The sequence below is a fragment of the Borostomias antarcticus genome (genome assembly GCF_949987555.1).
Source record: "Borostomias antarcticus genome assembly, chromosome: 9".
Classification (NCBI taxonomy): Eukaryota; Metazoa; Chordata; class Actinopteri; order Stomiiformes; family Stomiidae; genus Borostomias; species Borostomias antarcticus.
Genome location: NC_140242.1, coordinates 24,055,980 through 24,128,068, shown reverse-complemented (window position 1 = coordinate 24,128,068; position 72,089 = coordinate 24,055,980). Strand labels below are relative to the sequence as shown.

The following is a 72,089-nucleotide window of genomic DNA, read 5'->3' as shown; positions in this document are numbered from 1 at the left end:
TTCACGTGGTGGTTTTACAGTGATAGCACCTATGGCTGATTTGTTATGATTTTTTTAAGTTTTAAACTTTAGACTGTTGCTATAGCGCCACCTTCAGGTTTATTGACCTACAATGCAGGTTGAGGACTTTGGGTATACTACTGGAGCTATGTGCAAATCTTGGTGATTTTTTGTCCACGGGAAGTTAGACTTCAGTGGAAGATGGAGAATAATAATAATAATCAAAATTCCTGCAAGGTCAGAGTGTATGAAAGTTTTGTCTCACTTGGGCCTACATTCACGTGGTGGTTTTACTGTGATGGCACCTATGGCTGATTTATAATGATTTTTTAAAGTTTTAAACTTTAGACTGTTGCTGTAGCGCCACCTTCAGCTTTATTGACCTACAATGCAGGTTGAGGACTTTGGGTATAGTACTGGAGCTATGTGCAAATTTTGGTGATTTTTTGACCACAGGAAGTTAGACTTCAGTGGAAGATGGAGAATAATAATAATAAGTAAAACATTTTGATGCATTGTAAGCTCAATTTTGATAATTCAATAATCTGGTCAATGAGTTTGTGAATGACAGTTTGAAGATCCAGTGTAGCAACTTTAGTGTTAATTGATTGAAAAATGTGGGTTACAGGTTTTGTTAGCTTTTTTTTCTCATAATTGAACATTAACTTCAGCAGCTGTGTACTCAGTCAGTTGCCAATCAATCAATTTAGTCATTGTAATCCTCGGCGGGGGTTGGGTAGGGTTGCCAACAGCGATGTCTCTGATTCGTGGAGCTTGCGTTGGATTGTGGGTAACGTAGTTTTCTCTGTATGCAGTGTTGGTTTCAGAGGACAGAATTAAACATATTTTTAAAAATTCAATTTTTGAAATAAAATTCTGAAAAAAATCACACTACATCGTGGATATGTGGCCAATGTCGTCACTTTTTATGAGGATGATCAGACATTGATTTGGCGAGAATTAATAGGAACTGTATACAGAACTGTTAACAGTAAAACTTTTTGATGTGCTGTGGGCTTAATTTTTCATATTTCAAAAATCTGTGAGGATCGTTTGGTAAGGACAGTCTGAAGATACAGTAGATACATTTTGGTGTCAATTGAACAAAAAATGTGGGAGGAGATAGGTTTGATAGGTTTTACAGTTTATGAAGAAATCAGAGTGATGGACTTCAAAATTCCTGCAAGCTCAAAGCGTATGAAAGTTTTGTCTCACTTGGGACTACATTCACGTGGTGGTTTTACAGTGATGGCACCTATGGCTGATTTGTTATGATTTTTTAAAGTTTTAAACTTTAGACTGTTGCTGTAGCGCCACCTTCAGGTTTTTTGACCTACAATGCAGGTTGAGGACTTTGGGTATAGTACTGGAGCTATGTGCAAATTTTGGTGATTTTTTGTTCACGGGAAGTTAGACTTCAGTGGAAGGAGAATAATAATAATAATAATAATAATAATAATAATATAGGCAAATACAATAGGGTTCCGGCAGCTACGCTGCCTGGCCCCTAAAAACGTGTTTACATAATGTTATGAGAATTTACATCAGGAACAAATTTAGAGACCTGCAAAATAATGTAGAGAAATCCACCTTCACAGAGCACCTTGGGCAATATTGGAAACGTCATTAACGCTTTTAAATATGCATGAGAAATTAAAAACATTTCCTATACCACATGGGGGAATAACATGGGCAGACGCAAATAGCTTCCCGCACCATTGGACAAAATAATAAAGACATAAATCAAACTTAGCATTAGTTACAAGCCAGACAATGAGAAAGATGAGCTCTCTCCATAGTTGAACGATTCAGCTGGAATGCAATCAGCGTAGGCAGCAGGAAACAGGGTAATCTATTTCCCATTACAACATGTACAATTACCAGACCCCCTCATCAGTCCTGCTCATCATGGAACCAGATAGGACCAGCAGCAGAGTCATGGCAACCAATGCGGGGTCATGGAAGAGTCAATAGGGTGATAACAGTACTAAATACACTGGCCCTTTCTTTTAACTCTCCAACCAGACAGAGCTTTAAGGCAGGGAGGACTCTTATTCACATGGCTGGCAAACTAGACACCATCATGCAGAGAAAACCATTGCAGTGGGCGCTGTTGTCCCACCTCTTGATTCGATCTCCCGTATGCACATGTCTACCACCATGGGCCTCATGGTGTTGTGGGCTTGTATCAGGGTGGTGAGGTCGCAGCTGTAGACTTTGCGGACGTGTTTGAGGTCTGGCTTGCAGTCGTTGGGCACTGTGGCGGAGCACTGCTTGTGGACGTTCATACCGCAGTCTGAGGGGACAAAGGGGAGAGGCATGTCAACCTGAAAGGCCATCTAATTACATTCAGAGGGCAAAGCTGTTCTATCCACCCAACAGAAAAACTGCATGGTTGAGAAAAATGAAATCGATATACAGTAGGACATCATTTTCGGTCAGAATACAGCTGAAGTCAACTAAATTAGCATTCAGCCCCCCCGTTGTTAATTTCCTCTCAATTGACTGGCCTAATTTGTGTTTTCGCTTGCTAAGGTCTAAATCTCCTTGATCAATATCTGCAGGCAGAATGTCACTGGGCCGATGGAGAACAGACAATGACATCACTCTCTGGTCAGCTGCCAAGCCTGTTATTGGAGTCACCTTGGACGCTGGGTGACCCCTCCCACAGGCACTATGACACTCGCTCATCCAAATCAACTGAAAAAATACAAACAATTCCTAATATAGCTAGCAGTATTCCTATTATATAATCAACGTAGTATGAAGGTGATACGGTTTGTGGCTTTGTTGTACAAAAAACAAAAATGAAAGTCAAATACACCAATCATTCTAGGATGGAGATTTTACGAAATCCACTGTGCCCACTGGTACTTTAATCCATTATGCTGGTACTTCATTAATCCATTATAGCTGAATCCTCTACATGTGCTGTAGGGTGGATAGCTGGATAGGCGTTCCCGACTGCTTTTTGTGTTCGGCGTTCCGGTGGAGCTGGAGGAGAAGCTGCTACAGAGCAGGTTTCATCTTCAGAGAGCTCGGCAGGGAGAGCTCGGCAGGGAGAGCTCAGCAGGGAGGGCTCGGCAGGGAGAGCTCAGCAGGGAGAGCTCAGCAGGAAGAGCTCAGCGGGCTTCACAGAGCGGACGCAGAGAGAGAGAGCGTCCCACTCGGCTTTGCAGCGCAGGCTCTCTTAGAAGGAATTAGAGGCCCGCTGACAACAATGTGTGTTGGAGGAGGGAGGCGGGCCGGCCGCTCCGCTCCAGGTCTGGGCTCCGTCACACGACGGCCGTGCAGCCAGCCAACCAGGCGCTGCGGGCGACACCAGACCTCGTTTCCCAGACTGAAATAGGACAGCTCTCTTCAAGCTTGAAGTACTTCTGAGCCCTCTCCAAGCTCTGAACAGGAACTCTAGGCTAAAAAAATTAGTATCCTGAATATGACTACAACTAGAAATAAGCTTTCTGTTTTTTATTTAAGGATATTCAGAATCATTTTTTGCCCCTTATCTACCTATCGTATATAGATATAAACCCTAAACGCTAAAACATAGACTGCGAGGTGTGAATATATTGCCATAACGACTACACATTAGATTAATATGGGCCCCCAGAGAAATATAGGCCCCCTATATTCATATGCACTGGTGCATAAATGTAATTACCTTAAGAGATGGTTCTCTTAAAGGTATGAGACAGGCGGCCTGTCACCAGACACAGGTCTACTGGGCTGCTGCGGCGTGTGTGACTGTGTGTGTGTGTGTGTGACTGTGTGTGTGTGTGTGTGACTGTGTGTGTGTGCTCACACTGAGGGCCCTGGGTCCCAGGTGGGGCGGGGCAAGAGGCGCAGCCCCCGGGGACGCTGGGAGTCTGGAGACAGAGGAGGCCGCTTTACTGCAACGTCGGCTCCGTCGCCATGGCGAGGAGCCTCTAGCAAGAGGATGGCCTCTGCCCTGATTTGGTTAAAAGGTTCTGACACTGTCTGGAGGCGGTCTGAGGTGAGCTGAGGTGAGCTGGTGGCTCATCAGTACGTTATCGCCATGCCTAACCTTTAGCATGCTCACAGTCCTCAGCGGCCGGCTGTCCAACACAAACATCTCCGGCCTTAAAGAAAAAAACACACACAAAAAAACAGCGCTTTGTCCTGTGGCTTTTGTCGTGGGTTTCCCAGCAGGCAGTGGGGCTGAATAGAGGCTGGGCTGTGTGACCCAGCTCTCGGGTTGAGGCTGCTGAATTTTAATGTGGGTGGAAAAGCAGCTCCTTCCTCCCCAGCGCTCGGAGCCCTGCTCCTCATTACAGAGACGTGCCAGCTTTGTTTTGCTCCACAGGCATGATGGGAAGGGAGGGGGGTGCATGATGGGAGGAGGCGGGGGGGCGGGGGGCGGGGGGCGGGGGGAATGTGGCACAACAAGCCGTGGCAGAGGCCGTCTCCATGCCGCTGGGCCAAAACCAGTTCACACATACAAAACAGAGCAGGGGGGGCGGGAGCACATTCTGGCGATGAAAATGCGGAGAATCATGCGGGACTGGAGTGTCCTAGATTCTGGAAGCAGCGGTGGACAGCGCAGGAATGGCGAGAGAGTCTACAGATTGAAGCCTCCAAAAATAAGCGCTTTTCATGGCGACGACTGTCGAATGCTTTCCAGAACAATGCATCAATTATTCATCTCTCTGCTACCGCAGACATATGCGGGGTTCACTTTGTCCCATTCATAATACATCAAAAACACATCAGCCAACGTTACTGCTCTGTTCAGCGAAGCTCACCATTTATAGAAATCAATATTTTCGAGCATCCATGCACCTTCACAATATGAAAATCACTTGCGCGGGATGTTAATTTACGTTAAAAGTGTATACATATCAGACATAAACCAAATTATGTCAATAACAGAATAAAAATTCTGTATCTTCCTGTGAGAGGAAATAATACAACAGCTAATAAATAAAAATAAAAAAAATGTAATTGAAGTTCTAAATAACAGGGGTATCATAATATCTTAACGATCATAATTATCAAATTAGCACGAAAATAGAAGCCTAACATCAGGCTTCACTGCATAGGTGAACAGCCCCTGGTTGAATACTGTGACATGATGCCACAGAGGCATCCACCAAACCCCCCACTGCACCAGGAGTCCAGGGGAGCCTGTCCACACCACTCTACTGTACATTAAAGATTCATCAATATGGCAGGATACCATAAAACCACACAATGGGTCCGGCTTTGAACTAAGAACAATTTCTCCAAGTATTAGGCTTCTGTGTGCGAGTGTATAAGGGCCTCATTGAAGATCGTTACATCAAGCCCTTCAATGTCACAGTGCCATAAGAGCCATCCATCCACCACACTCAATCTCCCATTCATTAGTCCAGCGCAACACAATCTGCTCTGAGAGCATGAAGATATTCAAATGAAAAGTATTCATTACATCACAGAAAATCTAGTAAATATACGGAGACCTCATTTTCACTCGATTATACAAGCGCTATAATCTGCGGTTATGGGATTTCAGATTAGGACTCAATATGACATTTACACTTCCAATCCTACATTAAAAACCAGGTTACCCACATCCTGGAGGAAGCACGCTGAACTGTGGCATTACATAAAGTCAGAACCAGAGAACAGATTGTTGTTACATCAGCAGCTTTGCAGTTACCGAGTGTAAAACTCCGAAGATGAGGGAGTTGTAGAGAACAGAACGTACCAGCACATTTGACCCCCTGGGCGGTTAATCCCCACATGAAGTTGGCACAGTGTTCACACCAGTGAGGTCCCCGGAACGTATGGACCTGGGGGAGAGAAAAAGAGAGGAGAGCGATAGAGAGGTGGAGAGACAGAGAGAGAGAGGGGGAGAGAGAACGAGATACAGAGAGCAGTCAGTGTGTAGTCGTTAGGCCCCACACCTTCTCCAGGTTAGCGTGGAGACCACCCTCTTAAACGAGGCAGATTGGGGGGGGGATTATCTCTGGGTTGAAGACGAGAGGCAGTCAGACGGCCAGTCAGATCTGACGAGCAGGGTTCTAATCCACTCAAACGGTTAATGAGCGAGGCGGGCGGGGTGAGAGGTGGCTGTGCGGGAACATGACGCCGGCGTGTGGCGCCAGGTTGTCATGGAAATCTGCTACGGCACGAGCAGAAGGCCTCCTCGCTCACACATGGGGGGAAGGAAGCCCTCGCTCCGCCAGGTAACAGTGGCCCAGCCAATCAGGAGGGCCTATTCCTGACATCTGGGGAGGAGGCAGAACTGCCGCCCGCTGTGGTGTTTTCCTCCAAGATGACATAGTGGGTGGGGGATACCGGCTGCCATGGCGACACGGAGGGCAACCCCACTGAGAGGGACATGAGGGGATTAAGCATGACAACAACCCGCCCTGACACCCACAACGTAGAGAACAACAGTTCATCATTCTATAGACTAGGGGTGACGCAATCAAACCAATATAGCCATGCAAAGCACTGGATACTGTGCTCGCTGTTGGTTTTGTCCATTTGTCCATTTGTTCTAAATTCCCACAGACAGTAGGCCTATTCCATCTTTACGTTTGGAATAATTCATTCCAATGCTCTGTCGATAACGATTACACACTAACCAATCACCCAAGATCGCTAAATTTGGTGGCGCGAGTTTTCAGGCGCCTGACGGAACCCTTAAGATGGTGAAACGGGGCTTTGGGCAGCCTGAATGAATAGGAAGCAGGCAGGAACCTGTGAGTGTCAGCACTTTGAGAGCCTTTCAGGGAATGTTTCGTCCCTAGCTTCCCAGTTCATTAAATAGCCCATAGGCTAGCAGGCGCTAACTGCTGACGAGCCAAACGGGGATAGGCCTACACTCCACTGTCCCCCCCCCCCCATCTCCTAATCTCTCCATCTGCTGCCCAAACCAACACAGTGGTCCACAGACCGCCCAACAGATTTCCTTTTGAAAAAGAGTCAGTGGACAGACCTTAAACAGCCGTGTGGCTCACATGCCCTCTCTCTCGCTGAATAACCTCCTCATGAATGAGCATCCTTCATGCCAGCTGCCTCCACCACAACATCACATCAAAAAAGATACATTTTGGCCAGAGCACGTTGAATTAAAGACACAAATATTTCAGAACAGTTACAAAAAAAACATGCAACAGAACAGCTCCTGAACATTCTCACCTTGAAATTGTGGACTTTCTCGTACTTGTGCGTCCGGTCGTTCTCCTTCAGCGTGGCCCTGCGGACCAGCGAGGTGAGCTGTGAATAGGCAAACAGTTTGAGAGGCTGCCAGATAGTGGCAGGAGGCTTCTGGGGTCCCATCTTCATCCCCAGGGCCGCTGCCAAAATGTCCTCCTGGCTGGGCTCCCGCTTGGCCTTGTGCACCAGGGACTTCTCTGCCTTCCGAACCTCGTAGGACTCCCGGGATGGCATGGCCACGGTGAGATCTACAAACCCAGATGAACAGGCAAGCCCTACAGAACGGTCCTTAAAAAGTTAGAATGTTCCCCAGTAGAAACTCCTAGATGCTCAGAGCTAGTCTAAACTACGCAGGATGACTTGCATTGTAGGCTACCAGGTTCACAACCTTATGTTCACAAGCAGAAAAGCAAGGAAATTCAGCTAAATAAGAGTCCAACAGGGGGAAAAATATGTTCTCTTCAAAGTCCTCTTTTCAGCAGAGTGTAGCTGAAAGGCTGCTTCAGTGATAAGACTCTCAAGTGTTGTGAGGGCTGAAATGAAGGAGAAAAAGCCCTGGGTGCTCATGTGATGTGGTTCCCTGGAAGCGTGTATGTAGATGAGCTGAGTAGTTGTGCTAATCCTCTCCTCCCTGCGCGGGGCAGATAGTCTCTCTGGAACAGAGACAGCTCACTGTGCTCGGATGCTGCCAGGGCGAGGAGGAGGAGGAGGGGCAGGGCGGGGGCGGGCCCCGAGCTAGTCACTGACGGATTAGGATGGATCTCCCCAGCCAATCACAGCACGGGCTGCTCACGCTCTACCGTTGCCATCTACCCCGCCCCCACACTCCACATCCAAGCAGGAGAGCAGAGCAGAGCTCGGCTGTAAGAGTCTGGAGCGGGGGCTGATAATGACCAATGAATGAGTCAAGCATCAACAGTGGGCTGCTGGCCCTATGATGACCGACATCAGTGGGCTCTTGGAGATAGGGGGCTATTTACAAAATCATGTTGCTACCAGCATTTTTGTGTGCCAGGAAACACAAAGACCTGCCCCAAAATGGTGTAATAATAACACACATACTGAAAACACACTGCTGTTTGTAGTTAACACAAGCTTCAAGTCAACATGGCAATGGCCGATTCTCCACTCCTTACGGACAGTCAAAATAAGAATAGCTCAGACATAACATATTCATAGTGTAGTGAAATCCCCCAGAATGTCTGACTGTGTTGATGTGACACCCAGAGGGAGATGATGCAAACCCATCCTGTTTCCATGCAAGAGCATCTTCTCTTCCAGTCACCTGACAACCCCAGAGACAGACTGGCAGCCCAGATGTGCTCATTATTACGCATAATTAAAAGCTCCTTAAAAAGCATTTGAACTTTGTTTTGCTTCCTGCCTTCAGATATAAACAGATTACAGTCATATGCAAATGAACCAAAACATGAGGCTGACCTCAATTCTCCCACCATGTAGTTAGTTGGCACTCCAAATCATGGAGAACACAACACTAAATATTAAATATCACAGCACAATCACCCTGAATTCATAATGCTGATATTATCTTATATCAAAATTCCCATTTTAATTTTCAATTCAGATTGATGACGGATGTATTTAAACCAACCAACTAGCCCAATAAAAGATCAAAATTGGAAAAATAGCCTACAAGTAAAAAAACAAGATAGAAAATAGAAAAAATATTTTGAAATGACATACTTGGGCCACTTCTATCAAACAAGGCTTTGTATTCCATAATTATGTCTTGGATGCATATGTGCTTTTCTGATGCGAATACTGCTGGTATGCAAATTGAGCATCATGCTCTATACAATAGCAGCTTTGTGCTGGAGGTGATCTGCAACCTGCTCCGATCAGCACTCTGGCCAGTCAAACATGATTACCCTCCCACATCCGTCAGCCTGGTCTGGGGTCAGCTGCCAGAAAACCGCCAGGACACGCCTGAGGAGCAGCCGCCTATAGGACTGGAAGCAGCGGCTTCTCCTGAAATCAATACAGTAGAGGAAGAGCTTATTGACAGTTAATAAACCCCGCCCCCACCCCCAGCAGAGAGGGAGAAAACTGAGAGCCTGAACAAAAAGCACGGCTTTGAAGATCAATGCAGGTGCGAAGTGATGGCATCCCGAAATGTGACGTCTTTAACTGAGAAGGACTGGAGACGAACGTAAGACGAGACATGAAAGGAAAGAGGCCAGCCGAGCGCGCCTCTCCATGCTCTGGAGGCCCCCCAAGCACAAGAGGGGGACCTCAGAGAGGTGGATGAAAGGCAGACACAGCCTTTCATATATGCACCAGTCTGCCCCTCCCAGACCCGGCATGCTTCAGGAGGCTTTGCAGCGTAATTGCGTTGCCCGCTGTTAAGTGTGGCGCGAGCATCTGACTCGCAGGATGTGGCTTACTTTGAGCACTGCTCTAATTGACGCTGATTGATTTCCTCATTGCTCAGACGTATTGAGGAAGGAGTGATGTGGGGGGCGTTAATGTCGAATCTTCTTCTTCTGCATCTAAACACACGTCCATCTGGGCCACTCTCTCTGTATGTATATTTCAACGCTACGCACCTGCCATTTCTCTAGGTTTAAACAAACCTCGACAAGACAAAACGCATTCCCTGTTGATTTATCACTACAGCCATTGTATTGTAACGACCCTCTACAAGGCCCGTTAACTCTCTCTTGGTGTTGCGGTTATCGAGCCGGGTTCGGAAGCGGGAGGTCGTTGGTTTGATCCCCGCCGGGGGCGAGTTCTTTACAGCCCCCCCCCCCCCCCCCCCACCACTCCCCGTTCGCTACAGTAGATAATGGACTGAGAGCAATGGTGAAAATAGAGATCTGAGTCTGAGTAAGGAAAGCACTCGTGAGTGGCCTACTAGGCGGTGCACGTTGCACTGAAACATGTCCAAGCCTGGGTAAATGGTGAGTGCAGAAATAGAGCTTAGGAAATAGCATGGTCTGTAGGGGGCCGCAGCGTTGTTATATAAGGTAATGTTCCTTTAATGCTCTTGACCCAGCATGAGTAGATAACTCATTTAAGGGAACCGCATTTCCTGCTCTCGCGGTCAGATTGTTAACTCTTACTAGACTAAGCTCCAGTACCCAGACCCCCGCTCCAAATGGAGATGGATCCAAATAATCAAGTTGGAAAGCACAGATTGGGGCTATTCAAAAGACATTTTCACAGATTCTAATTGCAAAAGTTAGAGGTAGAGCTTATATAAAAATGAGGCAGTGTTGGATGGATGACAAAATGCATAAACATCAGTGAGTCTGACGCCAGGCCTTTCATCAGCCTTGAGCAACCAAGGCTCTGGATGTTACTTAATAATATTATATAACCCCTGGTGCATAATCATGGAGTTATCAGAACACCTGGAAGTGGGTCATTCCTGAATATTGAGAATATCAATATCATCAGTCCATTTATCCCAGTGTCCTCAGATAGGGACAGATGTCCTCGTGTCCATGATGATCAGGTTAAGACCAGAGGAGTCTTATTGTGAGGTCCTTGCTGGAGGAGTGGACTTGCAGGCTCATACACAACGCTGCCCAGTGTTCTTCACACATCGCTGGGTCACTCACTCAGCTGGACCATGGTGTTGTTTTAGTATTACCATTACACTGGTGGGAGTGTAATGGTAATACTGAGCGTTCAAATGTCTTTGTTGATCTTTGCACAGTGGATTAAATACTACAAAAACAGCCAGCAAGAAGGAACAATGGAAAAGGAACACAGAGATGAGATAGGGCTCTATCACGTGATGGTGGTCATTAAGAATTTTAATGGCTGAAGCTAAATATAGCTGGATTAAATGGAGTGTAGCACAGGGAGATGTATGCCAATGACAACGGAAATGCAGATTAGAAGACCCATCACCACTAATGCCTCTTCTTCTGTGGTGAGGAAGGATGTCCCTTTACCATTACCTTAATGCTTCTTCTTCTGTGGTGAGGAAGAAAGGACGTCCATTTTGTTCAGTGGGACGAGGAGCAACCGCATCCCAATTCAGTTACAGTATGGCTCGGGTCGCCATGGCAAACCAGCAGCGCGTACGTAGCCGAGTTGTGATTTTTGCTTGCCTTGCAATAAAGCCGAGAAACAAATTACACCATATTTTCCGGGGACAAATAGATTAGGTTTATGTGGCTGCAGCCGAGACAGTGATGGATGGAGAGCGGCTATCACACGTTACCATCCACCCAGCAAGGGTACACAAGCACACACACTGGTTAATACATTGCTACTGTATCCTGCAGTAATGTAGTGCGTGGCGGTGCATGCCGTTTGGTGGCGTCTCCATCCTTGCAAGAAATTATGAAAGAACACAATCTTGTAGAAAAATGATTTTTTCTACATTAGAGATAGTTATTTCAGATCCCAACAAGGTGTTCATTCCCTATAAAAGGCAATAAAATAACTCTGTTTTTCCCCCCCAAAGCTACAGTGTACCACCACATTGATCTAATCACCTTTGGTTTTCTCTTCATTTCTGATGAAGGATCAGCGAGGAGAGCTAGTGTGAGCTGCTTCACATTCAGCTCTACAGTACATGTTGGTATTGTGTCCATACCAGTACTCAGTGTCCATTACTCTCTGTGTCTGGTCGATGGAGTTATGCAACCGGTCAGGCGTAGAACCCTCCCCCACACAGAGGGAGAGTCCAGAGATCATTGCAGCTCCCTCCAGCGCAGAGCCATGACGGTGAGAGGAGGCGTTCGTTTCATAACTGATGACGCATGTGATGTTTGCACTTGACGTTATAATGCCTTCCACTGGGCCTCTTACACATCCGGCTGCCTCCTACACTGTTCCAGCGAATTGTCTGTACAATTTACTCTTATTTCCTCTAACTTTTTATGATTCAAAGTGAGAGAGAAAACCTCTAGTGCTGGTGCTAAGACAGGCACCTCTTCCAAACAATTTGTTTTATGACTGTAAATTTGCTATAGCGCCTTTTGGGAAGATTTGCATTACTGGTTACCTCTGCCTCAGCGACAGCGCAGGGCGAGAGGTAATGTTTTTGCTGGCGTGTTTGTTTGTTGGTTCTTTAGCAGGATTTTAGCAAAAACTACCAGGGCCGCGTTTCACAGTTACGCTGTATCTTGGCGATCTACGACGCTTCTTAAGGTATACCTTGGCGAAGGGACAGTTTTTCCTATGACTGTTTCCCACACTCCCTTAGTGGGCATCTTAAGATACATCGTAAGCACGGACGGCGCTACACCGGGGCTAGGCGGGGCTATAGCCCCGTCATGAATCTGCTTAGCCCCGGTTAAGCCCCCTCAAACATTTTGGTATATTTTTTATTTTAAAATAAAATTTAAAAAAGTTTAAGTTCATAATCAGGTCCCATGGTTGCTTGCTCCTGTTACAGATACTCTGCGATTTACATGCGCGTGGTGGGGTCTAGTCTGGTTACTATGCCCACGAGCCTAACAGCTCGCCTCGCCAGACGAGTCGCGCTGATGTGAGTGTGCTCGTACGTTAGCCAGTCATTCATAATGGATCGTTTTGTAATTCGAAAAAATATAAAATAAATCTCATTTGAAAGTTACATGTTCTTGTTAGCTGTGAGTTTGAGGACGATTGCATTTGGATGAGGTAGGCTAAATATCTCTCAGTCATGAGGGTAAACTAGCAAACTTTATGAAATTAGACATTGGATACGATTAAAGGTATAATATGTAATATGTGGATTATTTCCCCCATCTAGTGTCTAAAGATGAGAACTGCAACAACACAACGTATTGGTTGCCAAAATGCCAGAGAATGCACTGTTTCAGTCATACTGTGATAAGATCTTCACTCTGAGAGGAACATAACGTTACACTAATCAGTAATCACAATCAAGTATTTCAGAGTGCCATGTAATAAGTTACATTAGATGCTGTAGTGTGGAGATAACGTTAGGTCTGGCTATGCAGATTCCAAGAAAGATAGCGATAGCTAGTTAGCTATCTTACCAGTCTAGTAGAAAAGTAGCCATGTCACCATGCGACTTTATCCCCTGAAACTCCATAAACTCCGTCCAACGAGCAAAGGCTGGCCCGATATTTATCGGACTTTTGCTCCTTCTTTGGTCACTGAGCTTTTGACATTCGTATCGCACGGTTCGCCGAGGCTCAGGCGGAGAAGCAGGATGACGAAACTCGTCCTTTTTACCAAACGTTTAGCTGAAGAGTGAGCGGAAGTGGACGGAAAAGCTGCCGTTTTATAGTCGCACACACACTTGATGCTAACCAACATCTATAATGCTGCTAATTCATGGAAGTATAACGTTAGCTACTGCTAATCTCACAGTGGTGAAGCTAGAATAGTAGGCTACCTGGCAACCCAGTGCGCAGTACCAACTTTGTAATACTATTGGCTGGTATGATATCAACAGAGTGTCATTGTCGGGTCGTCAAAATTTCATAATGAAATAATTTCAGACAAAATATCATTTTTTATGTTAAAGCAATACTTTTACTCTGCAGCCTTCGCAAAGCCCTATGGATGTGTATTATTTTTGAAAAAACAATGTTTATTTTAATCCACCTATTACATATTATACCTTTAAATCAACAAATGAGTTTTGAATCAGAACGTTTGATGGCTAGAGACTGATTTTTAGCCTACTAGCACTAGCATAAGTAACTTACGTCTAACTTTAACTAACAAGCCAAGCTGGCTGACAAGCAACAACGGCTTATTATAGCTATGAAAATGGCGTGTTTATACAGCGAGTTTAATGTCAAAATCATTCCTATGCCCTTGTTATGAAAATCTACTTTTTTCTTAGCACCCCCATGTATTGGTCAAGCCCCTCCTTAGCCTCTGGAGAGAAAAAATCCTGCCGCCGTCCATGATATGGACTTGGTAGGCTTATAAACTTTAATTGTTAACCTATAATCAGGGGTTAAAAGGGGTCTTTGTCTGTTATAGTGACAGAATGGTTACACTTGTAAACAAAAGATCATGCTTGATCGTGTCCTGTACACATGCTAATCTACTGAAAGCAAAATGATGGTGCAAAGTGGATGCCAGGTTAACCTTGAATGCGGTGTGTGAAATAGGCACTTACACGCTCATTGTTCTGGGCCAGTCAGACCCGGAGCGACCCTCCTACAGCAATAAACACGATGGGTCAATCGAAACTGAATAAAACGGCTGATAGGTCATGCTCATTAGTCAAGTCAAATTTATTTTAAGCACATTTAAAAACAGCCTAGGCCGACCAAAGTGCTGTACATAAATAAAACACAGACAGATTAATTACAAAGCAACACACAGCAAGACAATAAAATACACACAGATTAAATACAAGGCAATATAAAACAAAACAATAAGACACATACAAGACAACGTGACGCAAAGTAACAAAGCACAAACAATGCAAGACAACACAAGCCAGAGAAATTACATGATGGCCTACTGACATTTCTAATTAGTCCCCTGAGAAGGTTAGAGAATACAGGTGGGTTTTTAATTTAGACTTAAAAGCACCGATGGAGGGAGCAGCTCTTAAATCTAAGGGCAGCTCGTTCCACAATTTGGGGGCTGTAATTGCAAAAGCTCTATCTCCCTTCCCCTTTAAACAGGAATGTGGGATGTGAAGGTGGAACAGAGTGTTGGATCTAAAGGATCTAGTGGATGATTGCCAGTGAATAAGGTTGGTAATATACTGAGGTGCTAAACCATTTAGAGCTTTATATGCAGTCGGCAGGATTTTGAACTGAATTCAAAATCTAACCAGGAGCCAATGGAGAGGCTACGACTGGTGTAATATGCTCCTGTCTTGAGACTGATTTTTAGCCTACTAGCACTAGCATAAGTAACTTACGTCTAACTTTAGCTAACTGGCCAAGCGGGCTGACAAGCAACAACGGCTTATTATAGCTATGAAAACGGCGTGTTTATACGGCGTGTTTAATGTCAAAATCATTTCTATGCCCTTGTTATGAAAATCAACGTTTTTCTTAGCACCCCCATGTATTGGTCAAGCCCCTCCACCACCCCCGCCGTCGACGCCGATCTGTTGGTATCCTACAGTAACTATATACAGACAGCCAGAAAAGCCATGTTAATCATGGCAATCAAATTACCCCTTTACATAAGAAAATATTGTTGTTGTTCACAGATTGGATTATATTAGGCTATGGTTAGTCCCTATATTTTATTTTGCTTTTTTATTTTTTTTATTTTTTTTTGCTTTTTTTTTTATTTTTTAAACACAACATTTCCGTGATGTGTTATATAGGCTACAAAAACATTGTTTTCATCATTAATTTTAATCAAGTTTATTGTACACTAAGAGACACAGAGACATGGGGTTTGGACTGGCATAAAGCTCTCAGCCTAATGAACGAATACCAGGAATACCATGTCCTGCTTGCACGCATGTGCACCATTTCCTAAATGTGTCAATTTCTCTGAATTATCAAAAGAAAATTAGATTTTTGGTATATTTATAAAAGACGGAGCACAGGATTTAACAATGACCATTTACCATGATTATTCTTGGAAAATTATTTTTACATAATAGATTCCGGAAAGCTCTTCTACATATTTCACAACAAGCTGAAATATGTAGAAATATTCACTGAAATGAATGGTGAAGAAGAAAATACTTTTCCCATAAACATACACTGGGAACGAAACAGCTGGGGAAAGAAACCAAAAATATTCTGGGTATCACTCACAGTCAAAAACCACTCTTTGAATGATCAAGTTTGAAATCATTGGGTCCATTTTTATTTAGAAGCCACCAAGAGCCAGAGTTCACAGCTGTTTCAACATTCTCAAACTATCAATGTCCCTGGCATGCGTCTCCAAGGACACTGGGAAGATGTTTTTAAAAGCAGACGTTATTACAGTGCATTGTGACTAATCAGTTCTGGGATGTTGTCTGCCTGTTCTGGCTACACAGGATGCAGACCTGTGGATTACTGGCCATATTGTGGTTTATCGTGTTTGGATGTGCTGTAACATCTGTCATGGAGTGCAGTGTTTGCCTGTATGCCCCTCATGCAGCGGTGCTTATCGCGTCTTCTGGAATAAGCTCACCAGTCCCGCCAGGGGCCGAGTCGGAGCTGCTGACGTTTGAATAATTCGATCTATGCATCTCGTACACTGAACAGACACTGCATCCTGCGGAATACCAAACACATGAGCAGCTTAGAACAAAACAAAAATCTGCCTTGCAAGGATTGCTAGTTTATTCCAGGATGAGGGGTTGGGGGGGGGGGGGGTAACATTGTTATTCATGTTGAAATAGACCAGACACAATACCGCAACATGGCTCCATTAACACGCACTGTATGAGCAGCCCTCAGCAGGAGACCTGCCCCTGCTGGGGTGGCGTTCATCTCTACTCTCCTTTGGTGTTGTAGCATCCATTGTAGCCTATGAAACCAGGCTGAGAGCAGCTGTAAGGAGCTCTGGGGCCGTGGCAGCCACCAGGCCATGAACATCAAATCATTCAGACGGACAGGAAACCGAGCGGCTGGTGGACATCTGGCTGGCCCCCGTCTGAAGAGGATGCCGTCTCCTCACTGTCTGCTGCTTAGCATATCTAAAGCCTCGGATACACTAGAAGACTTTCACAATCTTAACAGATTATGAAATGACTGGGAGTATACACTAGACGACTGGCTTCTGCGGATTTTTGTATGACAACTGAAAAACTGGGTATCACACATTTAATGACTGGACTGGGTGGTGACAAGTTTACACTACATGATTGCGTCCAGAATCTGCTCAAAAATATCAAACATATTTGATATGCTCCGACTCGGATCGGGAGAAGTCTGTTCTCATCATACACTTGCCGATTTAAATCTGTACCCCTCATACACTTACAGATTTCTGTGCCAAATTGCCACTCCAACTACCCCCAATTAGTGCAGACTGCTGCCGACTAGGACACTCGGCAGGATTGTGAATCGTGTATAAAATCGGGCATAATATCTTGTAGTGTATCCTCAGTTTAAGACAGGATGGCAAAATCCAAAGGCCTAGGTGCCAAACATGCCTTCTTCTGCCCAAAGCAAAGTAGTAGGGCCAATTACGCAGAGCAGAAAGGCTGAGGAAATGTGGATCAGGGAACGTACAGTATTCATACACATAACATAAGTGAGCAATATTGGTGAGTAAGGCAGCTATGGCCAAACAAAAATGTTTTTTATTTTTTTTGGGGGGGGTGGACTGGTACATGTAGCCTAGACCTTGTCAGGGTGAATGGTTACAGTTAAAGTAAGGTTATGAGTTTATGTAACTGTTGAATGCAAGGGACTCAACAAGAGGACTCGGTGTCCTGTGGTGGTAGCTGTTTATGGAGGCTTATGGAGCCACAGTGGGGCACAGCACTAATGGAAACAGGGAAAACGCTGCAGTAGCAGCAAGTCAGCTGTAAGAAATGTTCCCAGTCCAACACTGCCCTGAATTGTTTTTCAAAGCAATGAGGGACTGTTCCTACATAATCTGATTTTGGACTATTGAACAACGACAAACTCTCCAGTGTACGATTCAGCCTCACTGCTCTCCCCTGGCTGACTGTCAATAATAGCCAGATAATTGTGTTTTCCTCTAATAACTGTCTTACAGGGGGACACAGCTCATTCACCAGCCTCGTTTTCCCCGGATGAACACACAGCCAACCACTCCGTCTCGGACCGGGGGTCTTGTGACTTGCCTCAGAGCTTTATTTAAAAGAGTACACACAGACCCTGCAGTCAACATGATCATGCAGCTGTTGCACGTGAACCACTCACATTCAAAATGTTCATTGTGGCACTAAGAAAACAATTCATACAATAACAAGCAGAACATTATCATGCGTACAGTATTTGTACAGCTACACCCACTGACTTAATTTACTACGGTTCGACTAGAGAATGTCTCCACATATCCTGTCATTTTACATAACACCCTGAACAGAACTTAAATTGAATTGCTTCAAACTTAGGACAAACTTATGTTAGTAAGTAGGATGAAAACCTAGCTGGGTTAGTTGGTTACGTACTGTACAGGACAGGACCCAACAAACACAATCTTTATTCAAACCCCCCAAATCAGCGCTGCTCTCTCACTTTCCACTTTCCTGAAACATGGTTCCAGTTTCTGAGTGAGGAGAAAGGCTGTCTGTGAGTCTGGGGGCTGCAGCACACAGGAGAGCCTGCCTTTGTACTTCTCCATCTCTGGTGGCCTTGTGACAACAGACCCCCCTGTTGAAAACATGACTTATGCCGGGCTTACACTACAGGATATTTAAAATCCTAACCAATTTCGAAATCGGGTTACATCACGCACATAAGGAGAATCTTAACAGATATTCTTCTTGCGCATCTCAAACAAGCACACACAGCAAGATTTGAAAATAACGGCTCATCACACTCTACAGGATCTTATCGTGCCTGAGGGAGCAACAAACCAGTGGTCTCGCCGTCTCACTTGTAAAGTCGGGACGTAATAATCTTAAATATCAAACATGTTTGATATTATCGGGGCCGCCCCGATGGATCTGCAAGCCGATCGGGAGGTATAAGATTGGATCTGTAAACCCCTCACATTACAAGATAATCTGGGCCGATCATCAGCCCCAACTAACGTTCCAGACCAGATTTCTCCTCTGATTGTCGGGAGGGGTGAATCTGGTCTGAGCCCGGCTTTAGAATGTAACACGGCTGCCCAGTTCCCAATGACAGGGATTCTAATGTCCTGTTCCTTGCCTCCCATGTTCTCCGTGGACAGGGTCAGGGTTTGTGTGCAGTACATGCGGTGCCATGAGCTCTGCCAGACACCTGAGTCTATTGATAAGTCGTCGAAGAATGTAAAAAATTGAATCTACCAGGAAAAATCTCCTGTTATTGCTTCTTTGGTAGGAGCACAGCAGTGAAATACAATGTTTCTGTCCACTGTTCGCTGTCCAGGGACTATGCCTTTGTTTGCTAAGGAACATTTTCAGAGTATAACAATATATCTGTGGACAGAGCTCTAATCCTGGTCTGAGACAACCACAGACCGGTTTGACACAAGGATCTTTATTTCTAATTACAATGGCTTTCAAATATGATTGCCTCTCAAAGCCATGCCAACTGTTTAATCCAATCCACTCTGTAGGAGATGCCATCTGATTTACAGAATTCACCTTCATCCACCTGAGGTATACTGCCACAATATTGTCCCTCTGAGTATTATGGGTTCAACAGCAGTCTGTCAGATGTAGAGTGAAACCCAGCAAAGCCCAGATAATCTGATGTTAATTCACTGGTTACATTTGAGAAAAGTGTGAACATCTTTGTATTTCAATTGAATGAAAGCTAGAAATGCAAATGTCTGGTGGGGTAGGAAAGCCTCACACTTCTAATCATTCCTGAATGCAAACAGTGGGCTAATTACCCATCATTTTGTTTAATGGCAGGATGTTAAAACAGTGATTGTCTTTGTCTTCTTGATTGATTCATGGGCAGACGTGAATGCAAGCAGCTGCATGCATGCTGATCAGTGCTAGCTTGAAATCCATCTATCCAGATTTCAGTCTTGACCAATGACTGTTGTTGGATAAAAGGCGGCATTGAGAAACCAACTGGTCAATTTACTATGTTATCTGAATAGATTAAAGTCCCGCTGATTCAACATAAGAAGATGTTTGGCTGTGATTACAAACATGGCAATAAACGTCTGGCAGAGGCTGTTCACGACATGCCATGAATCTGACTGCTGTGTACCGGGAGAAACACCTGGCAGTTCCAAGCAGTAAGTACAGCCATGTACAAGAACACTCCAGGAAACCATCCCAGACTGTCTTCCAACACATTTCTCCAAAGAAGATCAAGGGAACAGAGGAACACGGTGACTGACTGTGTTAGAAATCCATTCTCCTTGCCAAATATCCAGTCACTGATTCCATGAGAAAGTTAGGAGGTTGTCACTGTGGCGTCATTTTAGCACACAAGACAAGAGCCTCTCAGAACACAGGATATCAGGGAGATCAGCCTGATGCTGAAGTCATTCTTTGATACGCAGCACATTTTCAGCATGTTTGTGTACATTAGGGCTGGGTATTGGCAAGGACACTACGATATGATACGTATCATGATACACTGCGATGCAAAACATTACAATACTCTTTATAATTCACGGAAAATTAAAAAATAGAGCTGAACATACAACTCCATTCCCCGCTCCCTGGAGGTGATCTTGAGGAGGGAGGACTTTTTAAATCTGTTTAAACATGAATAATTTATCTATGACTGAATTATAGCCGTCATTTTGATCTAGATCTATTTCCTTTCTTGTTCTGTATATTTCACTTGTTCTTAAAAAAAAGAAGAAAAAAAAAAAAAGAGAAAAGTATCTATTGATACGACCGGCTGTAAAATCAATACAGTATTGTGGGGGAAAAAGTGCAATACACAGCTGTATCCATTTTTTTTTCAACAGCACCAGTGTACATTACAGTATATGACTACACAATTCTAAATGACTATCAAAGTCAGAGAGACTTGTTCTTAATTTGGCTCTTCGATCCTCTATGAACACAGAAGCTGCCCTTCGTGTGATGACAGGAGTTCGGTGCTCATCTTCCATAGTTAAATCCCTCGGCCTAATCTCATTACGTTCTCCAAGAAAAACCTCTGCTTTTTTGTTGAATAAATTGGGTCTGGGACCAAGAGCTCATGCAGCCGGTGCAAATTCAGTCAAATTGTATGCATCTTCAATTAATTTCCAAAATCCACATCATAGTAATTCTGCTTTTAAATCCTCTGAGCAAATGAATGAAAACCCCACTCTAAACAAGCTGGAGAAAAATAGAGGTTGATTATCACAATCAGCATCATGTGACTGTTACCTTAATACTCATTCAAATGACCAGAACTGTAAACCCTCATTCAAATGACCAGAACCTTTAAACCCTTATTCAAATGACCATCCAGAAGCTTTAAACCCACAATCAAATGACCAGAACCTTTAAAGTCGCACAGAAATGAAAAAAGGCATTCTGTCCCATTTTGGTTCACATAATTGGTCAGTGTTCACCTATTCAACGATGTATGCCAAAAAAATTACAAAATTCTACTTTTGTTGTAATCTTATATCAAAGTATATAATTTCTTACTTCCTGGAAAACGGTAGGTCATGTGCAATTACGACAACAGGTACCTTCGATTTTAGGCCAATAATCTCACAACATCCACCCTGTCAATCAAAACATCAACTACTCTGCAGCCTCAAGTGTTGAATATCCCGCCTGCTCGATAAAGTTCCAATGAAATTCATCAGCCCGTTTCAGGTGGAAATACGTCAAAGTACGGAAGCAAGATGTTCTCCAACATCCCCTTCGGTGTATCTTTAAACCCTTATTGAAATGACCAACCAGAACCGTTAAACCCTTATTGAAATGACCAACCAGAACCTTTAATCCCACATTCAAATGACCAACCAGAACCTTTAATCCCACATTCAAATGACCAACCAGAACCTTTAAACCCACATTCAAATGACCAACCAGAACCTTTAAACCCACATTCAAATGACCAACTAGAACCTTTAAACCCTTATTGAAATGACCAACCAGAACCTTTAAACCCTTATTGAAATGACCAACCAGAACCTTTAAACCCTTATTGAAATCACCAACCAGAACCTTTAAACCCTTATTGAAATGACCAACCAGAACCGTTAAACCCTCATTCAAATGACCAACCAGAACCTGTAAACTCTTATTCAAATGACCAACCAGAACCTTTAAACCCTTATTCAAATGACCAACCAGAACCTTTAAACCCTTATTCAAATGACCAACCAGAACCTGTAAACTCTTATTCAAATGACCAACCAGAACCTTTAAACCCTTATTCAAATGACCAACCAGAACCTGTAAACTCTTATTCAAATGACCAACCAGAACCTTTAAACCCTTATTCAAATGACCAACCAGAACCTTTAAACCCTTATTCAAATGACCAACCAGAACCTTTAAACCCTTATTCAAATGACCAACCAGAACCTTTAAACCCTCACCCGCCTTCATAGATCTTCCTTTAATAAGCAGAAATACATTATTTTATCAAATTCAGGGTCTGAACAAACTGAACAAGCTGGTGAGGAGGGCCAGCTCTGTCGTGGGGCAACAACTGGACAGCCTGGAGGCTGTGATGGAAAGGAGGATGAGGGACAACCTGAAGTCCATGCTGGACAACCTCCCTCATTCCCTCTATGACAAGGTGTGGCAGATGGGGAGCACCTTCAGCCACAGGCTCATCCAACCTAGGTGCAAAACAGAGCGGTTCAGGCGCTCCTTTGTGCCAGCAGCCATCACTCTATAACAGTGCCTGAGCATACATATTTACATGTATTAGTCTGTATGTCTGTATGTATGTATGTATGTATGTATGTATGTATGTATGTATGTATGTATGTATGTATGTATGTATGTATGTACAGTTAGGTTCATCAGTATTTGGACATCGACGCAATTTTCATTATTTTGGCTCTGTACACCACCACAATGGATTTGAAATGAAACATTCAATATGTGCTTTAAGCTTTAATTTGAAGGTATTTACATCAAAATCAGGTGAATGGTGTAGGAATTACAACACATTTCATATGTGGTACCCCTCTTTTTAAGGGACCAAAAGTAATTGGACAAACTAAAATAATCATAAATCAAATGTCAAATTATCATAAATCAAATGTCATTTTTTATATTTGGTTGCAAATCCTTTGCAGTCAATGACAGCCTGACGTCTGGAACCCATAGACATCACCAGACGCCGGGTTTTGTCCTGCCAGGCCTCTACTGCAACTGTCTTCAGTTCCTGCTTGTTTTTTGGGCGGTTTCCCTTCAGTTTTGTCATAAGCAAGTGAAATGCATGCTCAATTGGATTCAGGTCAGGTGATTGACTTGGCCATTGCAGAATATTTCACTTCTTTGCCTTGAAAAACTCTTTGGTTGCTTTCGCAGTATGCTTCGGGTCATTGTCTATCTGCACTATGAAGCACCGTCCAATGAGTTCTGAAGCATTTGGCTGAATATGAGCAGATAATACTGCCTGAAACACTTCAGAATTCATCCCGCTGCTTTTGTCAGCATTCACATCATCAATAAATACAAGGGAACCAGTTCCATTAGCAGCCATACATGCCCATGATTTAATAGAACCACCATCATGCTTCACTGATGATGCTTTGGATCATGAGCAGTTCCTTCCCTTCTCCATACTCTTCTCTTCTCATCATTCTGGTACACGTTGATCTTTGTCCTTAGGATGTTGTTCCAGAACTTTACAGGCTTTTTTTAGATGTGTTTTGGCAAACTAGTCTGGTCTTCCTGTTTTTGAGGCTCACCAATGGTTTCCATCTTGTGGTGAACCCTCTGTATTTACTTTCGTGAAGTCTTCTCTTGATTGTTGACTTTGATATAGATACGCCTACCTCCTGGGGAATGTTCTTGATCTGGCCAAATGTTGTGAAAGGGTCTTTCTTCATCAGGGAAATAATTCTTCTGTCATCCACCACAGTTGTTTTCCGTGTTTTGGTGTTGCTGAGCTCTTTCTTTTTAAGGATGTACCGAACAGTTGATTTGGCCACACCTAATGTTTTTGCTGTCTCTCTGACCTGATTTGGATGAAAATACCCTCAAATTAAAACTGAAAGTCTGCACATCTTGATTGTTTTATTTCAAATCCATTGTGGGGTGTACAGGGCCAAAATGATGAAAATGATGTTAATGTCCAAATATTTAAGGACCTCACTGTATGTATTCTATATTTTACAGATGCTGTATGTATGTACATATATTCCTTGGTCTCTTTTATGTTTATTTGCTACTATATACATCCTGCATTTCCAACCTTGCCATAATTTCCCACTGCTGGAACGCCAAATTTCCTCCTATGGGGATTATTCAAGTTCTATCTATCTATCTATCTATCTATCTATCTATCTATCTATCTATCTATCTATCTATCTATGAAACGTCTAAAATATGAGGCAACATTTGTTCAATTATACATTGAAAATGTACTGGAGGTTCTTATTTAAAAAGTACTGTAGGCTGCCCCTGAGAGGACTACAGTAGCCTATGTGGTAAAAAACAAACAAAAGAGCCGCAGGACCTTGGTGCATTTAACCTTGAATGTCTGAGTGAGTGTTGCTGGTGATAATCACAGCTCTATGAATAGAGAACAGCAGCAGATTAAACTGGCATTGGGTCATTTGTAGATGTATTGAAAGCTGCTTGCTTGGTATTCACATCAGGTATTCAACGCCTCTCGTCTCCTACTGTAAACGATTAGCTTAATGAATATTGAGAGATTGACTGGGACTGGGCTGTTTATGCTGTGGTAAATTGTCTGTTGTGTGTGTGTGTGTGTGTGGGGGGGGGGGGGTACTCACACACACACAGACCCCCCCCAGCCTAATACAAGCACACACACACACACAGACCCCAACCCCAGCCTGATAAAAAACACACACACACACACAAACCCCTCCCCTGGCCTGATATAACCACACACACACACCCCTCTCCCAGCCTGATACAACCACACAAACACACCCCTCTCCCAGCCTGATACAACCACACACACACACCCCTCTCCCAGCCTAGTACAACCACACACACAAACCCCTCCCCCAGCCTGATGCAACCACACACACACACGACACACACACTCACAGCCCCCCCCCCCCAGCCTGATACAACCACACACACACACCCCTCTCCCAGCCTGATACAACCACACAAACACACCCCTCTCCCAGCCTGATACAACCACACACACACACCCCTCTCCCAGCCTAGTACAACCACACACACAAACCCCTCCCCCAGCCTGATGCAACCACACACACACACACACACACACACACACACACACACAGACCTTAACCCCCCACCCTAGACCTGCAGAGATGACCGACTGTGTGTTGATGAAGCTGATGGAGGAATCAGGATGGCTGCTGCCGGCCAGTAAATCAACAGCAGCCTGGCCGCCATGACACAGGAGCGTCTGGAACAATGTCCAGTAATTATCTCAGTAATGCATGTCCACGTCCAGACCAGCGCCGTGCTTTATGGCTCCCGACAGCTCCGCCCACGTCTGCTTTCATGTGTGGAACGACCTCACGTGATCACAGAACATTTATTCCACCACATGGGTTTTGTTCTAAGGTGTTTCTGCACTTGGTTTAAACTCTGAAAAGGTGAAACGGAGGGATGAAATTACAAGGAGATATGGAGCTTAATACAAGGGCTTCACAGTATGAGCTTGAGAGAATCAATAAAACCAGGACCCTTATCAATAACACTGAGAGTCTAAAGCTTGATAGGTTGGAAAGATGCAATGAAGCAGAATGGAAAATAATCATGTCATCTAAAATGATGTGAGATAAAGGTATTATTGTAGAGACAGTATAGCAGCTTCGGGAAAATGAATTGGAGCAAATGCTGCTGAAAGAGAATTCATGAGGGCCGTTTGACACATAATAACCTCATACTGCACTGACACTGACATTATCCCCATTAAATCCACCAGAATGTGTCTGTAACAGACAACATGAGATAAAATCAATTCTAAAACCCTTGTGACTTGCTCAAATATACGATCAATCGATGTGGCTTTGCGCGAATCAGCACTTTACTCAAGGTTCCCGCTTGTAAGCATGTGAAAGCAAGGTTAATTAACTCGACTCAATGCATGGAGGGCATCCCGATTTTCAATTATAGCACCATTTATTAATACGGCCCTTGGCATAGTGAGGTAATCAAACGGTAACTCAACTCAGAATAGCTGTATAATCTATGAATCCATTTCTGTATGAGGTTAGTGCAGACTTCAGGGTGAAATAAAAGGGATGAATACAGAAATATATTGAGTGCTATGGAGTGACTGGAGGCAAAAATGATCCTTTCTCTTACCCCAAACAAATGAGCAATTTAAGAGCATGGAGGTCTGGACTGACTGCTTCTAAATGCCCCAGGGAAGAGGATGCCTTCTGTCCATACCCTTGATGCCAAAGGGAAGAGGGAGGTATTCAACAAAGCACACACACCTGAACAACTGTCTCTGTTTCCTGCGGCGGAGAGACTCAGACAGACTCACTGTCTACTCCTCTATGAACAGAACCCTAGGAGCTTTAATGAGAGAGAGCCTCATGCTTATAGCTGCAGGCGAGGGCTGGCGGTGGAGCTGTACCTTCTGTGTGTGTGTGTGTGTGTGTGTCTGTGTGTGTGTGTGTGCAGACACGCCAGGGAGAGTATGCCCTGGGGAGTGATTGGCAGGGTGGAGCCCGGTCGGTACATACGATGGTGTACCCAGTGGGGATTGCCTCCACCAGTCGGCTAGGCGATAACCGAGCCGTCACACCCTGGGTAACGCTATTAAATAGACGCATGACCCTGGTGACTAACGCAGGTGCCATGCCCTGTCAAGAGCAAAGGAAAATGGATCCAGCCTCACTATATACCCTCATGACCAACTGAAAACGATTACAATCCATCTCTGTATGTAATCTAGGTAGAAAATACAGCTCATCAGAAGCACTAACAATGTATGGGGCAAAAAAGAAAGACAGACTTAATTCGAGCTATTTCAATGACAATAGAAGCTACCATCATGGTGAGCTGTGGGCTGGGCGCGGTCTTTTATTTGGTTTGGGACACGACCAGCAATATTTACATATTCTGAATTAAATGTAAATCAAGGCGTTTCACCTTGGTCTCTCTGGATTAGAAGGGTTAAAGCCTGCCCCCTCCTGAGGGAATAGGCCATCCTCGTTAGAAAACATTAAGCCAAAACCCTGGAGCACGCCTTTTCACAGAGCAGCCATCCCAAGATTCTTAATACTTACTCTTAACCCCCCCCCCCCCCACACCTCCACCCCAAAGAGAAGGTAGACGGCTTGTATTTATGATGCAGTTCACGTAAACGAGGCCGTTTGGCTCTTAATCCTCGCCTAATTAAGTGGGCGGCCAATCTGCCAGGGCACACTTCTGGTGGGCCGAGGCGTAATAGGCTACCTGTCGAATTACGGGAGCAGCAGGAGCAAGCTTCTCCCCGTTAGCAGTGCAGCGCACATTAACATTCCGCTCATTTACTGTCTTTAGGACAGAGTGTACTAAAATCTGATCTCTTTACCCCGGCTAATATTAGCCTGCTGTCTGGCCGCAGGGGGACTGACAAACAATTCAGCCAACTGTATCAGTTGTCATTCTGCACATCTAGGCCTAAGAGTGATTGAATGGATTTCGCCATCTCTCTCCATTCTCCGCTCCATGTGTGATGCTATATGTACGCTGCTTCGCTAACATCACACATCCTTCCCATAGGAGAAAGGGGGTAAACGTATCTCAAATGTGAAGGTTTCCACATGCTCCTACGGATGTCTGTGACAAAAACAGAGTGTAAAAATTATAGGCCGCGGCGAAATAGGTTAACAGTTTAAATCTGATTCTTTGACAGACTGTGACTAAATGTTTCAATGCGAGCGCCTCTTCTTTGTCTTTTCTTTTTCAATTTTGCAGGCATGAACATCATGTGATTTTTAAATACTGTTTTGAGGGTTTTTATGAGCTGGAAGCCAAACTTATGCCTAGTTAAATAAATAAATACTTGCAATACTTTACTTTGTGTGTAATGAATCTATAATCCATTAAAGTTTCACTGAGGAATTATGGCAAAAAACTTTTCTATGATATTCAAATTTTTTGGGAAAGGATCTGTATAGTGAAGCGGCATACAAAACGTCACATGGGGCTATCTGATAGGAAGACACCTCCTCCTCCAGCCCTTGCCTTAGTGAGACACCCTGATAACAGAACACTAGGCATGGATGCTCTCAGCGTTCATGAATGCTCATCAAAGTGAAACTCATATGAGATGAATAATGCACAATCATTATCTCAAGGTTTGTAATTAATGCAACAATCTGAATTAATGAGCTGCAGTTTGGGGTGGGGGAGGTTGGCAAGGAAGCATTTCCATTGGGTTGCTAATTATTTTGTTTATGTTAATTTACTTTAAATCCGTTAGAAAGATGGATAACGACAGGGGAAAGTAGAACAAAACCAAATAATTTCCTTGTTATTTGCTTGCGATGTGTGCATACCCCTCTGATCATGAATCAAGCTTGCCAAATTGCCTAGATCATATGAAAGACAGACTGCAGTATGATTATTAGGCTATCATGTATCACAGTAGATGATCTTTTCTTGTGCTTTTTACTCTTTTCCCCTTAGCCTTAACGAGTCTAGAGGTGTGTGCAGCGCTGTCTAGTCACAACCAGACCCTCGTAAAGACTACAGCGCCCCCTAGCTGCCATACCCTACAGGACCCTGAAGGAGCATGGCCTGTAGGAGCCCATCAGGGGTAGCGGTGAGTAAATTAGTGGGTATACTCTGACTAAAAAAGTGGGTATACTGCAGCAGAAATGTTACAGTTTTTACATTAGTAGTATTTAAATAAGTGGGTATACTGTGGGTCCATGGATAAAGAAGTGGGTCTACTCTGTATACCTCCGTATACCCTCCACTACAGCCCATGGTGTGGACGCTAACCTGAACCACCCTGCCCCAGAGGAACACCCTGGCCCAGAGGAACACCCTGCCCCAGAGGAACACCCTGGCCCAGAGGAACACCCTGCCCCAGAGGAACACCCTGGCCCAGAGGAACACCCTGGCCCAGAGGAACACCCTGGCCCAGAGGAACACCCTGGCCCAGAGGAACACCCTGCCCCAGAGAAACACCCTGGCCCAGATGTAGTGGCTGAAAGTGTTGACAAGGGAGAGCTGGCATGTGTGTTACTTAATGTGCTAATGTATTGGCTTTTGTGGTCAATTATATGATGCTTCCCGAGTTGGAGTAACTATTAAGAGTTTTAACACATTTTCTTTCTTGAGAAACTACAGACCTTTCCAAATTAAAACATCCGTCTTCAAAGACCTTGATTCAATATTTTTTATTTAAAGGTATAATATGTAATATGTGGAATATTTCCCCCATCTAGTGTCTAAAGATAAGAACTGCAACAACACAACGTATTGGTTGCTAAAATGCCAGAGAATGCACTGTTTCAGTCATAATCTGATGATCTGATGATCTTCACTCCGAGAGGAACATAACGTTACACTAATCAGTAATCACAATCAAGTATTTCAGAGTGCCATGTAATAAGTTATGTTAGATGCTGTCATGTGGGGATAACGTTAGGTCTGGCTATGCAGATTCCAAGAAAGATAACAATAGCTAGTTAGCAAGATTACCAGTCTAGTAGAAAAGTAGCATTGTCACCATGCGACTTTATCCCATGAAACTCCATAAACTCCGTCCAACGAGTGGCCCGATATCTATCTGACTTTTGCTCCTTCTTCGGTCACTGAGCTTTTGAGATTCGTATCGCACGGTTCGCCGGGGCTCAGGCAGAGAAGCAGGACGACGAAACTCGGCCATTTTACCAAACGTTTAGCTGAAAAGAGTGAGCGGAAGTGGACGGAAAAGCTGCCGTTTTATAGTCGCACACACACTAACCAACAGAAAAGTACCTACAACTACTAGACAAAGTAATGTCATGTTATTACATAAATAATCTCAAGAAAAGGTAAAAAAAAAAAGAAGAAGAAAAGGGTGCCGAGGGCTGCGTGTCCAGGCCAGGGTCGCCTTGCTGCACTCACAGCAGGGCTCCATCACAGTGTAGGGAGGGAGGCTGCCAAGCTAGGGCCTCAGCATCTCTCTCCTCTGACGGAGGGATCCTGGGGAGTGCACAGCTCCACAGCTGAGACCAGTTCCAGGACCGGTGGGGGGGGGGGGTGGTTCTGGTCCAGTTCCCTGTGGCACGTCCTCTTGATGGTGTGGTAGGGAGAGAGGGCGAAGGCTGCCAGCACTGAGGACGAATGCCTCCTGGTGGGCCCTCCGCTGCTCTGACACACCTGCCTTCTGAACTGCTCTGGGGAGGAGAGTGGGGGTGACTGGGATGAATGGAGCTTGGACTGGGAGGGACTCTGCTGCAAAGCTTCCTGGGTGACATGACGGCCTTCTGCGGAGAGAGGTATGGAGATGCGGGGGTAGAGCTGGGCTCCACAGTGTGACTGTGGTGATATCTAGAAGGGCCTGACTGTGGGAGAGAGGGGTAGGCAGCCCTGCTGGTGAACTCTCTCTGACCAGGGAGAAAGGGGTCAGCCGCCTTCCTGACTCAGTATGGCAAGACCTAGCGGGACTGAAGATGCGGGCAGTATGTTCCTCTTTAGGGTGTGAGGAGGAGAGAGGGGAGTTGGATACTGTGATGGTCAGGTTCGGTTGGATGAGAGGTTGAGGCTGTTTTCCCCTCTCAGACTCTGCCGACCCTTTCCTAGGGGACTCCCCCTCTACTTGCCAATCCGGAACAGTTTTCCAGGGAGGAAGGACACCGGTTTCAGCCCTCTTGAAGTTTGAAGTCATTGAGTGGCTGGTATTCAGAGCTTTCTGGAGGACAGGTCCACTGTTGTTGCGGATTGTCTCTGTGTTGTGATGAGCAGGTCTCTGAGTTGCGTTGAGACTAGTTGTTCAGGTTGTTTCTTTTGGAGGACCATCTCATTCTGTGGTACTTCCTCAAGACTGAACCAGCCACTTCGGACACACGCTGGCGACGCTACGCCTCGCCCACCTGGCTGAGCATGCTGGGATACCGGTCCAGGAGAGTGCTGCTGTGGCTGCTCAGCTCCTCATCTTGTTCCTCAGGCTGCCTCTTCCAATGGCTGCCCTGTGTCTCATTCAAGGGATTCAGAATCAGCGTAGTGTGATCCACCCCAAGCTATGTGCCGCTACTTGTACCTGTTCTGGTTATACTGTATATGATGTCTATTCTAAATGACCTCAGGTTGGAGATAGCTATTGAACGATACAAGAACCATGGACAGCTCGTGGAAAGTGTGATCCTGTACTTGATGAAACGTTTAAAGGACTGTATATCTGCCGAGTATCGAAAATACAGTACAGGAAAATGTATGAGAATGAGGACAGGTCTAGAACATTTCTTTGTGGCTACTGGAGCTAGCTAGCACTCAAGTTATATTATCGACAGTCATTTGGGAGGTCTAACAATACTGTTATCTAATGTGTCGCGTTAGCCTAACAATATAATAACTTTTAAGAACATGTTCAAATCCAGCAGCACGTTTACATGCACACTAATAAACCGATTATTATCTGATTTATGGAGTTACCAGATTATTTAAGAGGTAAATGTAAACAGCATAATGCAATATGCTTTATCAGATAAAAGCCATTATTGGATTATGAAAAATCTGATAAACACACCTAGGTTCTTGCCCAATAGTCCGTTTTATTTGGTGCATGTATACTGTCAAATGTCAATCTGGTTTCTTTTCGTTGTTTTACATCTGCGCATGTGTAAATGGATGTAAATAGAACACGAGAGAATGCAGTTAACGACAACAGCAAACATGGTGAGCGGCAGTGGTAGAACACATTTTTGGAGTGAAGACGAAACCAACTTCATGCTCAATGAAAGGAAGGACATGAACATCCTTCATCTCCTAGATGGGAGAAAGTATACGAATGGTAACATACTTAAGAAGGTTGGACCAGTCCCAATGTCCACCCCACCCTGCTTTTTATGAAATAAAATAATTATTCATTCATACACTGCACTGTAACTTTTATTCCTGTATTTTATTTTCCTGCATTTTGTTTTAAATGTCCTTTTTTTGCATTTCGTTGTATATGCCCTTTTATGTGTAGCACTTTGTCTTGATGCTTTTAATGTCTCATGTAAAGCACTTTGAATTGCCTTGTTGCTGAAATGTGCTATACAAATAAACTTGCCTTGCCTAAACCTGAGCCCTCACAGACTTGTTGACGTCACCTGGTGAAGCGGTTGAGTGCAAGAGGCTGCAAGGGCTCGAAATGGTATAAAAAGGAATGGGTCAGCACTTGCGACACCACGTTACTTTGACGTCATTGGCCTACTCTAAACTGTGTTTGCATAACCATACCATTATTCCTTTTATTTCTATATGTGTTATTTAACGTTAACAAAGTGAAAATGCCAGTCTGATTCCCCTTAAATGTGGCAAGCTAACGTTAGCTAACTAGCCTACCCCTACAACCAAATTACTAGCTCACAGTATCAATTTATACCCCACATGCAGTTAAGCAATATATACTTTTTGTATTTGTATTCTTGAATAACAATGGTTCGAATGAGGTGATTAATTTACTTACCATTCTGCTGAAAACCAACGTCCACCATCGTTAGGTTCGAGCGCGCAAACGCCTCGAGTCACAAATCAGTCACCTGTCACAAATCTGGGTAGCGTTCTTTGAGCGCGAGGTACGACTGGGAGGCGAGATTAGAGTTATTTCAAGGGATTTCAAAATAAAGGTCACATAAACAATTGAACTGCTAGTATTTGGGGGGTTGGCCATTTCTCTGCGTGAGAATTGTGAAGTGTGGCATGTGAGCGTGACAATAGACTTGCCAGCCCTGTTTTCAGATATTTGCTCCAAAGTATTTTTGTAAATTTGAGCATTGTTCTCGAAGAGTTTCTTGACCATATCCATGTTTGACATAGCATTAGCTAGCTCTGGTTTTCAAATTTGCGCCGTTCCAACAACCGCTGGTTTTCCCAAAAGCTTCTTAGCGCTAAGAAGCTTCTTAGACCCTTCTTAAGGCTCCCATAAGAAGCAAATGCTTTTCCCAAATTGCTTTTTAAGTCAATCTTTCGTTAGGAAGGTTTTGTAAGAAGGGTCTGGGGCGTTTAACACCTTCTTAGCGACCAATCACTCACAGCCGCGTCAGGAAAAAGGAGATATTAATACAATGCACACTGTTTGTCTTATTGGGTCTCATTCACCAATATCCTCCTAAGTTTAGGAAACGCGGCCAATGGCTGTATTCCAAACTGTAGGCAGCTGCCTGGTGCCTTGCTGTCTAGCGAGGCAGTATCCTTTGGAGGCAGTAGCTTAGTAGTATGTTTGAAATTGTTCACTCACTCCCTATTCCCTATGTAGTGTTCCCCATATAGTGAACTACATAGGGAAGGATTAAATGGTTTTCGGACACTACATGGAACGTCATTCCGTCGGATATTCATGGACAGCTGAAACCCCCAGTATCACGTAATGGCAGCAGGTTGAAATGTACTCGGGTAGTATTCAGTTTTGAATGTTAAATCCCAAATGAATTGTTGAAATTCTAATGATGTGCAAGTGTGGTTTTGTCAATGATGGTGCTGTCTGCTAATAGCAAGTTGTAAAGTTGCACAATAAGACCATGATAGCCAGTTAGGTGGCTCACAACAGCAGCTTCCATAACATTAAAGGTCGCTGCCAGTGGCTTAAGCAGTTAGCTAGCTAACATTGCAACGATGATTCCTGTAGCTATTTTGATGCTGTTGTTTCAACTTATGTTTCTCAGGCATAAAAGGAGGCGAACTCAAACTTGCATTAGCGGCAAAACAGTTAGAAAAAGTGTTTCATGTGTAGCAGAACTTATCAGTTGTCAAAACGAAAAGACAACAAACTGGTTGTTATGCTTGTGTTTGTCTAGAGGCCGTTTCAGACGGGGAGCGATATTCCGCATGCGTTCTCGCTCGGATCAGCGGCAGCCATCGTTGTCCTGCACGCAGCGGGGAAAGCTGACTACAATTCAGTTCTTGTTGCGGGCGGGCGTGTGCACGAAATGAGTACGCGCGCGACAATTTCACGGGATCGCGCCCGCTTGCCGCTCTTCAGATTGTCCGGGCCTTCCAATTAATCACCCGCTTCTCATTGGAAATGAATTACAGGCTGTCCCCACTGGAGAATTTGAAATCACGCGTCCCCTCCGCGGTTTCCACGCTTGTGGGCGTTTCTAGGGGAGAAGTGCCAGCGGACAGCATCATGACGACAGTGTGTTAGCCGCGTTCCTGTACTGCAACAGGAGCGCTCTGTTCCGGCCGCTCCTCTGCTATGGCTACGGTTTCTGGAGCTCTGTAGCCTGGCTGTACAATCGCGAACTTGTGAACAAAATAAATACCACATACGAGCAAATATAACCTGCTCCGCTATAATGAAACTGGTAAAACTAAGATACCTGGATAAAGAAATAATTTTTCTAAACGATATATTTGACAAAATCGTGATTTGATGGTAGGTAGGCTACTTAACAATGCTAATGCAGGGACATGCAATACAGTGGGGAGAGCAAAAATCCACATGAACGTGTAATACCCTCTCCTGATTGGACATGGCATGTGGGAATTACCATAAAATAGGATCAAGGTCCATTTTATGCTAATTTCCTCGCGACAACCAGCGCGCTCCGCCCGCCACCAGAAGATCATTCATCATTCAGCCCACTCTCCATTGGTTTTGAATTAGAGGCGTGATTTTCCACGCGACACAAATGCTCAGTGGGGATGGCCCGTTACTATGCGCGAATATCGCTCCCCATCTGAAACGGCCTTAATAGGTATTAGGCTAGTAGGTATTTGACGAGGTTGTAGCCATTCAGTCACGAATGGTCTAAGCTTCAGATGAAGGAACAACCGTTCTTTTAACAACTGCTATGTCAACAATATAGTAAGCTAGTTACTTTAGCTACATAGCTAGCTAAAGATATAGGTCCCCAAATCATTCAACAACAATTTGTTACAACATTTCTGTCAAACCCAGCAGGTATAGATGTAACTGACGTAGCCTAGCTAGCTAACTAACGTAGCCTAGCTAACGTTAGCCTACAGAAGATGAAAACAAACAGATTAGATCATAAACGGTATAGGGAGGGAAAGTAATCTCATCGCCCCCTAGTGTTAGCGTTCCTAATGCCGAGAGAATGAATGGGATTTCTCAGAAAACGTCTTTTGAAACCAGGCCAGGTCAAGCCTGGCTTATGTGTGTTGGCTGGCTTGTTTTTGTGCGGGAGTGGTAGGAAGGTAATGTTTGATAAATAAAGATAGGTCTTGTCACCTGGACACATCAGTTCCAATGCTTCCAATGCTAATCCAGCACAATAAGAGCGGGATAGCCAGTTAGCTAATGGGCTCAAAACAACTAGCAGCAGCTTCCATAACATTAATGGTAGCGGTCAGTGGCTAAAGCAGTTACACTGATGATAACATGAAGTCATCCCCACTAGGAACCCCGGTCTCCTGGGTGGGAGTCCAATGCTCTCACCACTAATCTACTTGTGGGGTGGAGATTGGCGGGTGGGTTTTGGGGTCCTTCTTCCAGTCCCTAGTGTGGGTTGGGGTTAGAATATGGGTTGGGGTTGGGACAGGATCTGATCTATAAGGCAAGGGGTAAAGGTTGGAGTGAAAGGATGAACATGTGGAGGTTTGGGGTATAGTCCCATAAAGTCATCCCCACCGGGTCTTCAACCCCAGTCTCCAGGTTGGGAGTCCAATGCTCTCACCACTACTCTACTTGTGCAGTGTAGATCGGCGGGTTGATTTTGGTGCCCTTCTTGATTTTGGTGTGCTGGGACTACTGCCTCTTGTGGTGCCAACAGAGAAATGCAGGCCAACATTGTCCGCAGTAACGGAGGGGAGGGAGGGAGGGAGTGATGACCGGACGAACGCTATACTAGGTGCGCTGGCTTACAGTCACGCACAAAAAAGCATCAATACATTAAGCTCATTTCTCCATCACCACCTAAAGCTGTGCCAGTCAACAGTCAGTCTAATCACTGAAAATAAACCACATAGGCGTAGAGCGACTGGTGCATCACATCCTATACAAAATTTAATTACTATAGGATTTGAAGTGTCCTACTCCTATTGTAATGAGGACTGTCTGTCTATAATGCAGTAGCGTACCGTGGAGTCTTGCACAGGGTCTTCTCCGACATTGTTATTACTCCCAATGCCCCCCCCCCCGCACACTTGTACACACACGCAGATAGGGAGAGAAACTACGCATGTAGAGGTCAGTGGAGTCTTTTGATTTTGATGTTCTGGGACTACTGCCTCTTGTGGTAGCAGCAATTGAATTGCAGGTCAACAACACGACGCAAGAAGCACGGACAAAAAGGATTCCCTCTCCTTGGTGTGTCGGCTTACAGCCAACACACAAAATTATATCTTGGTCGACACCGAAAAGTTAGTAGAATGCCTTAAACGGCAAATACTTGGAGACAAACTTTATTGATTCTGGTGATCATAGTTGATTTTCAATCACAATCCGAATTATGAAAATATTTTTCTTAAATTCCATTGACTTTGACTGGAGGAATGGAGCAATTTCGAAAATTTAAAAGAAGGCGAAATACTGTTTTAAATTCTCACGGTTAGTAGGTTATTACTGTAAAGACACTCACAAGTTTTCGTTTTAATAACTTCACCGAAATGGCTTCGTAGTAATTATTAGAAAATCCGGTCTATGGGAGTTTACATTGAAACTCCTCTCCGATAGGAACAAATCCGCTAGTGGCGCATGTTTTCACTTTCCCTCCCTATATAAACGGGTTATTTTGATAAACTGGCCACATTTTGTGAATCTACATGGTTACTTTCTCGCCTGTAAACACATTCAAACTTCATAAAGTGACATATTAATAGTCATGGGGACAAAATTGCTCTTTTGGTCGGAGCATTGGGGCGGGGGCATGGGATATCTTGACCAACGAAAGAGAGATCTGTTCTGCTTTCAAAATCTGCCCAATCGGAGGCACCTCAGCAGGCAGCAAGTTTGTAAATATTCGATTGGGACATGACTTGATGCCTCCCTGCCTCCGAATGCTGCCTAAATAGGGAGCATTTTAGCCGTTTGAGAAACAGCCGATGCCCCCCTGCTTCCGAATGCTGCCTAAATAGGCAGCTTTTTAGCAGTTTGAGACTCAGAGCCATTATCTGACGTGTCGCGTCATGTATGCGATATATTTTGGACCACAACCCTATGACGGAAATACGACGCTTACGAAATGACCTGTGGGGGCATCATGAGCTTTTATGTTTATGATAAAAAAAACAAAAAACAAAGAATAACTTTTATGTTTATTATCATTGTCAGCAAGTCTTAAATTAATGTCATAATTCTACATGGACTATTCCTTTTCTAAATCCGAATGTATCCATGCTAGGGTATGGTATGGAGCTCTATGTTGTGATATGAAAAAAAAAAAAAAAAAATCCCCCTGTGGTTTGATCATAGAGTAAATAATAAATAAAAGTAGTTGATCTTACAGTGTATGGGGTTACATGTTGACGTGCTGCCCCCTACTGGATATGGTACACTAGTGCATAAGGAAAGGCAGTAACATGAGTAACATGGTCACTATGAAAATAAAAGAGAACAAAAAAGCAAAGAACCCAAGCATTGTTCTCAAAATGGTCGAACCACGTTTCATGCTTGCTCATGGAACATGAACATTTTTATGTAGCTCATATAGCAGTGGCTGGATTAGCCTGTTAATAGCCAACCAAGTGAGACCCACATCCCAAGTGCTACAAGACTGGGTTAGCTATATTAAAATGTAGAAGTTGACCAGGATATTTTAAAGAAACAAAATGTGCCACAATATTAGCTAGTTATGCATTGCAGCATTTTATCCAGGGAATTATGGCAACTCTGTTGTAGGCTGGACACCCAGACTGCTCCCTATCACCATGGAGACCTCAAGATGCTAAAGTCATTATGCTGGCGGGAAAAGAGAGGTGATGTAAGCAAAGACCACAGCATAAAACAGGAGATTCCTTTATTTCATGAACATCGTATCTCCTAACTTATAATTTGACCAGAAACCCACAATACTACACATTAAGTACACTACAGTAGGCTATAGGCTACTTCTCTGCGAACATGTTTGTGTGGAAGGGTACATAAATTGCAGGAAATGCCTAATTTACTGTCCTTTCCTGTTTGCGGCAGATGAGTAAAGGTATTTTCCTTTCCCTCAGTGGTATCAGTCCCAACATACTTCTGCTACCGTCGGATTTGATGGAAAAGACTACAGAAGAACAATGCTGAGGATTTTGACTTTGTGTTTCCTTGCCAGGGAGTCATTCTCCCATCATCCTGGTCTCTGTGCCCTGGCTTCTGCCAATGTCGTGATGAGGAAATACTGTGCCCAGATAAGGGACTTACCTACATACCCCAGATTAGCTCGGCTTCAACAGCAAAACACCTGAGTTTGGCTGGTAACTCTATTAGCGTCTTTGGACCACAAGGGTTTCTACATTACTCAAATTTAAGCCATCTGGATCTTCAGTTCAATTTAATCAGTTGCATTCATCATGGCTCATTCGCCTCTCTGATTGGCCTGACAGAACTTTGCCTTGGAAACAACAGGATCTCCTTACTTGAGAGACAGGCTTTTTTTGGACTGACCAATCTAATGTACTTGGATTTACATGGAAATCAACTGCGTGATATTAAACTGGGTACGTTTGATGGTTTGACTCATCTGAGGACGCTAAGACTGAGTGGCAATGCTCTTACATTTTTGCCTCGAGGGATTTTTGTTGGTCTAGGATCACTTGAGACCCTCTATCTGGAAAATAATCAGATCAGGTTAGTGTTCAGGGACACTTTTAAAGGACTTGGACATTTGCATGAGCTCCATCTCTCTGGAAATATGTTGTCATGCTTTCCACACAGTGCTCTTAAACCACTTTCATCACTGTCTGACCTCCATCTGAATGATAATGTCATAACGCAAATGAAAAACACACATCTCAAATCCCAGGCGGAATTAAAGGCGTTGTCTTTCAGCAAGAACATGTTGTCTACGATTGACCCACATACCTTCTACCTCTTATCCAAACTGGAGCTGTTGAGGCTGAACGAAAATGGTATTTTGAAGATAGAGAAGCATACATTTTGTCACTGTACTCACATCAGGGAGATTGACCTTAGTGACAATTTAATCTCCAGTATTGAGGATTCTGCTTTTGTGGGTTTAACACACCTCAGGGTTCTCAAGCTGAACCGGAACAGACTGTCCCTCTTCAGTCCAAGGGCATTTCAAGGCAGTTCTCAGCTGTCATTTTTCAACTTGAATGAGAACCCATGGGACTGTGGCTGCGGAATACTTTGCTTAAAAAGATGGTTTGAGTCGGGCAACAGACTTCTCCGTGTGTCTGGGAGGTGCTCTCAACCCGAAACCCTGAGAGGGCGATACCTGGGTGCCATAAGCAGCGCATTCATCCAAAGCAGCGACAGGATGTGCAGCGATGCACTCCCGCAAGTCAACTGTGGAACAACTGCCATCGCCTATAGAACATGGCTGTCGGAGCCCAACATTGAAGACACGCAGATGTATAAAGGGGAGGACAGGCCTGCCTCCAAGGTGGTCATCAAAAACGCACACAAGCGCGACATTTCAGAGCATATTCAATCAGGAGTTTTGCCAACTGAACGTAAAATGACTCGGTCAATACCGACACGAATCCCAACTTCTGCTAAGGACATCACAGTCAACGCTGCTTGCATTTACAATCATGAGATCATCAACATATCTACGCGGTCTGTTACCTCCACCTCTGCAGTTATAGAATGGAGTTTGGCAAGAACGGACACCAACAATGTGTATTTCAGGGTCATGTATGACCAGTTTAACACCAGAAGTAGGTTCAGTCGTTTCATCAATGTCAAACAGGGCACAGTTTGTAACCTCTGCGACCTGCGGCCCTCCACACCCTACTTTGTGTGTGTGGAAAGTGTGGTCCAGGAACTGGTCTGCCATGTGGCCTCTCGTGACCTCTGCCTTGGTATAATCACAAACGCTGAGCCCCTGTCAGGCCCGGGGCCTCAAACCATCACACTATACTTTAGTGCCATCAACACCTTGGCAATCCTCACTGTCCTTGTTCTCATTGGCTATGTCTCGTTCACGATAAGGAGACATTGGAGCAGTGCTTTAAACCTGGTCTTCTCACGGAAGAGGAGTATCTCCTGTGCCATGTGTACTGGGATACTAATGTCTGATTGCAACTCTGGAATTCAAACCAACAGTTCCCAAACTGGCACTTACCAGCCCAATGACATGGATGCCATAGATTTGCCACCTGCTAATTAAACTTGCTACCCATCCTTTGAAGACATTGTGTGGTTTGAAAGGATTCTATGAACTAGCTTGGACTGTAATCTTTGAGCACCTGTTAAACATTTGTTTTTCCATTGTAGGTGTGTACATGCAAAACATTTATATTGTTTTGCCATTGTAGGTGTGTACATATAATATGTATTATATTAAATATTCATTTATTTATCTGTCTTGTCATGTTGTACTTGTGAAATCATCTCTTTGCCAAGAAACCCACTACCCAAAAGTAAACAAATCATCCACAAGGTGGCAGAATACACCACCAGAAATGTTCCAATAGCTTCACGCTGTCAGTACAACAGTAGTCCAAGAACAATACCAGAATAATATCTAATGATATTATCAGTACAACAGTTGTCCATGAACAATACCAGAGTAATATAGCAATTATATTATCAGTACAACAGTAGTCCATGAACAATACCAGAAAATGATATTGTTTATCATTAACTTATATTATTAACAACTTAATTTGAAAACAATGAGGCAAAAATTAAGGAGGCAATGGTTGGTTTTAAATAGATATTAAAAGATTTATTACAACATTGTATTAATTCATGATATTTTAAACATAACTTTCACAAGTTACAAGTTGACTGCCAACACAATGTCACAACCCTTTTAAGCAGTTAAGTAGAGGTAAAAACAAATTGCTAAACATTTCATGAACTTGGGACCATCTACGGTTACAACTACAAAAGAGACACATTTTCAATGTTACCTATCTGACTGAGACATTAGTTAAATAACGATTAAATTCTCTCAGAGAATTATTCACTCATGCAGATAGCACATAACAGTGAAATTTAATATATTGTATAAAAAACTTGTTTAACAAAAAGGAATGGCTGATATTTCAGAACAGAAAGCAGAAGTTGTCTCAGTAAACTACACAGTAGTAAGCCAATACATTAAAAAAAGTAAAGGCAAAATGATTCAATGGTGTTGATTAGCAATCTACCATATTATTTTCATAATTTTCACAATGCTTACAAGCAGAAGTAATAACTTAATGATTTTCCTCTTAGGACTGGAGGAGCAGCATGATTCTATTAATTAAATGAAGACATTGTGAAGTTTGTGGATTGCCTATCAAGGGTCGTCAAGTTCAATCTTTAATTGATAAAAGAATAAAGCTTAGGCTAGGATTCTACTACACCCAAACTATTCTATAAAACAATGCACATAACACCTGGAGAGAACATACAATTTATCCTTAATAATTTACAATGTTTCCTAATAATGTAATCTCATAACATCATAACTTTATTGAAGGAGAAACAGCAACCACACATCCTTAAGAGTGTTCTGGTTCTAACAAGGAAATTAACAATCACCTACTAAGCAGAAACAGTATTCAAAAACATGATATTTCCTATACCAAGCAATTATGTACATAAAAAACCTTACAATAGAAGTGTTATAAAACATAATAAATAACATGAATAATTGAAATTACCCTGGGAGTGATATGACACATTAATGGCACATGGTGAAGTCAACATCAACTTGTTTGAGTCACGTAAAATATACTGCAATCCTACAATCACTGCCTCAGGAACAATCAGTGTACAGAGATGGAATGTTGACCAAATAACACACAATCCTATCCAGACCCTCCCTACTACTAGTTTACAAGTGGAGGTACAGTAACTTGGAACATTCAAGTCACATTATGGTACTGGCAGATGTAGCCAAACTACTCACTCACAAAAAAGTTGTCAGTTCAAAATCTGATTCAGTCACTTATGTTTTTGTAATGAGACAAGAGTATTCAAATCTACTACTAAAAGCTGCCAGTATTGAACATGTGAACAGTCAAACTCTAAAAAGGTAAACCCTTCACCTCTCATAATGTGCAAAATGTAAAAGGCAAAAATAAAAGTGTTTTTTCAACATAAAGATAGTGCTTACAAAGGACATTTAACAACATTCCTTCCAAATGAGCCAAGACACACTTTGGTAAGGGTTTGTTAATATCACACAAGTTCTTTAACATCATTTCAACTCATTTCAACGTCATTAAACTCACTCTGCTGTTCACAGAGATCCACAAAGAAATGGCATGTGTATAATATCAATAAATAAATGTTAAGTTAAAAAGACAATCAGTTTCCACTGCTACACTTAAAGTGCCTTCTCTTCTCTTGCATCGTCACTCTTTTCAGACAGGCCATTTTGATTTCAGGAACTTTCAAGGACATAAAATGGACAAAACTGAAACAAAACAATGAGGAGGTACAGTGAGGTCCAAACCCAAGCCGAGCGAGAGTTCCGTCCCCTCGTCTCGCCGTGGCCGTGGAGGCGTGGCCTCACTGGTGGCGAGGCCAATCAGCTTCCCGAGGGCTGGGACCGGGTGGTGCCCCCCGTTGGCCGGGCCTCCTCTGTGCTCTGGTCTGATGTGGCGGCAGTGGCACCGGCGGGGGCAGGGTCAGCAGGGGTCGTGGAGGAGGAGCTGACCCCGTTGGAGGTGCTGACGGAGCTGTGCTGGATGGCCTCGGTCTGAGGGCTGCCGGGGACCGACATGTCCTCACAGCTGTCCTCCTTCTCACTGGCTGAAAGGACACATCACAGACACCTGAGTCCTCAACAGATCCTACTGCTTTCTTTTCACTGTCTTCTGTGGGTCATAATATCTCTACATACATGCTGTATTCTACTCATGTTAGAGTCATGCACCAAAGGCTCGTTTACTTCACCTGGGGAAGATCAGATACTTGTGTGTATGTGTACCATTTACCATAGATTGCATCACATGATTTTCCCTCACTATAATTACAGTTAAATTCCAATGTCAATTTAAACCCACATCATAAGCGTTGCGTTCTGGGGCAGGTGGCAGCGTTTCCTACCCTCCCCTTCTCCTAGACCTCTTCTCATTTGTTTTTTGCTACCTTGCCAACTACTGCAGCGACAGATGATTACAGCACCTGATTTTAATGATGCTCACACTGGAGAGTAGGAAAGACTTGGAGTCGAAATGCCACCAGCTGTTAGGCAGTTGCATTGAATTAATTGGATGACAATGAAGAAAAAAAGAAACTGTTCTCATGCTCTGAATCATAAAGGACTAAGGACCAATATGATAATTAATATTGCTAATGTTACGAAGTCAGTTGAAATGGCACTTGGCAATGAATAATTGTGTTTGGTATTTGAAAATGTGTGATACAAAAGAGATGCAATAAAATCCCATTTGAAAGGGCTGTTCTGCCTTCTTGGCGCGGACTTTGATCAGGGTGATTTAGACCAAGTGAATGTCAGAGCGTCGTAAAAACATCCCCGCCACGTCTCCCTGCAGAAGGTTGGCGCCCGGCTGAGTCAGCCTGGGCTTCTGTCCCCTGCTCCAGTGCGTATTATCACTGCTAATGGCGTTAAGCACAGGACCGGAAGGAGGGCTGGGGAGAGGCTGGCTGCCCTGTCACAGTACACAGTGCTGCTGGCCCCCTAAGCAGCCTCACCCCTTCATCTCTGATGGGCTTTCCCGCCGTAAGCAGATGGGCCGCTCGCGCTGCCAAGAGGAAGTGTGGCCTGGCCTGTCTGGAGGCCGGCTTGGTGATTTTCTCCCATCTGCCATTGCGGTGCCCGGGCAGGGATGGAGGAGCAGGGATGGAGGAGTAACTGGGATGGAGGAGCGGGGATGGAAGAGCAGGGATGGAGGAGGAGATGGGATGGAGGAGCAGGGATAGAGGAGGAGCTGGGATGTAGGAGCAGGGATGGAAGAGGAGGGATGGAGGAGCAGGGATGGAGGAGGAGCTGGGATAGAGGAGGAGCTGGGATGGAGGAGCTGGGATGGAAGAGCAGGGATGGAGGAGGAGCTGGGATGGAGGAGGAGGAGGGATGGAGGAGGAGGAGGGATGGAGGAGGAGGGATGGAGGAGGAGCAGGGATGGAGGAGGAGCAGGGATGGGGGAGAAGCAGGGATGGAGGAGGAGCAGGGATGGAGGAGGAGCAGGGAGACAGGACGTATGGTCCAATACTGGATGTGTGTGTGGGCTGTCGGCTGCGCTCTCCTAAAAATCTTCAACACCCGTCAGCAGCATCCATAACTCAAGCTATAGGATGACTAGATGAGCCTATATTTCCTCCTCACGAGTAAAAAGAGCTGCAAGCCGTCATCCTTCACAAAGGTCTAAGGGTGGAAAGAAATCCTCAAAAACACGAGGATGACCCAATTCATCTCCGGATTCTGCTCAAAACATGGGGAGGGGAGACAACAGCAAATGAGGCAGGGCTGTGCCGGCCCCGGTCCAGCATGCAGGCCGTCAGTCCCATAATATACTGAAGGAGGGAGGCGTCAGCCGGCGTGCCTCACAACAGGGACGCGTAATGAGCAGCGCAGCCCGGCAGCCAGACCCTCGCTGAGAGAGCTCGGCGGTCTTGTCAAGCTCTCCGCTTTAATGGACTCATTTTGGAGGCAATCATTGTCAATACGAGTCAGCGGGCGAGTTCGGAGCGACTTGTTCTGCATACCGCCGGCGCCGCCTGTCCGACGGGAACAGTGAGTTATGGGTATGCTGAGCTGAGCTGACAAAAAACTGACACCGGGAGGCACAGGAGGACACATCCCTGAAATGGTAGGAATTAGAAAGTAGAGCTCGCAGTAGAGTACAGAGGTGCTTACACAGTGACTGCAAAAAAACAAAACAACTGGTGGCAGCCATTGAAGTTTTACAGTGAGCACCTGAGGAGCCAGTGCTAGTGGGCAGAGAGGGAGTCGACCATCGCCTCCTGGTCCTGCCACAACCCCCCCCGCCCCCAACCCCACCACCACCGGTGGCCGAGTGGTACAGTAATGGATCAGTCTAGCAATGCGTCGACCCGGGTTCGGTTCCCAGGTTCAGCTTTTGATATCAGCATTTTTTGTTGTTGCTGTTTACGCCCAACATTGTCTCATGTTTCTATGCATGTAAAACAAAATCATATCTGATTCATGAAAAACAAATCAGATAAACACTGTATTAGGAAAAGTTACATTTTCTTAGCCTGGATCCTGTGGTATTAGCCTACATATAAATCATAAGCTACCTGCACATCTGGGCTGAGGTTTTGCCCCTTGAGTGTCAGGTTTCACTAACTATGTGTTCTTTTTAATTTGAGTGTTGAAGCAAACGAAAAAAACTGTATTATCCGTCACATAGCAGGATTATACAAAAACTACCAGAACGATTTTCACGAAACTCAATGGAGGGATGCAGCATAAGCCAACTTAGAACCCATCCAAGAGACCTGGACACTGAACTAGTGCCCCTCTACCCCTCCCAGAGGCATGGACACTGGGATAGGGCCCCTCTACCCCTCCCAGAGGCATGGACACAGGACTAGTGCCCTTCTACCCCTGCCATTGACATGGACACTGGGGTAGTGCCGTCCTTTTTACCCCCCAGTGGAATGAACACTGGACTTAATTTCTGTATATAGTTTTGTAACTTATGTTGTCTGTTATTGTCTGTAATGGCTGATTTTAAAAATTGTACAAGTAAAGTATGTTCAGTTGTGTTTAAACATGACCACCTCTAATAAAAACCACTATCAGTTACACCACCAAAAAGCTTACTCTTCAATGGTGCAAGTGTGCTATATTTATACTGAGAAGTGAGTTTAACCATTTCAACTCGATTACACCAACAAAATGCATTAATGAGCGGAGCTCTGTGCTCTCTGAGCACCCTTTCTAGTTATTATTAATATTAGGGGCCGGGTAGCCTCAGCTGACGGTCCCTCTTGTATTTCCCAATATTCTGAATCTTCCTGGGAAGTCTGACTTCCCATGCATGAAAAATCACCAAACCTTGCCCATAGGCCCAGTCCTATAACAGAAGTCCTCAACTGACATGGGGGGTGTTAATGAAATTCAAGTATCACCAATGTGTTACCCCCCAATTTGTTTTTTCTGTTTTCCCACTTGATTGATGTTTTCTGAGTTTCTCTCAGTTTATTGTTTTAACCTCTGTGAAACTGCCTTTCCATCCATTCCCAGAGAACCCCTCTGTTTAGATAGAACATTTGGTTTGTGACATCACTCCCCTGTACCCTTTGTCTGAGTGCACGTCACCTCCTCTATACGAAGTTATCAAAGAGACTGCATGACTGAGTCACCCACTCTTGACTTGGATACACTTCCTGTTCTTGAGTCCGCTTTGCAAACCGTAACAGAATAAAACTATTGTCTTTTGTTTGAAACCAGCTTGAATCGACCACATCGCGTGTTCTTTGAAATCTACCTTAAACCAAGTATATAAATACTTTCATAGGGGCCAATAGTCCTGATGGTGGCACTACAGCAACAGTCTTAAGTTTAAAACTTAAAATAATCATAACAAATCAGCCGTACGTGCTATCACTTTGCAAACACCACCAAAACATAGGCCCAAGTGAGTGGAAACTTCCATATGCTTTGAGCTTGCAGGAATTCTCAAGCCCATCACTTTTTCTCAAAATCTGTAAAACCTATCAAACCCTACTCCTCCAACATTTTTGGGTCAATTGACACCCCAATTGCTACACTACATCTTTAGACTATCTTCCACAAATGATCTTCACAGATTTTTTAAATATCAAAAACTGAGCCCAACATCAAAATGTTTTACTGTAAACAGAACTGCAAGCAGCTACTGCAAATACTCGCTTTATAAATCTCCAATGTTCATGAAAATAACTGACAAAAATTCAGAATTTTATCTCAAAAACTGTATTTTTTACAGTATGTTGAAGTCTGTCCTCATTTTGTCCCCTCAAACTACTGCTCTTCATGCAGGAAAAAATACACTACCCACAATCCTATAGTGCAACATCAATGTTTCCACCAATCAGAAACGTTGTTGTTGGCAACCCCGCCCCAATAGCAGACCCTAGGACTACAACTGGCTAAATTGACTCTAATTGTCTAATTGAGAGGAGACCTGTGCCACTGATTGTTTGATTGGTTTCCACCTTCCACCTTGTTAGTCTGTATAGCCTACACGTAGTCAACGCCAGACCCATGAGAGTTCTTTCGCTAATACACTAAGTAAGCTATGCTAACTACGCTACTGCATGCTGCAGATCTCTCTATGGGTCTGGGACACTTCATGCAAAAATCTTGTGCTCAAATCCTGGCAATTCATTAGTCAGTAGGGATTGTTGATCCATTGCGCACAGGTGACATTGACGTTAGATCATAAACAGGAAATGTAGGCTATTTGTCCATTGCGCAAAAGTAACGAGCCCATTTAAATGTGAGTAACTGTAACTGCGTTATTTTAATTCGAAAAGTAATTAGTTACATTACTAGTTACCTCCAAAAGTAGTGGAGTTACAGTAACGCGTCACAAAGTACAAAGTAACGCGTTACTCGCAACACTGTTAACTGGTTGGTCAGCTGAGTGAGATGTGCCAGAGTTGACCTGTAAAAGGAGCAATGTGGTGATTGGCTGGTGGGTCAGCTGAGTGAGGTGATTGGCTGGTGTGTCAGCTGAGTGAGGTGATTGGCTGGTGGGTCAGCTCAGTGAGGTGATTGGCTGGTGTGTCAGCGGGGTGAGGGTGTGCTATAGCTGGTCCGTAACAGGAGCGATGCAGCCCCCCCTGTGGCAGCCCTGAGGAAAACTAGCGGCTGATTATTTTTTATTTTTTTTACCAATATGACAAACGACAGAGTCATCAAAACACACAACTCGTCTCGGAGTACGTGGATAAACTTCTGGGGAAGTTTCCAGACAGGAGAGCGGAATTGGTAATGCGTCTGCAGCTGGGGGAGGGCAGGCGATGAGCGAGACGTGTTTCCCTCCGGCGTTGAAGCCAGGTCCATTTCTGGCCGCGTTTGGCGGGCGGCCCCGGGCCGGGGATAATGGAACATTACTCACTGTGATAGCCAGACTTCTTCTGCATGGCTGTTACAGGGCAATCTTTATGAGCCAGAAGAAGCTGCTTCAGCTGAGCCACTTCGCTTCTCAGCAGGGAGACTTCATTCTGCAGGACGGGAGAGACAGACAACGGCACTCAATAACACGCTCGCTTTGGAGACCTGACTGAGTGCATCGCACACGCACACACACGCAAGCACACACACACACACATTCACACACACACAAACTTCTCCGGCCTACTCTACAGTCTTGAGATCCGCCTGTGCTTGGAGACAATACCCAAACATGACCTTGTATTAGTGACACCGCCTTCCAACACCGTCGGTTATGTCATAGTGGATGTGAAGACATCATTCTGCTGTCTCTCTCTCTTGAGTGAGTGAGACAAAATTCCGTTTTGTGAATTCAGCTAGCGCTCTATCTACAGTATATTTATTTACACTACTCATAACCGTTCCTTTTTATCTGGACCGAGGGGAAAAACATCCACTCATACCTCTGGGCTCTCCCTGTCTGTCCCAGAGGCCTGGGTGACTGTTACATTACCAAACGCCAGCTCCCATTTCCATCCTGGAGAAACAACAGAGGCAGCCGTGTAACGGCCGGGGGGGTGGGGGGTTGGGGGGAGGGGTCGGGTGGTGATGCACTTTTTCAATTATGCTGTTCCCGCGCTTTAATTATGGGCCTTTACTGGGCTCCCCAACAGCATCTTTGTCAGAGGTGAGCTGTTCTCTTCTGTTCCGATTGTCAGCACAACTTTGCAGACGCTGCAGAGATTTACACTCCTCAGTCATTCCCCGCCCCCGGGGGAGCCCGCGTGCGGCACGCCGTAAAGACGACCACATTACGCTGAAGGTGACTTTAGCGGGATGTAGAGCAGCCAGGGGCCCTCGCTACACCCTGCGGCACATTTAGACTTTCTCTCCTCCTTTAAAGGACTACGGGCAGCTTCATCTATTAGCTTAAAAGCGGCCAATTTATTTGAATCCATCTGTTTAGCCTTGCTGGCGTTGGCAGGGCTGGGCTGTTGTGAGACAGATTTAGACACAGCTGGTAGAGCCCCGTGTAGCTCTCCAACACCATGTTCCCTGCCTTCCCCCATTACTGCTACCTCAGGGTTCCCCCCCCCCCCCCTCCCCCACATCATCACCCCCTCCCCTCCTCCCCTCCTCCACAACATCACCCCCTCCCCTCCTCCACAACATCACCCCCTCTCCTCCCCTCCCTCCCTCCACAACATCACCCCCTCCCCTCCTCTTCTCCTCCACAACATCACCCCCTCCCCTCCTCCACAACATCACCCCCTCCCCTCCTCCACAACATCACCCCCTCCCCTCCTCTTCTCCTCCACAACATCACCCCATCCCTCCCCTCCTCCACAACATCACCCCCTCCCCTCCTCCACATCACCCCCTCTCCTCCCCTCCCTCCCTCCACAACATCACCCCCTCCTCTTCTCCTCCACAACATCACCCCATCCCCTCCCCTCCCTCCCTCCACAACATCACCCCCTCCTCTTCTCCTCCACAACATCACCCCCTCTCCTCCCCTCCTCCACAACATCACCCCCTCTCCTCCCCTCCTCCACAACATCACCCCCTCTCCTCCCCTCCTCCACAACATCACCCCATCCCTCCCCTCCTCCACAACATCACCCCCTCTCCTCCCCTCCTCCACAACATCACCCCCTCTCCTCCCCTCCCTCCCTCCACAACATCACCCCCCCCTCCCCTCCACAACATCACCCCCTCTCCCTCCCTCCACAACATCACCCCCTCTCCCCCCCTCCCTCCCTCCACAACATCACCCCCTCCCCTCCTCCCCTCCTCCACAACATCACCCCCTCCCCTCCTCCCCTCCTCCACAACATCACCCCCTCTCCTCCCCTCCCTCCCTCCACAACATCACCCCCTCTCCTCCCCTCCCTCCCTCCACAACATCACCCCCTCCCCTCCTCTTCTCCTCCACAACATCACCCCCTCTCCTCCCCTCCTCCACAACATCACCCCCTCCCCTCCTCCACAACATCACCCCCTCTCCTCCCCTCCTCCACAACATCACCCCCTCTCCTCCCCTCAATCCCTCCACAACATCACCCCCTCTCCCTCCCTCCACAACATCACCCCCTCTCTTCTCCTCCCTCCCTCCACAACATCACCCCCTCCCCTCCTCCACAACATCACCCCCTCTCTTCCCCTCCCTCCCTCCACAACATCACCCCCTCTCTTCCCCTCCCTCCCTCCACAACATCACCCCCTCTCCCCCCCTCCCTCCCTCCACAACATCACCCCCTCTCCCCCCCTCCCTCCCTCCACAACATCACCCCCTCTCCCCCCCTCCCTCCCTCCACAACATCACCCCCTCTCCCTCCCTCCACAACATCACCCCCTCTCTTCTCCTCCCTCCCTCCACAACATCACCCCCTCTCTTCCCCTCCTCCACAACATCAGAATCCTTTTATTGCCATTTGTACTACATGCATTTTTTTGCGACATTGTGGAGCCAGCAACACAACAATGGACCAGTGCAAAAACAGGACAGGAAAGTGCAAAATACACACATAGTGCAAAACTAGCAATGCATTTGACCTACAGAGAGTGCAGTAGTCAGTATTCAGTATAGTGCAAAATTGCAGGGGGCAGGGGAGAGAGTCAGAGGGGAGCCTTGTTGATAAGGCTGATGGTCGAGGGGAAAAAGCTGTTCCTGTGTCGAACCGTTTTAGTCTTTGACGACCGCAGCCTCCTGCTAGAGGGGAGCGGTGTGAAGAGGCCATAGCCCGGGTGGGAGGGGGTCGGCCATGATCACCCCCTTTCCTCCCCTCCCCTCTTACCCTATGCAGCTTCCCCCCTACCCCCCCCACTCCTACCCTCCACAACATCCCCCCCCCTCCCCTCAGTGCAGGCGCCGTCGCCCAGCAGGGCTGTGTTGCCGTCGGTACGGCATGGCATCGACAGAGGACATGTTGCAAACCACTCTGCAGTTCAGGACTGAACGGCTAGCTTCAAATACCGCAGAGACGCCTATTTATCCCCATGCTGGACTCCTGTTACAGTGCAGTTTTACTGAGTGCATAACTGAAGCCACAGAAAGTGGAACGGCTGTAAAATGTCAAGTTATTCAAAACACAGTGCAGAAGTTGAACTTGTTTAGAAGTTTATGAATGAATCCAGAATGTGAGGGAGCGTGCGTTTGGCGAGGCTGGAGCCCTGTGGGCCGCCCGCTCTGACACCTCATTAAAAAGCCGGTTAAGGATGATGTTCAAGTAATTGTGCATCATTAGATCCGGCTCGGCCGATCAGCTGGGCCAGCGTGGGAGCGTGGGAGTTGGTACAAAAAGCGCACGGCTGATTAATGCCCTTGTATAAAAGAACACTTTCATTCTTTGACATTACATTTTCGCCGCAAGTTCTTCCGTTGTCCACAGATAAAAGCACCACTCCCTCCGTCTGCGCCCCATCATCCTCCTCCTCCTCCCTCCATCATCCTCCTCCCTCCCTCCCTCCCTCCATCATCCTCCTCCCTCCCTCCCTCATCCTCCTCCTCCCTCCATCCTCCTCCTCCCTCCCTCCCTCCATCATCCTCCTCCCTCCCTCCCTCCTTCCATCCTCCTCCTCCCTCCATCCTCCTCCCTCCCTCATCCTCCCTCCATCATCCTCCTCCTCCCTCCATCATCATCCTCCTCCCTCCATCATCCTCCTCCCTCCCTCCCTCCATCATCCTCCTCCCTCCATCCTCCCTCCATCATCCTCCTCCTCCCTCCATCCTCCCTCCCTCCATCCATCCTCCTCCTCCCTCCCTCCATCATCCTCCTTCTCCTCCCTCCATCCTCCTCCTCCCTCCATCCTCCCTCCCACCATCCTCCTCCCTCCCTCCTCCTCCCTCCCTCCTCCTCCCTCCTCCTCCTCCTCCCTCCCTCCATCATCCTCCTCCTCCCTCCATCATCTTCCTCCTCCCTCATCCTCCTCCTCCCTCCCTCCCTCATCCTCCTCCTCCCTCCCTCCCTCCCTCCCTCCCTCCCTCCATCATCCTCCTCCTCCCACCATCCTCCCTCTCTCCATCCTCCTCCCTCCCACCATCCTCCTCCTCCTCCCTCCCTCCATCATCCTCCTTCTCCTCCCTCCCACCATCCTCCTCCTCCTCCCTCCCTCCATCCATCATCCTCCTCCTCCCTCCCTCATCCTCCCTTCTCCTCCCTCCCTCCATCATACCCCTCCTCCTCCCTCCCTCCTCCTCCCTCCATCATCCTCCTCCTCCTCCCTCCCTCCCTCATCCTCCCTCCCTCCCTCCAGCCTCCTTCCCCCCTCCCCCTCCTCCCTCCCCCCTCCTTAATTTGCCTGCATCAATTTAACCCTTTGAAAGCACAATGATGACCATCAAAAGGTGACATCTGTGACTGAATAAACCCACCTCCCATTTCCTCCTCCTCTCCTCCTTCTCTCCTCCTCCTCCCCCCTAACATCTCACTCTGCCTTTATAGACAAATAAGACAGTGAGCAAATAAACAGCACATCTCATTTAATAGGGTGGAACGCCAACGCGCAGCGCCCCAGCTCACACTTATCAACAGAGACAACGGTTACGTGAACTGTTTCGAACCTGTCAGCGTCGGATCCTAATTGCTTCCTGCGAAAAATGAAGGTTCAAGCAGACACCTTTCCCTGGGAGATTTTGCAGGCTGCGCAGTAAAGAGCTGGGAGAGAAGCGAAGCCACGCTTGTGTGCGGCTGACATCTGGAGGATACATCTTTATTGACAGGGACGTATCGATGTTAGGGGCCCCGCAACACCGTCGCTGTCACGCGGAAGCTCTTCTTAATCAGCTTTAACGACTTCATCACCACACAACGGGGAGACGCACGCGCTCAAAAACACACAAACACACACACACACAGAAAAACACACACACAAAGAATGCAGACGCGCTATCCTATACACGAGCTAGTGCACACGCAAGACGAACCCACGGTCAGAGCCGCATGGCGTGACGGGCGGTGCGTACCTGCAGCTGTCCGTTCATGGAGTTGAGGTCCTCGGCCTTCTTCTCCAGGGACTGGACCCACACCTTCCTCTTCTGCCGGCAGCGGGACGCCGCCGCCCGGTTGCGCTCCAGGAACTTGCGGCGTTTCTCGTCCGGGTCCTCGCTGGTGGCCCTGCGCCGCCGGCCCCCCGTGCTGGGGGCGGGGGTGTGCTGGGTGGGGGGCGGCCGCGGGGACGCCTGGCCAACACACACGCACGCACACACATGCACACACACACACACAGAGCACAGGAACAACTGCAGGCGCTGCACCCAAACATCCGAGCTGAGACGTCTACAGTCATTATTGAGTATTAAGAGAGAAATGATGTACGAGGAAGCTAAAACACTACACTGAACTTGGCGTGTATGTTTGGGGGGGTGAAAGAGCTCGTGCCTGCCCCCGGGTGGGCGCTGCTGGTACTCACATGCGTCTCAGTGGTGGAGGTGGCGGGCTGCTGGAGGGAGCGGGGGCCGGGGTCCTCGGGCGGGGGTGGGGCCGTAGATGGGGAGGGGCCCCGGGGAGGGCGTGGGTGCCGGGGCGGGGCCGGCCGTGTGGGTCACCGCACTGCTCTGGAAGTCCCCGGCGTCTCCATTGGTTACCTGAGGGAGCTGCTGACTCAGCGCTGCTTTCAGCTTCTGAGGAGACAACAGGAGAAGAGCAGTCAGGACTGTGTGTGCAGCTGTGTGGGATAAACACACAGAAAATATATCAACCCAGAAGGGCACTCAGAGAGCGCAGAGCTCTGCCCATGATGCATGTCGTCAGCATGTACAGGGACATTAGGGTACTGATACTTCAAAAATATACTGGTGGTGCATCACCGCTGCCGTTTATGAGCAGCTGGGGTCAGACGAACGGGTCTCCAGCTCTGCGCTCTGATCTATCTCAGCTACCTAACTAGCTAGATATGACAGGACCGAGTGCTACCTAACTAGCTAGATATGACAGGGCCGAGTGCTACCTAACTAGCTAGATATGACAGGGCCGAGTGCTAGATAGCTAGTTATGACAGGACCGACAGCAGTAATCTACCTAGCGAAGAGCATAACTAGGTAATTCAAAGCAGTTGATTGTCACCATCATTCCATGATTTAATTATTTTGGTTGTAAGCCTGCAAAATAGCTTGGTAGCTAGGTAGCTGAATCAATCTTTCCCAGCATGCTATTGATATTAGAAGCTAACTAGCCATGGATGTAATCATTGCATAGTACTAGCATGTGCTGGTCTGGTCTATCTGGCAATGTTAACAAAAGTGAAAAATAATTTGTCATTCGGCCCCGTGATTCAGATCCACTCTAAGATTTAATGGGTTCTTCGTTGGCCCATCCTACACCCCTCCACCAAGTTTCATGAAAATCAGTCTGGTAGTTTTCGCGTAATCCTGCTGACTAACGAACACACGGCAACGAAAACATAACCTTTGTCCTGGGCGGATGTAACCATTTAAGACAGAGATGTGGAGTATCAGGAATGATTGCCAATTAGACTTTAGAACAAAGACTTCATAGTTTCCGCTGGAAGCTGTCATGGCCGATGTTCTACTCCCCTGAAGAGCTAGAGACGTCCGCTTGTCAGGGAATGCTGTGCCTCTTGGGTGTGTCATGGCAAACATGGCGACCCCCCCCCCCCATCAACAACTCCCAGCCCCCTAAACCATGTCCCTGTGCATCTGTCAGACTAACCATAAAACTCATAAAAGTCACCAGGAAAACATGCAACGCATGCACCACACAGATTCATAACACATCCAGTTTCCTCATTATATTCTCACCATAACCCTTGGAAAATAACACTCTTACAGTACATTTATAATGGTTGTTTGGTGTACTCCGACGATAAACATGATCGTTCACATGTCCTATGTGTTGCACATAATTTAAAGGCAGAATCCTGGAGTATCAAATAGCGAGAAAACAAGTTGAAGGTGAATGAGCCTCCTCCGTGGGTAACAAAGTGAGCAGGAACACACATTTACATGGAGAGAACAGAGGAGCACATTATTCTAAACAACTACCTTTGCCAGGCCAATCTATCTACCAAATTAGTTTATCATGTAATACCCTTCCAGAAGCTCTTCTGGCAGAAACAAGATATTATTCTCCTGGAACGACCCATAGAAGGAGAGGAAAGCCAGTCAGATTCATATTTCATCTCTGCCACAGAAACCTCATCAGTGTAATAACCCTCCATCTCATGGGTGTTATTCAACCATCTGCTGCTATATTACTTATCTTTATTTTGCAACTAATTAACAGCATAATCTTCTAAATTCAGCAAGTTAATTATCATTATTGTGGTCTTTGCAGCATCATCAGTCCTTGTAAAGCGCCGTCTCCGCACCCCTGGAGAGAAGGGTGGGGGCTGGGTGCAGAGTGGGGGGGGCCTGGGCGGGGGTTTGTTTTCTTGACGTGTGCTCATTAGGTGTTTGCTGATGAGCTGAGTGCATGGGGGGTGGGGGTGGGGGTGCCCAGGGTGGGGGTAGTACAGGTCAGGCTGGATTCTGCTGAACAAAAGGTTCCATGCGGGGTGAGGCTGACTTAATGTGCGTTTCTGAGCGCGTGCCAGGACGCCCCCAGCTGGCGCCCGTGGCCAGCCCCCCTCCGGTTGGCCCCGGCAACGGCCTGCTGAGTGCGACGCTGTCTCTGCGTTTGTCATCCCGACATCCCTGGGTCCCGACAAACCCCTCCCCCGGTCCCCCCTCCCCTCTCTTCCTCCTCCTCCACGGATAAACACCCTCCCCCAAACTCCCTCCCTCCAGGCTGCGCTTTACCTGTTAATTTCCAGAGGGGCGGCGTGCTGTGAACACTTACAGGTTCCCTGGTACGTGCTTCATCACCGTGCCAACGGCCTCCCTAACAACGCTCCGTATCGCTGCCCTTCAGCCGTCACCGCTCAAACCACAGAAGCCGCCGCCCACGGCCCTCACACACGCCCCGGACGCGCTCGCTGCACTCCCCCCTGGCGCCTTCACACCACCGTAGTCCATGACAAAATACATTCCAACTACTCTACATGATCGTCTAATTCATGGGTTCCCAAACTCCATCAATGTGGGCCTCCCCTCTGAAAACAGTGACACACCCAACCCCCCAAATTTGTCCATTTTGCAAGGCAGCATTAGCTACCCCATAACGTTACACAGCTAAGTTAGCTCGGTGGCACCTGCTGTTGCTAGTTAACGTTATGACGTTTTCACTTCACACAATACAGTCATGCCCGCGGGGGGAGGCTCTCTCTGCACTATCCGCAAATTTAATATACATCTCTCTCATTATTTATTTCGATTTTTATGACTTTTAAAATCCTGTTTCATTCATAAAAACCATAGAATTTTTTTTTTTTCTTCTAACCATCCCTCCGCGCCTACCCTGAATTTCTTTGGGGCCCCCCAGGGGAGGCCCGCCTCACAGTTTGGAAATGCCTGGTCTAATTCATTTGGTCGTACAGTAGGTATGTTATTCTCTATTAGACGTTTCTAACTTAGAAATTGAGAATAGAAATAATTAAACACAGGTAAGCTTATCTAACCATTCCACCAGCTACCATCGGCTCCCTCTTCTGGTGAAGGTAAGTAACTACATGCATCGTATTGGTATCAGATTGCTCTGTTTTTGTAATTACGCTCTTCTTCTGACAGCCCGAATTACCACTGGATCAAGTTTGAAGAAAGCGTGTCCACATAAGCATACGACCCTGGATGTGACGATGCGCAGAGGAAAGCTAGAGTAAGCGTAAAACCATTACCAGCTTGGCTTCTGATTGGACGGGCTGCGGAGAGGGGGGGCCTGGGATCCCGGGGACGTTAGGCACCACGGTGACGGGTCTGACGAGCTGACGGCACAGGGACACGAGGAGAGACCAGCACAGGGAGAATTAGTCTTTCCCAGTGAGAGGCAGGCAGGCGCCCTCTCTAAGCACACACACACACAAATGCAGACACACATATGCAGACATGCGCACAGACACACACACACACACACACACACACCACGGGCTCCATGTTTCCTCATATCTCAGCCTCATTAGTCTGGATGGCCTGTTATTTTGTGGAGGCAGCGCCACATGGAGATGCAGCGCGCGCTAATGAGCCTCTGCCTGTCTGTGAGGAGAGCATATGGACAGAGGGGTGGAGGAGAGAGGGGAGGAGAGAGAGGGATGGACGGAGGGATGAGAGAGAGAGGGATGAGACAGAGGGACGGACAGAGAGGTGGAGGAGAGAGGGATGGATGGAGGGGTGGAGGAGATAGAGGGATGGACAGAGAGATGAAAGAGAGGGATGGAAGGGGGGATGGATAGAGAGGGATGGATGGAGGGATAAGAGAGAGGGATGGAGAGAGGGATGAGAGAGAGGGATGGACGGAGGGATGAGAGAGAGGGATGGATGGAGGGATGAGAGAGAGGGATGGACGGAGGGATAAGAGAGAGGGATGGAGAGAGGGATGAGAGAGGGATGAGAGAGGGATGGACGGAGGGATGAGAGAGAGGGATGGATGGAGGGATGAGAGAGAGGGATGGATGGAGGGATGGATAGAGAAGGATGGACGGAGGGATGGATGGGCGGAGGAGAGAGGGATGGAGAGACACTAGCTGGAGAGCCAGAGACGGGCCAGGAGGAGGGACAGAGAGAGGGAGAGTAGAAGAAGAAGAAGGAGGAAAAAGCAGCAGTGTGGGATATCTTCTTCCTCTCGCTTCTCTCTCTCTTTCTCCTCTCAGAGCCCCAAACACAGGGAACATGAAGGTCCTCTCTCTCCTGTCAAGAGCCCCAAACACAGGGAACATGAAGGTCCTCTCCCTGCTGCGTCCCAATGAGGAGACCCATCATCTGTTGCCGAGCGTTCCACACAGACAATCAGGCCACGGAGAACATGGAGAACATGGAGAACCTGCCCATCAGCATCCACTGGCACGCCGGACAGAGAGAAGGAGCAGATCATCTAAAATATCTGTATGTTAGCGAACAAGCTAAGCCGATACTGAGACATTACCAGGGGCAGCCATGTTGAATGATTGGCATGCACATCAGGTGTGTAAGCCCACCCGCCCTGCCAGAATTATAGCGTAGTGATTAAAATGATACAAGGACAAATGGCAGTGAGGTATCCTGGACTGGAACCGAACATCATTTGGCTGACACAGTGTCTTTGCTACAGTGGCATACAGCTGCTCTCCAAGGCCCATTAGTTGAAGCATCCTCTCTGGCTATCCAACGCAGTGCCAAAGTCACCAGTGCCAACGTTGTCAGTAGCATGCCTGCTCTTGTGGGTGCAGCGCCAATATGTGGCTTCAACATATCACTAGAATGCAGACAGCCTAGTGTACAGTCAAGCCAGAAAGTCTGCACACCCCTTTCACCTTCTCCACGTTTTATTACATTACAGACTTATTCTACAGTAGATTGAGTTCATTTTTTGTCTCGAAATTCTACACAAAATAGCCCATAATGACAAAGTGAAAACAGGTTTTTAGACATGTGTGCTAATTTATTAAAAATCTAAATGTACAATATCATATGTACACAAGTGTGCACACCTTTTAATATGACACCCAAAAGTGAGCTGAGGTGTATTTTATTTCCACCGATACTACTTGAGATGTTTCTACAAAGTCCACCTGTAGTAAAATAAATTGATTGGACATGATTGGGGATTGCCAACACCTGCCTATATAAGGTCCCACAGTTGCCAGTGCATGTCAGAGCAAACTCCAAGCCATGGGGTCAAAGGAATAGACCTTTCCTATTCAGGCAGCAAGTCCCTCTCCCCTAGTTACTGTTGCTATGACCCACAAGCTTTGGAGCAAGTTAATAAAATGCCCACTGAACAGCACATACCTGATGATTCTCTCAAGGATTCCTGACAACATTGCTGTATGTTATTTGCCAGATGCCACTACTTCTAAGAGAGTTCTACAGAAAGGCCTGAAGTATTTTACACAAAGGATATATCCATGAAATGTGGATTTCAGACGGAGCAGGTGACACCATACGAGTTGACGCTAGGTGTTGGCGATGTATGCGGAGGATCGTGGAGTCTAATGGCATATGTAAAGCAGGGTGAGTAAGTTAGTGGCATCCATTCTTAGAAAATAAGCCTGTGAGAATGATCTATTTACTACTAGCTACGGGCTAATTAGCTACTCTACATCAAGCACCTAATTAGCTATTAGCTTCGTAGCTTTTTGTGTTGCCGCTGTTGTAAACTGTGTGGAGGTATTTTCTTCGAATCTATGAACACAACGAGGGACAAGCTTTGTTTATGGGACATCAAAGGTGTGGTCTTAAGAAATCAGGCAACCTTTTTGGTTATTATTCTCCATGTGATTGACAGGTCGGAAAGGTCCATTATCTGCAGACCTCAGAAATAGGATTGTGTCAAGGCATATATCTGGAGAAGGGTACAAAAAAATTCTGCAGCTTTACAGATCCCAAATATCACAGTGGCCACCATCATTCGTAAATGGAAGAAGTTTGGAACCACCAAACTAGCCCTAGATCTGGCCGCCAGACCAAACTGAGCAATCGGGGAAGACGGGCCTTGGCCAGGGAGGTGAGCAGGAACCCGAAGGTCACTCTTCAGCGTATCCCTGTGGAGATGGGAGAACCTTTCAGAAGATCAACCATTCAGGCAGAAGGCTTTTATGGTAGAGTGGCCAGACGGAATCCACACCTTAGTAAAAGGCACATGACAGCCCGCTTGGAGTTTGCCAAAAGGCACCTAGAGGACTCTCAAACCATGAGAATCAAGATTCTCTGGTCTGATTAAACCAAAATTGAACTTTTTGGCCTGAATAGCAAGCGTCACATCTGGAGGAAACCAGGCACCGCTCTTCACCGGGCTAATACCATCCCTACAGTGAAGCATGGCGGTGGCAGCATCATGGCACCTAGATCCTTGAAGAAAACCTGCTCCAGAGCGCTTTGGACCTCAGACTGGGGCGAAGGTTCGCCTTCCAAAAGGACAATGGGCCTCATTCACCAACGAAGTCAAGAAGTTCTTACGAAGCATTTCTTCTTAAACTGTATTTACGCCGTTTCTAAGAAAATTCTGGCATTCACCAATGGTTTCTCATCTGGGATTTGTTCTCAGCTAAGAACAGAATATACGAACACTGAATAGCAGTCGTAGGCCATTTGAGTGCGGAAATGTAGACTATGCAAAATTGGTGATTGCGGTTGCCTCAATTCTACAGTTGGATGATATATGATTGAAATACAATTATATTTGCATAATTCCCAATAACCTGTCCTAATCATAACCATAATTTCCATTGTAAACGTGTGCGTCAGAGTATCTGATATGTCATAGTTTAAATCGTTTCGCTCCGAATAGCTTGTTATTCGTGTTGATCAGTCTTGAAGATGTCGATAAAATATTTAGATTGTGTGTTAATAATTTGTGATTTTGGTGTAAATTAATGAGTGTTGTGTTTTGTTGCACCGTGAGATTTTGCTGTATATGCCTACCAACAAATCCATGACCATTTCATAATTTGTTGATTGCGGTCACCTCAATTCTACAGTTGGATGTGTGTTAGCGCGCTAGACGGAAAGTCTGCTGCGGAGAGGGTGGTAGTCCGTGTCCCTGGTGTCTGTATCCATATCGCCAGCGGCGCGCACACCCAACAGTGCTGTTGTCCCTATTATGGCACCAACGCGCTGGTCGAACTCGGACAACAGTGGGCACGCCGGCCCCCCTCCAGTAGCCTGCATATCTCTCCTCAAGATTAAACATTCACGATTCCTTTATTTGTCACATGCAGCCTAATGTCCAGTCACAGTGAAATGTTGCTGCCGGCTCCAAGGTTATGGTCATTACAGATGAAACTCTAATACTCAATTTACAAATGACACAATAAGGACAATTTCTATACAGTATGTAGATAAGATAAGGTACCTCTTTTGTCAACTGCTAGCGTTGACAGCTGTGTAGGCTATATAGCCTACATTTTTGTAGACTGTAGGCTTGTATTTTGTATTCTATCACATTTACATTTTGCACTGTTCTGCCTCGCTATGTTTATGCACCAAGGCAAATTCGTCGTAGTAGGAGGCCTACTTGGCTGAATTAAAATCAGATTTTGATTGCCTACGCTGGATTCAAAACGCAGTCCTCTGACTTGCTAACGCACATGACACAACCCCACCTAAACCATTATGCTATCGAAAAGCTGGCGAGTCGTGTGCGCGAATGACTGGTATTCATTCAGAGAAGTGACATCTGCGCACGACCCTGGAGTTGCATATCCTTATATGGGGCTGGCGGGGAGTTTACCTATGCTAATTCATGTGAGCGGCCACGAGCTTTGAATTTGAGAAACCATGAGATTCGCAGGAAGGTGCGAACTCTTCCAGCGGTTTACGAACACGTCGTGAATCAGACGGGAGCTTTCCTTAGAAACGTTCTTAGGAAGAAATTTAAGAACAGAACTTAAGAATATATTGGTGAATGAGGCCCAATGACCCTAAGCACACAGCCAAGATAACAAAGGAGTGGTGTCGGGACAAGTCTGTGAATGTCTTTGAGTGGCCCAGCCAGAGCCCAGACTTGAACCCGATTGAACATCTGTGGAGAGACCTGAAAATGGCTGTGCACCGACGCACCCCATCCAACTTGATGGAGCTTGAGAGGATCTGCAGACAGGAATGGGAGAGCTTGCCAAAAAATAGGTGTGCCAAGCTTGCAGCATCATATCCAAGAAGACTTGTCGCCGTAATTGCTGCCAACGTCACTTCAACAAAGTATTGAGTAAAGGGTGTGAATACATATGTACATGTATTATTTCAGTGTTTTATTTTTAATACATTTGCAAAAAAATTCGAAACATTTTTTTTTCACTCTTTCATTATGGGGTATTGTGTGTAGATTGATGAGAATAAAATATAATTTTATTATAATATTATATTATTATAAAATAATTTGATCCATTTTGGAATAAGGTTGTAACGTATCAAAATCATTTTGGAAAAAATGAAAGGGTGTGCAGACTTACTGGTTTGACTGTAAATGGGCCTGGTCAAATGAAGCCCTTTATAACTAGCATTTTAACTGCTTCTTTCTTTAGTAATCACTGTTAATAGACGAAGCCCATCTGAATTGATCAAATATGATACTATACTCACAGGGATGGCAGTGGGAATATGTACACTGGAGCTTGTGATGGAGGCTGGGATGGTTACTGGCATGGTCTGGCCGTTGGAGAGCTGTAGGAGGACAGGGAAAGTGCCAGAAACTGGACTGGAGGGAGGAGAGAAGAAACACAGGTCAGCCAAGACCCAACAATGAGTAACTGAGCTTTGATAAATGCTTGAAATAAAACATGGTCAAATCTGACTGATGATAAAGTGGTTAGTTACAGTGTATAAAACAACTGAAAGTGTAGTAAACGGACACTGAATTGGAACTCAAGCACATGAAGAGAAATTAGATGTAGAAATCATATTGTTCTTTGAGCTCTACTGTAACTACAAACCAAAAAATCCAAATGATCAGCAAACCCTCTTTCCATGAAATGCAAAATTACCAAGACACAAGAGCACAAAAAAAGCGTCATCTACAATGAAACCAAGTGGAAAAAATGAACTGAGAATGCTAAAAAATCACAAAGTAACATTTTCAAGTTACTTACACTATTGGCCTATTAGAGGATGGGACTTGGGTTATTACAGAGCTAGATGTTGGCGATGGGAGAGCTTGCTGTATTACAACACTAGCCTCTGAGGTCGCTAGGAGTACATTGGGGACTTGGAGGGACGCAGGACGGACTATAGTGGATGTTGGCTGCACAGAAACCTCCTGAAAACCACATGAGACCTTGAATTAAACGTTCAATGAAAACCAATGAGTACAACTACTTCTTGTGACCAAAAACTGGTGTTGCCTGGTTTATTCCTGCAGTGTGATACAGATTTAAATTAAATAAAAAAAACATAACCAAGTGTTCATCAAACGGTCGGTCATGGAGTAATCAACCTGAATGATCCCTTTATCAAAATAGTTTTGTTCAGTTCTGTTAGTATTGTGTTATAATTGGGGGGGCAGGAAAGTCATCAAGCAACAATTTCCAAAAACACATTAGTTCATCAGAATTCTAAGGAACACCTTCACTGTAGACTTTAACACAGTCAATTCAAAATTCTACCTTCACTGTATACTGTAGCAGGCATTTCAAATTAAGGGATGTCCCGATCCCATCCATGGCATCGGTATGGGGCCGATACCAGCCCAGAATGCTGGATCAGAGATCGGAAGGGAGGAAAAAAATAGGCTCCGATCCGCACAGCGTGTCACTCGCGTGATGACAACAGTAGTAGCCAGCCGTGGGAATGACAGTGGGTTGGCAGCATTGTTACTCGGTTTAAGTGACCAACTTAACCAAGCATTTGGAAAAACACCACAAGGAGCAACACCAGTAATGCCTTGTGATTTATATAGGACAGGCCAATCATTCGTTTTAGACCTAGGCTATTACCATAATTATTTGTTGTACAGGAAAAGGAGACTGAAGCATGACATAGAAGGGAATACCTCTCCCTTCCGCTGTGTGCCTACAGCCCAGCAATTGCGCACATTTCCAGAATAAATATCATAACACAAATCTGCTTCCCTAGATCAATCTTGTATTCACTAAGATACTAAGGATTTTTTTTCTCTCCCATAGACGGGTTGAGCTCTAATGTCTGCGTAAATGTGCAGTTCAGAAGTCAGACTATATTCGTCAAATTGCCCTACCCCAATGTAGGCTATGGGAAACACTGCATAAAAACAAGGGGGCATCCGAAGTAGATGGACAATAGGGCTTTTCACATTGAGCTAAACACATTCTTAGAACCTTCTTAGCCCCAGGCTAAGGGAGCGGTTAGCCCCAGGCTAAGAAAGCTTTCACACTGGCACCATCCTGCCACATTCCAAAGGCTAGTATCGACTTTAGCATAGGACTTGTTGGCCCTGCTCCAGAGCAGGGTTAGCCCCGAGTTTGCAGGGTTATCCCCTGAAAATCGACTAAACGCGGGGCTAAAACGTGCCAGTGTGAAATGGGGCTAAGGTAAACAATGGACTTTGCATCACGTTTTTGTCGTCCAATCACACGACTTCTACAGTACAGTAGGTGCTATGGCAACCAAAATCATTGTAACTACACTAGTCTGGGGCCTTTCTCGTTCGGTGTTGTTTCGCCGGTCTAGAGCGGAAGCGCGATGACGCATCGCATAATCATCCGGTCTGGACCGGAAGACGAACAGTTGTTGTAATGTTTTTACTGTAGGCTGCACATGGTGAAGTTTTGAGTAGATAACATTCGCGATGGCATCACCAGGCATAACACCGACGAAAATTGTAAAAGAAGATGCGAGGAGAACTACCGGTTAAGGAAAAATAAAGCAAGCGGATGTTGGAGGCGGGCTCTACAGGCTCGAGCTGGATGATGGGGCAGGCTTTTGGCAGTGAAGTAAACCAGGCTCTTCTCCCCGAGGAGAGACTGGTGACGCGAGGCTATAACTACACTACTAAAGGCAACATCATAGCTAACTAAAGCGACAATAATATGTCTATAAGATTTTACAAGATTTTGGTCACAGGCGGAAACGTGGAAGTGGTCGGAAAAGTCAGTTCAGATTCAGAACAAACTAACATTGCTGTTTTCTCTTAATGAGTAGGCTAGTCAAACGTCATTCGAATGTAAACATTAGTCGCTTGTTCCAATGGACATTTAACCCAGGGCTAGTAGAACTGCAGTGTGAATCGTATAGCCCTGGGCTTGGGTAAACAATGTGTGTGAATAGGGGCTAAATTAGCCCAGGGTTAACTCTAAAGATAGCCCTAGGCTAAGAATATGCAGTGTGAAAAGACTTAATGTGGGCTAGATGATTCATGTTTAGCAAGAAAAATAAGCGATTTTATTGCGTTGCTTGTGAGTTTGAGCTAAAAATTTGACAGCTGTTCTGAGTCCCGCAGTCTCCCCTTGGCCTAGGCATATAAAAGAAAAAAAACGAGGAACAAATAATAATTGTTGAATCTCTGGTTTGAACAGACAAATCAAATTCGACAGACAGAATTCTGACTCTGGTACAGCCCTATTATTATTCAAGAGTAAAAACGAATATACAAAAATACCAGATTGATATCTGTATCACAGATACCCAAAGCCCAAGTATCAGTATCGGAAGTGAGAAAGTGGTATCGGGACATCCCTGAAATTCATGAGACAGAATATGATCCTGAAGGGACAAACACGTCAAGACTGTGCTGTAACTCTGCATGTGGTCCCTCATCTAGGAAAATCACTGAACCAACTGTAGTGTTGAGCATCGTCTGTAAAGCCGCTCAATGCCATGGATGTCAACTGTATGACGACACAGGTCCTACTAGGATCTCAGATAAACTGATCACTCAAAGGTATATCTATCCAGTTCCACAGCCAGTAGAGTAGTTTACCTTGTCATCGCTTGTAGTGGATTCGGGATGGGGCAGAGGGCTGTGTGCCTCCATAGCAGAGTGCTCCTCCATTTTGTTTCGCATGATTGGTGTGGCAAGAGGCGACAAATCCAAGGGTAGCTGCCAGATAGAATAAATAATGTCAACTGACAAGAATAGGCTATTCTGTCATATAGAACAGCTATTATTACCAATGTGGAGATCTGCTTCACCGATGAAGTCTATAAAGTAGAGTGGGTAAAGACCTTTTTGATGTCATCTTCAGTAGCTTTTTTGAAGTCATGCTCAAAGGGACTGGCAAGCTCATTGAAGAGTCCAACTTCCTCACAGTTCTTCAGAAAGCGTGTTGGTGTGGGCGTTTGGTCTGCAACACAGCACAGTCACTCGCAACACTTAAAGGAAAACAAATTATTTATTTGTGCACATTTTGAATGCTTACCAGCAACTATGACACTGTCATTCCTTGCAGGACCAAACTTCAGCGTCATCTCATGCTTATGTTTGTGGACTGCCAAGTGGTCTTCATTTGTAAATCGCTAAGAAATGAAAAAATCTTCAGGCACAGTTGGAGTGAAATTTAAAAGAAAGGAAATGCATCTAGCAGAGTATAGCTCACTAAATTGTATTATCAAAATGTTTTTCAACTTACCTGACCACACCCTGGAGCGGTGCATAAGAAAGGTTTCTCATCACTCATATTCAGCAATTCCTTTTGCACCCTGAAATGAAAAGCAAATGGAAAATGATTTGCACACCAGGAACAATCAAAGATCAAACCATTATGAGTGAGGGATGGGGACAAGATTTCATTGTTTTGTGGCTAGGCTCTCTCGTGTTTTGTGGCTAGGCTCTCTCGTGTTTGACGTGAAGCAGGATGGATGTTGAGTAGAGGTCTTCAATGTTTTCTGGCGACAATGGAATGACATTATGCAGTGCTGACGACAGTAGGCTACAAGTCTTGCTCATCTGCCAGCTAGCTACTCGAAAACTTAAAGCAGCACCAATGCTAGCCTAGAGCACCTACAGTAGCTAATCATACTAGACTGTTGTTATTGTACTTTGTGCTTTTAATGTTTATTGCATTTTGTGTACAGCACTTTGGCTCGACCGCAGTCGTTTTTAAATGTGCTTTATACATAAAATTTGACTCGACTTGACATGATATACAGTGCTGTAGAGCTAACGTTAGCTGGGTGTCTTGATGTAGCAGACATCCATGTTAATGGTACAAAATTATAACTTAAAGAACCTAATGAGTGACATGGGCTAAATCCGAGGACAAGAAACATTCTTGAAACGAGGTATCTTCACATTGGGTAACTGTTATTGTAGGCTATAGCTAAACATGTAGGCGTTTTGTTTACATGTCTCACCGCCCATGATCGACTTTCATTTCACTTCATGCACCGGGTGGACGGGTCTAGCACATTGTCAACCAATCCATAGCCCCTTAAATGTGACTCCGCGCTCCCGGTACACCCAGAAACCCCAAACAAACATACCTATTTATTGGGGAGCTAGCAGCTGCAAGTCAGCACCGTCGCCATGTTAGCTCTATTTAAGATTAACAATGTAGGAACATGCTCTTAATGCATGCCCACTGTTTGTCGTTAATATTAAATTCCTATTAACAGCAAGTGATCATCACTTATGCGATATTTTTTGTTGTCGCTGTCAGGTTTTTGTGGCCACTTACCCACGAGCTCAACCCTTGATATGCAAATCCCACGACTGTACCAAGCTCTCGCGAAACCGCGAACTGTCTTCCGTATACGTCACTAATTCGTCTGTACCTTTGCTTTCGGTGCCTTTTCATTTGTAAATGTTCTGTGGTAGAACAAATTGAATATCTACTGGCATGATGTACTGCAGGACAATACTCAACGTGAAGACGGAATTGTCGAGAATTATGTCAACTCGTTACACTTGATTGAAAGCGGGCGGATTCAAGTCTAGTTGAAATCGTCTCTGGGCTACTGTAGAAGTCGTTTTCCATTACGCATGATGCATTTACTCAAAACAAGGGGCTACACTGTGTTATAGCTCACATTGAGCATGAATACTGGTCAAGATCGACCATCACCATGTTACTTGTAAGTCAATTTATAAGAACAAAATGTCAAGATTAGGTGCTGGGAAATTCATAGCCCCACGGTAGACATGCGGCGTCCTTGTACAGTACATTAAAGCAAATCTCTTCAATTCACTGAATAAAAGCTGTTGCGATGGAAAATCTGAAGGTTTTGCTCTGCACTTCGTATGTTCACAGTCCGGCAGATAAATAACTAGAGCCAAATATTTAGCAGCATCAAGTTGTCTAGATTTATTTAATGCCATTTACAAAAGCAAGCGCTTCACTTGCTGCCTACTTACATACTGACTTGCAGTTGAACCAAATGAAGCAATGTGGACCCACAGATGACAGCATATGACGTCTAAGAAAAAGACTGATTTACAGTAAAGCCAGGAAGCTCTCTTGTGGAATCCAGGGTGACATTCATAAGAAAGCCAACTGTTCTTATAATTGTAGTGACACGATTCCCAACATAGAAAACTTAATGGCATATGTTAAATAGTCAAATACATGCATTTTAATTGTGTAATTGCTTACATTTTTACAATACATGTTTGTCTTATTTTGACAATGTCTAACAGACTTGAAAATGTACATTTCCATGACACCAACACGGAACAAATTTTGGTAGCCACAATAAAATATGTAGTCACATCTGTAATTAAAGTGTTTCTATTGCCAGCTGATTTTTTACATAGCGAACAGGATCAAGAAAGCAACCATCAAACAGAATAGACCCATGGCTTCAGACAGGGCAAACCCCAGGATGGCGTAAGAGAACAGCTGCTGCTTCAGGGATGGGTTCCTGCAAAACACCAACACATGTGTCATCTCATCTGAATGAAGTTGTCTGAATGTAAAACATTTCGAAAAAAGTCAATGTACATCACTTCATGTGAAAACTGAAAAATTCGCCTATTCTACCAGCTCTGTGATAGGGATGGGGCTAGCGCTCACCTAGCATATCCAATGATGAGACTGCCGAACACTGTTCCAATTCCAGCACCGGATCCAGCCACTCCGACTGTGGCAGCTCCGGCACCGATGAACTTGGCGGCGGTGTCGATGTCCCGGCTCACGGCGCTGGTCTGGAAGCCTCTCAGCGCAACCTGGGTGAAGGGGCTCTGTGGCATCACAGCTACATTACTCTGGACAACAGAAAAAAATCATTAATGATGGTGTGACGGACACATGAAGTTAATGACTGACCGACCATCAAGACACCCTAGTGCTGCTGAGGTAACCTATGAAGCAGGGTAAGGCCAGACTCAACTGCTCACCTCTGTTTTGACCTCAGGCCTGGACACCACAGAGGCAGAAAGGGGTCTGAACAGAGCCCTGGAACTAGCACGGACCTGCAAAACAGGGGGCAAACACGTCAGAAACAAGCAAAACATAGCCACAAAACATCCTTCCTTAGGTCAATATAGTGTACACTTGACAGCTCAACATCAGCTGATATGCAACAGGGGGTTTGACAGCGCCTTCCCATGGTCACTGCAGGAGGAAGGCACCGTGAATGTCATATTGTCATTGATGTGAAGTCTTTCAGGGTACACATGTCCTGCCAACTTAATAGCTTCTTCCATTGTGAACAGCTCCAAACTCAATTTAAAAACCATACACCTGCTCAACTCTTAAAACAAGCAGTCAGACATGCAGATGGGCCAGTTAGCTAGCTAACTATATTATTCAACAACTTCCCTCGGCATCTTTATTTGGCCACTGACCAGATGTGTCAACTGCTAAATCATATGAACAAGTTAGGCTTGTAACAGAAACGACCTTGGGCATATGCTACAAACAGGAGTGAGGCCCTCCATTCAAACTAACAGGTAGAAGGTCAACTGTCTTTCCAAACAAATGGCTACAAATGCCAGCAGCAGGCTTAGCTAGCTAGCCTAGCTATGTGCACTTCAGTAGCCTTCAAAAGGGGGCGGATGACCTTTTTGCATATAGCTAGGCACAACTAGCAAGCCGGCTAGTTAGCTAGCTACATATTCTATTCCACTACAGCAAATATCAGGTGTGCATTAAACTTGTCTCAAGTGAAAACATTAGCCTGCTATGTATGCAGGTTAGGACGAGCAATGACAAGTCTGTATAAGTAGCTTAACACTAAGTGAATAGCTGCTAACGTCAGCTAGCTAGCTGGCTAATACCCTTGCCAGACGGCTACATCAAGTTCACAGTCAGGCCCCAAATTTGAACATTTCACCCGCTAACTACAATCGCAGACACGATTATGAACTGAGAGAGCACAACTCACCAGAGCCGGCGTAGAAACGAACTTTGCACAGGCATACATTTTCCTAGTAAGGTAGTTTTGTTAATCGGTCAAATTTGATCGAAGCCCGGGTCTTTCTGAAAGGGAGAAAGACATAAGTAAGGTCAATGCGTGTTTACATGCTTAACAGAGAAAATGAGAATAACCCCGTGCATACAAGTTGTCGTAGATCATACAGTCCTCACTTAAAATGTGCAAATCGTTATTTAGATGAAGGATGAACACGGATTTATAATATTCAACTTCTGAATGAATCCTCCATTGCACTTACCGACTGCAGAGGTCGAACCACAGTGAAGAAGTGCGCAGGCGCACAGTGATGTTTATAGATTCCCGGATGCTGATTTTACGACAACGCAAGGTCATTTCACAATAACTTTATTAAACTTGACATTAAAGCTATCTGTTCTGTTGGAGAAACTGAAATATTTTTGAAGGAGAGGGACAAACCAGCTCCTCTTTGCTAAAAGGCTAAATATCAATCCCATGGAGATACATTTAAATACACGCTGACACATATGGTTTGTCCCAAATTAACAAATATGTTTTGATGAGTAGCCTACACACTGTACTGTTAGAAGAACAAATTACGTGCTTTAATTCTAATTACTTGTCTTTCATCCCTGCACATATACTGCCTATATGTTTACCCATTGAAATTAATGCCTTCACCAATACACCCAATAGAATTGAGAACAGACCCAGTACACTTCCTCTCTCCTCCACCTGTTGAGGTGAGAATTCAACCCCGGAGTCTGCCCAGAGGGAATGTCCAGGGGCCTGTCTCAGGCTGGGTGGAGCTGCACACTAGGAGGATTTGTAATCTTGATGAATGACTCCCCAGCAGCTGGGGCTGCGAGGCAAAGGTAATGAGCAGTGGGAGCCTCTGTTTGCTGGTTGTTCAGAGGAGGGATCCCCTGCTGCTTTGTCAGGTATGATCTTTGCAGGTGCGCAAAGGGAATGGAGTCACAGCCTCTCAATCTCATGAGTATGGTGCAGAATCTCTCTTAATGTAGAGAATAAAACCCCCATGCCTGTTGGAAATGACAGAATCAGTGTTCACCTGATCTACACTCCGTGAAAAACAGTAGCAGGTTACTAAGTGGACTATGTTGTTGAATAGATAAAATAAAAGGAAGTGATTTGTTTCATTTCCTCACACTGAGGATCAGATGAACCAATAGAGAATTATATTCTTATTCCATCAAAATCTAAACACTAATTGCACTTAGCCTCTAGGCTACTGTGTTCCGTAGGTGACTTGTAAAATGCAAGTGCTTTCCTTATTATTAATATATTAATTTCAGACACTTTACAAAGATCACATTGCAGGATTATATATTTTTCTCTGCTATGGATATTGATTAAAAATGTATTACTATTTGTACACCCTCTTGGTCACCACTATGTAGTGCTGTAATGCATCCAGCAGAGGGTGCACTTTAGTCTAAAGTGATGTACTGTATGTGTTCATGGCCTTTGTTACCAGGGTCAGGATGAAGAGGGTCATGCAGAGCTGATATGAGTGAATCTCCATTCAAAGTGACCCGTGGTCTTGGGTGAGGCTTAATGTGTGTCCTGGTAAACATATTCTCAACATACAGTCCACTATAGCCAAGGTGTAAAACCTGGCCTCAGAAAGTAGTATGTAAAGTATCTGACCCATGCACTACTAGCTGATTCTACAGTAATTAGCACAACTCCTCAGCCAGCTAACTAATAAGTTAAATCAGCTGTTTCACTGCATGGGTGAAGCAAATACATGGTTAGCAATAACACGGTTGTTTTCTTGTACTGTTTCTATCATACGATTCTTATCATACGATACGAGTCTTAGTCAGGTCTATATGCTATTACTAAATATTTGTTTGGAGGAAAAAATCAAAGATATAAAAGATGTCCTCTATAAAAAGGTAATTGTCAGTCTACAGTAAATAATATCTTACAATTTTATAAAATATATTTAAATCATGCTTTGCAAGATAAGCTTTGAAAGTTAATATATTGATATACTATACCTAACCTACAGTAGGCTATGGTAAGACATGCCCTACAGCTCAAATCAATGTATTTCAAAGCAGGAACATAATGTAATGGTTGGAAGAAAGAAAAAAAAAAATAGACAGCATATCAAAATGGTTAACCACCTGAGGTCACTGTCTTAGTGTCTAATTAACAGCAGTGCAGTAGTGGGGTCCACCATAGCTAAGGAAGGTGGAGAGAGTACAGCCCACGCAACCGAACCCCCCCCCCCCACCAC

At 45.3% G+C, this 72,089-nt stretch overlaps 5 protein-coding genes across 5 annotated transcripts in view; 1 reads left to right on the top strand and 4 right to left on the bottom strand.

Moving 5' to 3' along the window:
* The window catches only part of chn1 (chimerin 1), a gene marked incomplete at both ends in the record, with an annotated part of 10,389 nt that extends 2,988 nt beyond the window's left edge, over window positions 1–7,401 (bottom strand). Inside the window, 3 exons of the mRNA XM_084443694.1 lie at window positions 2,123–2,296; window positions 5,708–5,792; window positions 7,150–7,401. Coding sequence (XP_084299820.1) covers window positions 2,123–2,296; window positions 5,708–5,792; window positions 7,150–7,401 — 511 coding nt within the window. The remainder of the gene's footprint in view (window positions 1–2,122; window positions 2,297–5,707; window positions 5,793–7,149) is intronic.
* Window positions 7,402–39,294: 31,893 nt separating this feature from the next.
* Window positions 39,295–40,149, top strand: LOC311312917 (TLR4 interactor with leucine rich repeats-like; the record flags this gene model as incomplete). The annotated part of the gene is made up of 1 exon (XM_084442925.1): window positions 39,295–40,149. The coding sequence occupies one exon, from the start codon at window positions 39,295–39,297 to the stop codon at window positions 40,147–40,149; it is 855 nt and encodes a 284-aa protein (XP_084299051.1).
* A 627-nt stretch (window positions 40,150–40,776) lies between these two features.
* On the bottom strand, window positions 40,777–62,544 carry atf2 (activating transcription factor 2; the record flags this gene model as incomplete). Its single annotated transcript, XM_084442923.1, is given in 8 exon segments — window positions 40,777–42,731; window positions 48,017–48,122; window positions 53,018–53,233; window positions 53,464–53,502; window positions 53,504–53,674; window positions 56,785–56,871; window positions 62,159–62,273; window positions 62,534–62,544. Coding segments are annotated over 8 exon segments (969 nt in total). The 3' UTR covers window positions 40,777–42,507.
* A 116-nt stretch (window positions 62,545–62,660) lies between these two features.
* Window positions 62,661–66,182, bottom strand: LOC311313340 (cyclic AMP-dependent transcription factor ATF-2-like; the record flags this gene model as incomplete). The annotated part of the gene is made up of 5 exons (XM_084443464.1): window positions 66,118–66,182; window positions 65,908–66,004; window positions 65,714–65,832; window positions 65,469–65,588; window positions 62,661–62,831 (listed from the first exon to the last, which is right to left on the bottom strand). The coding sequence occupies exons 1-5, from the start codon at window positions 66,163–66,165 to the stop codon at window positions 62,661–62,663; spliced, it is 555 nt and encodes a 184-aa protein (XP_084299590.1). The 5' UTR covers window positions 66,166–66,182.
* Window positions 66,183–67,784: 1,602 nt separating this feature from the next.
* Window positions 67,785–70,136, bottom strand: atp5mc3a (ATP synthase membrane subunit c locus 3a). Its single transcript, XM_084443264.1, has 5 exons — window positions 70,101–70,136; window positions 69,812–69,906; window positions 68,823–68,897; window positions 68,500–68,690; window positions 67,785–68,347 (listed from the first exon to the last, which is right to left on the bottom strand). Exons 2-5 carry the CDS (start codon window positions 69,848–69,850, stop codon window positions 68,233–68,235), a joined length of 420 nt encoding a protein of 139 aa, XP_084299390.1. The 5' UTR covers window positions 69,851–69,906; window positions 70,101–70,136; the 3' UTR covers window positions 67,785–68,232.
* Between the last annotated feature and the right edge of the window lie 1,953 nt (window positions 70,137–72,089).

Coding starts and splice junctions, on each gene's coding strand:
- atp5mc3a (XM_084443264.1), bottom strand. CDS start 69,850: ATGTATGCCTGTGCAAAGTTCGTTTCTACGCCGGCTCTG. Junction 68,898..69,811: donor TCGTTTCTACGCCGGCTCTG/GTGAGTTGTGCT, acceptor CCTGTTTTGCAG/GTCCGTGCTAGTTCCAGGGC. Junction 68,348..68,499: donor CTCATCATTGGATATGCTAG/GTGAGCGCTAGC, acceptor GGTGTTTTGCAG/GAACCCATCCCTGAAGCAGC.